The sequence below is a fragment of the Rhyacophila brunnea genome, unplaced genomic scaffold (genome assembly GCF_057557595.1).
Source record: "Rhyacophila brunnea isolate RB1 unplaced genomic scaffold, BYU_Rbru_1.0 scaffold_20, whole genome shotgun sequence".
Taxonomy (NCBI): Eukaryota; Metazoa; Arthropoda; class Insecta; order Trichoptera; family Rhyacophilidae; genus Rhyacophila; species Rhyacophila brunnea.
The window spans coordinates 31,606,093-31,678,181 of record NW_028232860.1 but is presented as its reverse complement, the minus strand read 5'-3'; the positions used below and the strand labels follow the sequence as shown (position 1 = coordinate 31,678,181).

The 72,089-nt window shown below is 34.6% G+C and overlaps 1 protein-coding gene across 1 annotated transcript; it reads right to left on the bottom strand.

Moving 5' to 3' along the window:
* Positions 1-32,256: 32,256 nt before the first annotated feature.
* LOC147071521 (uncharacterized) lies at positions 32,257-56,319 on the bottom strand. Its single transcript, XM_085947964.1, has 2 exons — positions 55,263-56,319; positions 32,257-32,639 (listed from the first exon to the last, which is right to left on the bottom strand). Exons 1-2 carry the CDS (start codon positions 56,317-56,319, stop codon positions 32,257-32,259), a joined length of 1,440 nt encoding a protein of 479 aa, XP_085804090.1.
* Between the last annotated feature and the right edge of the window lie 15,770 nt (positions 56,320-72,089).

Below are 72,089 nucleotides of genomic sequence, written 5' to 3'. Positions count from 1 at the left end.
AAACCAATCCACTATTATTGGTTGCTAAGTGGGTGGTCCTAGCAACTAAATTATTAATATATACGTGCGTTACTGTGGAAATCAAAATGACATTTCAGTATTCTATATTTGTTTGTTTGTTTTTTATTTACTTCATATCAAGTACAAGTTTGAGCATATTGAGCATAATAATTCAACAGAAAGTTTAAAAACGTTGTATTATAAAAAGTTCTTTTTATCTTGTAATTATTGATACTATTTATGTATGCTATTTCTTTCCTTTATGAAATAACAGTAAATAAAATATTTTTTTTTTATATCAGAAACCTAATAATCACTATTAATTAATTGTGGACGAATTGTCTGCTTTTATTCCTATAAAGTGGGAGGGGGTATGGAAGTAAAGAAATAAATTGAAAAAAAACCATGGACTGTTGTGAAAATTTTCTGGATAATTAAATTATAAAAATAGGTTTAACAGGGGCGGAGTTAGTACGGCACAGGGAAGTGTGTAAAAAGGGGGTGGTGCGGTGCGGGCGGTGAATCGAACCTAGGGTGGCCGTTATTAAAAATTGCTTCAGAAACACGTCGGGTAGGTGTGATAAAGTGGCAACATTAGGGGAAGGGATGCGGCCGCGTTCGTTTTTTAAATGCGGCCCGCGTGAAAATTAATTTTCGCGCTAAATTACGCCGCGATTTTTTTAATCGCTTACTTATATGTGTAACTGTTGATATTTTATTTTAAAAAAATAGTAAAATTATAAGCAGTACATAAACTTATAAATATTTATATTTAACACTGAAATATTGAAAAAAATATTTCTGTAATATTAACATTATATCCAAATTACACAAACAAACTAGCCTAGCCGAATCGACGACTCACACTGATCGTTTGGTCCGGTGTAGAAACGTAATTTAGATTTTTTTGCCTTGTCATTAGCGAAATAGAAATATATATATATTTAAACTCAGCCCAACTCATTCATTAGTATGGCAATGTGTTAGGTCCTGCTTTTGATTCTGTAAATGTTGTCAGGTTAACGATTGCTTTTACAATGACAGTCGTCTGGCTTTATTAAATTTATTATGATACAAAAAGTTGTATGATAGCGAATATAATATAATTGAAGGAAGATTTCCTAATGTAGCCATCAATTTTTTGTTTTGTCACTAAGTTTTGGTGCAATTATAATTTTAAATATTACACGTCATCTAATACTACAATCACAAACCCATCAAAACAAGATATTTAATGGTGGTACCCAAATCTTTGCGTGTAATCGTGCTTTTATGTGAACGATTTCTCACGATGATCAGTATGAGTTGTTTTGGATAGTAACGTCCCATGGGGGTAGGCAGATTAAGCGTCGCTTAGGGGCGGCAGTTACTCAATAGGCGGCAAATCGAGAAGAATTGTTAGGTATATATAGAAATAGCTACATAAACTTAGTAATGACTGAAATATCTTTCCATTAAAAAAATCAGCTCACTGGTTGGAAAAAAAATGTATTAATTTTATTAACATACAAGGTTTAACAGGACTGTATTTTTTATCGGGTTCGCGATGTCTGGTTTACTTCCGTTGTCCTTGGAAATCACGTCCTTGATGACCAGCAATGACACGTGGAGATTTTCGAATTATATGAAGGCGAACTAATTTACATTTATTTTATTTTGTTAACTGTTAATTCATGGTGGAACTGCATTGTATTGTTGTTTAATTAATTAAAACGCATTTTTTTGTAGTAATTATTCCACTTTTAATCAAAGGAAAATCAGTTTCAGTTGAAAATGTCCCTCTGAGGCGGACGAAACTGGTCCTAATTTATTGATTAAAAGTGGAATAAGTACTTACTATAAAAAATGCGTTTTATTAAATTAAGCAACAATTAATTTAAAAACAACAAATGTGTTAATCGTGCTCATTTTTTGAATAATAAAATGCCTTATTCTTGTCAGAATCACAGAGATTATAAAATATATTTTTTTATCGTAAATATTTCACTATATGATGTTAACATTAATTTTACTAATGGTTTTATAAATGCATTTAAAAATTAATAAACCCAAAAAATCGTAACACCACTGCACATGGATGTACTGAAATATGACTATATTCTAAAACATTAGATCGAGAGGTTTAAAATAATACTATTTTATGTTATAAAAATACTTTATGCAGTCATCGATTGTTTAAAATAAATATAAATGGTAAGAAAGCTTCAAAATTATGTAAGTGAGTAGATTATCTACAACGTTTAAGGAATGTTTAGGCTAATGCTTTGAAAATACCATAAAATCTCCATTTTGACCTACGTTGCGCATGTGGGCCGTTAAGCACCGGAGAAAACTTCACTCGTATTTTTAAATAAAAAACGCCACTATTATTTATTGAATAAAACATTTAAAATAATAAACAATTGAAAGTAAATCATGGCGGCTGAAAACAAACGAAAACGGTATAATTTCCTGCGGCACGTCGACGAAAAGCGATGCCCTCTCATTAGGAGCGAAAGAAAGCTTCCCTCATTAAGGAGGTGAGGCACCTCTCTGGAAAATAATCATAAATAATAAAAAAAAAGCGGCAATCGCGACATCTAGCGACGCAAACGGCAAGCCAAGAAACCGCGGAGCTGATTATCGTTGCGGAGAAAATGGGAAACATTCTACCTGTGTCATTATTACTGTCTTGAATTATTTGTTTGCGCAGTAAAGGAATCTTATTATTAAAAAGGAAATAACAAGATCTGCCGTAAATCTTGACGTTCTTCTAAATGCGATGTGTAAAGCTGTTGTAGCTATACTGGGGACATCTACCGACAGAATATTGATAATTAAAATTAAAAAAAAAAATTAATGACCAATATTAATATACTTACATTAAAAAAAAAACATTATATTTGCGTCTTAGTACTACATATTATTTTATAAGTACCTAATTTCATCATTATTTCATTTTTTTTCGACTTATACGAGGTATAAATGAGAACTCTGACATTCTGAACAGTGTTGACCTGTGTGTCCCTGATAACTATCTTATAAATAGAGAGCATCAGCTGTTTATTCTCCCAATTGGGAGGGCGATAACTATGTTCAACCAAATTGCTTCGTGTGTTGATATATTCCACTTGCGTGAGGGTGAGTTTAGGTGGACATTATTTTCAAAATTATTAAAATAGGGGTTCTTTAGCAAACTCGGTGTATGTTTTGAACTTAAATAATAAAATATGTATAATTGTTTTTTCACTGCTTTTGTATGTTTACCTATATTATGTTGTCTTTTTATATTTTCATTTTTATTCCTTTTATTACTTTTGTTTTTCTTTCTTCTTTATAATAATGTTTTATGTCATGTTGTGAACGTCTTAAACTTATAATTTGTAATATACACAATATGTAAAAATAAATAAATTGAATTGAATTATTAAAATAATCTTCTTTCGAATAAGGCAAAGTAATTTTGAAATAATTCATAGTTTTGATGTTTTTTTATATTTAATTTTTAAAACAATTTAGCAAACAAAAACGTGTTCTAGCTATAAACTAGGCATCTTTTTATTATAGGTACCTACATATTTTTGGAAGTTTTTGGAGTTAATAATAATAAGAGGTGACCTGAAGATCGAACAGAATGGATTCTGTTTGAGACGGCTAAAGAACTTTCCGGACCGTGGTGATATAAAAGAAGAAGAAATTACTGATTTATTGAACATACAAATTTGAAAACATCGCAGGTATATATCCACTACAAAAAATATTTTTGAAAAAAATACGACATCCGACGGGACATGAACCTATAACCACTAGATTCGCGCCAATGTGCTTTTCCAATTAAACTACGAGCATCCTACTTAATTACGATGAAATTAACTATAAGTTATTACATGAAATGCTTATCTAGTATATATAATATTAGATGTTTTCAAATTACATATTCTAAATATAAAGAAATAGTTTATTATAGTAAGTATACTAATTTATTGGTACAGACCCTGGTGTTTTTAAAATTTCCATATGGTGTGTAAGCCTAACATTACCAGTCAGAGAAAAAAAATGCTGAGCGTATTTGGGCATATTATGGCCAGAAGACCATTTCCCCAACTGTACAGGAACTGAGCACCAATAAAAAAACTATTTTCCACGTGGATACGTCGTATTTTGCGATTTATCGAAAATCCTAACAGGTTTAGATCACAGTAGAATTTACGAATTAGTATGCAAAGACTGTAACCACGTTTACATAGGGAAAACCTAACGGGCTTTCAATATAAACATGTTATTGAAAATAATTATGAACTTACATAAACTCAAACGTAAATTTCAATAGCTTCCACAGACTTGTTAAGGTTTACCACGTGCGCAAAAATACGGTGTAAATTAATTGTTTAAACTTTTAGAATGATTTTATGATTATTGTAGATATCTCAGAAGTCATAAGCGGCGGCGAGTTTCTTTGACGCAGATGACGCAATCGAGTTATCATATTTTTTTTAAAAAGGGCCTTGAAATAGTCAAAACCAGTCATATATACAATTATTATTTTTTGCCAATATATTAAAAGGTGCATTTTTTCACAAATTGAGTAGGTATAAAATATTACCCAAAGCTTAATAAAACTGCAACTAACATATTATGAAAGGCCTATAACATAACTACTCAAACATATACGTATTTGCATATAACAGAATACACCACTAATGTGTCATCATCACTATCATATTAAAAAATGATTGTATAGGGAAAAGATACATTGTTATTTTAACTAAGTAGGTAGAGTATACGCTTCATAACTTTGCACTCCGGTTCTAGGATGAACATAGTGTAATATATTTAAAAAATACCCTTTTTACATATATTATCTATTTATTTAATTATTACTACAATGTCATTTTATGCGAGGTTATTATGGAGAAGTTGAGAGGCGTATCAGTGTAGTAAAAAGTGCAAAGTTATAAAACGTGTACTCTACGTTGGTAGTTGGATTTTTTTTATTTTATTGTTTGTCATAAGGTGCACCTATATATCAGTCAGTGCCGTGGGTGTTCAAGTCCCTAAACCCACAACTGGTGTAAGTACTTGTCATACGTATACTTATTTATTGTTTGTAGCTAGTACGACGTTACAAGGATATAAAAACATACAGTCGGGCTCGGTTACTACGATCACGGATATAGCGAGATCTCGGATGTAATGAGGAAACATTCGTTGACATTTTAGTTTTTGATTTTCTCCATACATTTATTCACTGTTATAACGAGCAACTTATCGGATATACCGAGCTAAAATATCGAAAATATAAAACCATTTCGACCCTAAGCAATAAAATCAGACCGGACAGGACGCCGCCGGGATCGCATTACGTTTATGACATTAGTTAAGTGTCTAAGTACCTACCTAATTGGTGTTTTCGCCGATAATATTGAAAAAGTATCCACGTATATGGTTGAAATAAGTAAAAAATCCGTCAATATGTAGGTACTTTCCAGCATTCATTACAATAAACAACTTATTTAAGCATTGCTTGTTTCGGGGATTTTTACGATGGTTTTCAGATTTATTATTTTCGACTTTTTGTGTTATGTGACCGCTCATTTAAAAATATATATTCTCTGATATAACGAGTAAAGAGCAAATTCAGTCGGTCCCATCTTCCTCGTAATAGCCAAGTTCGACTGTATTTCATGGTCCTTTAAATATATTATCAAAAAATCAATACTTGGAGAGTGTTTGGTCCACCAACACGTCATATTCCTCCAAAAATATCGAAAGCCTTCCCGAAAACCTTTTGAAATCCTCAATATTATTACCTGCTTGTGCTAATGGCGGGCTATGAAAACATCAGCTGCAGGTAAAAATAAACATTGTTTTAGAATCTTCAACGATAAACCGGGTTTGTAAAAACATGCCGACTCGCCAATCGCCGTGCTACCTTTGTGGACTTTGGCAGTGATGATAAATCATTGACAAGACCATTTCTGGCTATAATTAAAAATAATACTCACTGGACTCGATCCTGCTTAGCCATTTATAGAGAAAGCGCTACTATATACATTATTAATTTGACTAGCGCCCGCATGGTCTCAGAGCGGTGCGAACCACACTAATTCAGCGTTAAAAAACGCACAATAAGTAAAAATATCGTAGAAACGGGTGTTATTAATTAAACCACTTTTAAAAAAAAAAATATTGTAATCAAGACACTGCAAATAGTATTAACTGTTTTATCAGCAATATTCCGTGAGGGTAGGCAGAACATGCATTTCTTGGGGTCGGTTAATAAACATATACGATTACTACATTATTGAAGTAGGTTTTCGTGGAAATATTTGTTTCGGGACAATTATTGAGAATGAACAATAAATCTCAAAAAGATTGCAAAAAGTTAAGGACTTCATTGAGCATTATTTTAGTCGAAATAGTTATTTGAATCAAACATAACATGCTTCATTTTAGGGTGCCATTGCGACACAATAACGGGTTACATGTAAAATATTTTACGTACAACATTTCACCGTGGCACAGTTCACCGTGAGCTTTCTTATCTGAAAAAGATGACCGTTTACTATATGGTTTCCAATTTTATTAGATTCAATATGAACATTAATAATTCAATTTTCATAACTGATTAAGGCAAAATTCATGAATTCAAGAATGAAAACCTAACCTCTCCTAGCCTAACAAATAATCCAGTATATAGGGCATTTTCAAAATTTGTTTGCTGCTGGCTTCATGTAAAGTGTAAACCGAGAAGAATCGTGTTTTATTTAGACATGGATTTTATGTCAGTATTATATGACCCAAAGAGGTTGGACGGTCTTTAATATACAGTCATATATTTATGTATAAGTAGGTAGATATTTAAACTTCAGATTTCAGACAAACGATCATAATATGAGTGCGAGGTATCGATAATATGTGTTATTTGCACTTTTAAACCAGCCTAGTGTCCCCTTATCTTACAAAGCAAGATTTACAAAGTGGCAATATACACCCCTACCTCTCATATGCCTTCCAGCACACCCCATCGGGGTAATTTCTCTACTTTACGAATCACCGAATTACAATAATTATTGTGCGTATTAGGGGTGCATAGCATACCTTAACGTACAAGCAAATTATTGTGGTTTTCGATGGCATTCAATTGACCATACGGATTGGCTGCTTTCAATGATTAAATCTGAAATAAATTTGGAATAATATAGAGACACACGTTATCGTTTTATCTATGGTCTATGCTATGCAATATGCTTTGATTACACGAGCACATAATTGCTCATACCTATGGTGAAACTTAATTAACAAATTGTTATACGCAACGATTTATTCACCGATTTGATCATCTCAACGTTAATTACTATATATTGTTACTCTACGTTGTGGTGATTATGTTAAAAATTATATTTACACTAAATAATCGATTGCTTATCTTAGACCTTAGAGCAGCTATTTCCAAACTGGGAGGCGCGAAAAGTTTAACACAAATGTAACCACATGTTTGCAGTTTGCAAATGCATAGTTTATAAAGAGCCTGAGCCACGGGCATAACAGACATCAGAAATTTAATCTAATAGTTAAAAAAAAAGTCGTCTGCGGCGCTACTTTGTTTCAAGACTATTAAATATGTAGCTGTGCATTGCAATTTGATGTAATACCTATATGATGATTGTTATAGGTACTTAAATGATAACTCCCGTGTATAATTTAGGAAACAGCCCTTAATCTCAGCGATAGGTAGTTGGGCCCGCCAAAATTTTGGCATGGGGGCCCCGCTTCAGGATGTGGGGCCCATGATAGAATCTATCTGTCAATGAACGATGATGAATTTGGATTGACTACTATTGAAAAAGAAAAAAATGATAGAATTATCATGCGATAATTATTATTCATCGAAATAAAAACCCTAGTTCAATTTTGATTAAATCGAAGTGAAGAAATAATATAATACTTTATCAAGAAAAGTAATACAAGTTGTACTGGGGTACTGCTATACCATTCGTAGCATAATATTTTTATGCGAAACGGGATTTTCTGCATTAGTTGCAATGATATCCAAATATCGACCCCGTTTAGTAGAAAAAGAGCACGTTCTACTAAGAAACAAGCACATTCATCGCATGAAAAACAAATTAATTTAAAAATGAATATAATAAAAGTACTTTTTTATTTGCTGTATTAAGTAGTATCTACATTTTTGGCTATTTAAAAAGGTGTCTGTATTATGTAATGAAATAAAGGGGGAAAGGCGCCAAGATTAGATTTTTTTTAAAAGGGAGGCGTAGTAACATAAAGTTTGGAAATCACTGCCTTAGAGCTTAGATGGTACACTAAAGTTTTTCCACATATTTTCTTTTTTCAAAAAGTTGTCAATAATTATTGTGTTAACTAGCAAATTATTTTTGTTTTATACTCTTATTCTATCTTAAACTTAATGAGGCAGCATGATTTTATCAAGCCTGGGAGTTTCTGTGATTATTTCACTGTTACTACTACTCTTCTACAAAATACCTGGGGGTACACATCACGGGAGATGGCATTTTGCAGAGAGAGTTTGCTATCCAAATGGGAATGGCTGTGGCAACATTCAATTCAATGCGGAGTGTCTGGGAATCACGATTATACTCGATTGATAACGCCTATTCGACGCTTGCAGTGCCGATTTATGTTAGTGAATTATGGCACCTTACGAAGGCTCAGGAAACCGCATACCGAGCATTGAGAAAAGATGTTTTCGACATATACTGGGTGTGCGGTAGGAGAAGGATTTTAGGAATAACGCGGAGATAAGAGAGCAAACCAAGCAACCTCCTAGTATCTCATCGCTAAGAGTGAAGAGGCGACGTTGGCCCTAGCTCGGCCATGTTAGCAACTTCAACCTGGTTGTCTTGGATGCTGGCATGACTAGAATTACAACTGGCGAGTGACACGGATTCTTGGAGGCAATCTGTGGTTTCCGTATGCTCCATCTAAGTGGTAGATACGTTCGAAGTGAACCAAAAATAATGAATGAAGTCAGGTGACTGTTATTATAAGCGCAAACATTAACTTGACAGCATTGTTAGTTTGCGCGCGAAGAGGCACGGCTTCAAATAAAAGATATTGATTCGGAATTAATCTGCTTTCGCACTTTGATAAGTATTCACATCAAAATAGATTCAAAATGAAAATAATAAAGTCAAGTTTGATACAGATCCCATTTAATTTTAGTTGGACATCATCAAACCGCTACTCTATCACTGTTCGACATACTTCATTTATCTTGTTTCCACAGTAACGGGAGAGGTTTGTGCGAAGTATTTTCTTTGCTTTTGAAGCGTTTGTTCAACTCGATTGGACGAATTTTGTATCAGAGGGGTAAACTTTATAAACGGTACTGCTGTGTGGATAATTTATTGGACATTTTAAAATCATTGCCGTATATTTCCCTGACATGTGCGCATACGGTACGTGCTTTCAAATTAACGTAGATACACAATCATTTTATTAATGGAGTAACCGTCAATCTTTAGCGAAAATAAGTTATATTAATTAAACGAAAACAAAATATCGATGTCCCAATGTTAATATCCTGTAAGTGACTTTTTACAAATTGTGCATGAAGCTAAAAAAACTAAATATTTAATATCCCGTATCTGACTGTCAATAGCACGACATGTTACCTATATCAGGGTATCCCAAACTATGTTCCGCCTAACCTGAATAGGTGTTCCGCGACAATTTGGAAAAGTTTTATACACATTTGCAATATTTTATGAAAACTAGTAAGGACGATTCCTGGGTTCGGAATCCATTTTCCGTGACATTGCCAGTAGGATTAAGTGCAAGTGACTATGAAAATTAGTGACTCTGATTTGAAGATCAGCCTTTAAATGATTTATGGGCGAGTTTGTCAGAAAAGTACCCCAATTTTTCAAAACAAGCTATTATTGTTTGGCCCGGCGTGGCGGGTTGATCATATAAGTAAGATAAACACACATCACAAATTTGCTTTAATAGTTAAAAAAGTCGCCTGCGGCGCTATCGTACTTCATGACTTTTAACATTTGTTAATTTTAAATTATATAATTGAACGATGTAATTTTGATTATTACGTATTGATACTCGACAACTCTATGATGAAAGTAGATGTATTAAAAATAGAAAAAATAGTTAATAATACACTGAAAAAGGGCCCTTAATTTGAGCTGTAACAAAATTTGAAAAATGTTGTGGGGACCATTGTTTGTTTTACTTCTGTGTTCTACTACCTATTTATCTGAAGCGGAATTTTCTATTTATGTTGCAGAGAAGAAAAGGTGCAGGAACAGGCTGGACGCCACACCAGATATTAGAATGCAACTTACCAATATTGTGCCTGATATCAAGAATATATGCAATTCAAAGACTCAACATTATCAAAGCCATTACCTAAGTGCTTTATTTATTCAGATTTTTATGTTTATATTATATTATAGTTGTATATTTACAAATATGTAATTACTAAATAAATAATGTGTTTTAATAACATTTTCTTTAAATTTTAACTAGTAGGAATCAATCTAAACAATAAGCTAAGTTCCGTTAAATTTTCCGGGTTTGCGAAGTATTCCATTGCAGAAAAAGTTTGGGAAACCCTGAACTATATCATAGCACGCCAATAACCCGTAACGTAAAAAGTGGCTAAGCACATAACGCCTAATATAATGATAGCGTCCAATACAAAGTGATATTTATACGTAGGTATAATATATAAAGATAAACATCCAAATTTGTTATATTACTTACTGTTGTACCTTTTAAATAATTCGAAAGTAACATTTTGAAGTTGAATTCAACACACGTCATGCAACACGCTTGACAGCCTAGAGGCAAGATACGGGCTATTAGAGGTTTATTACTGCAATTTTCAGATATGGAAAATTACTAAAATGGCATTTTTGTTAAAAATAACTACAGATTCGGAAATTTGTCAAGAAGAATTGTCAAGTTTATATGATTCAACAGAAAATTTAAAAACGTGGTAGGTATATAAAAAGTTATTTTTATCTTGTAATTATTTTTAGTACATACGTCAAAGTATCATTTTCATCATATAGGTAAGATACGGGGTATTAGCATTAGACCATCGAGATAATATGTACATATTAATATACGGTAAGTACTCATGTAGTAGGTAATTCATGAGAATTAGATTTGCTCGCTCAACTGCCAAAAATCATTTGTTCCTCATATTTGGCATAGGTACCTGTGTTAAAAGTTTTCTGACCCCTGGGTTGAGTACATAGTTAATAATTATACCTAGTGGAAGCGTCAGTTAATATAGTACACAACAAAAACCCTTAGAATAGATGCGCTGATGTATTTTATAAATATCGTTAATTTTTGGCAGTCGGTCTCCTCCAGCATCTGCCTCCACCCATGTCTGTCCAAAGTCGCTTCCCTTAAGTTTAGAATGTCCAAGGTTCCTTTAAATCCAACTCGACACTATTTCTCTATCTTGTACGAAGTCAACCAGTTCTTTGTTTGCCAATTTGATGGGTTGTACGACGTACGAGTCCCCGTACAAAGGGTACAGCTCGTAAGTGTATCTTCATTTCCACCCAATCGTATGTTATTACACATGTCAGCAATTGCCGAGCACTCGATGGATCCAGGACACAAATTTGACTTTGAAACCAAGATATTGGGTCGGTATAAAGGATATTTCGCACGATTGGTAAAGGAGGCCATTTAAATGCATAGAAACCCTGAAAATATTAATAGAGATGATGGAGTACGGTTAAAAACATCATGGCTTCCGGCACTATCAGCAAAATCCAATATTCGAGCTGGTAACTCTGGTCATAACGATTGACACACTATACTCTGAGCAACGTTTGCTCTTAGCTAATCGGATTCCTTTTGAGATTCATAGAGCAACGTTTACATTCATATACCTACACTACATTTCATCATAAAAACATATCATCTCTTGATAATGGCCTCTGCAACGAGCCCCAAACGTCGAGGAAAGAAGGACATACGGTGGAAACCCAAAAATCTAGTCATGCACTAAGTTACAGAGCCATACATGACAACTGGTTGTACGTTGTACAAGTATTTTGAATAAGATACATTTAAAGTGTTGGTTCAATGTCTTGGGGGCGATAAAATCCTTATACATTGCAACGCTGGTGAAAATTTAATACCGATTGCAAATTTGTATTTACTATATTTAAATAAAAATAAGTAGCTGGCTAACGTGTTTATTTTAATATTGTGTTTTCGTATGTGAGAGAGTGTCTTGGTACAAGTCAATGGTGACCCGTTAGTATTGCGTAAACCGAACACAGATGGCGCCCGTCAGCAGTGACACAAGCGAAACCGCAGGCGTTTGCGGTATCCCGCAATATCAATAAAGCCTGCTTCGTTATGCTTTGCGTTTAATTTTAGACCAAATCTGCATTGACACTGAGAATAATTATATTAGTCGAAAATGATTTCGATTTTCATTTCACTTAAATTGAAATATTACAATAAACTTAATCAAGTAAATTAAATTACGTTTAATGAGAATTTTTTACTGAGTATTTCGCTATATTATCTAAAGTTTAAACTATAATATACTAGGCCGGCATCCTTCAAGGGGTGGCAAACTTTCTTATTTTTCCAGATGTATTCTGCAGGGGTCTAGGATGATTTGGCGCCGGGACAACTGGACGCCACGCAATTCGAAAATAAATAGACGTTAGGTACTTATACGTACTTTAAAAAAAACACTTAATTTTATTATTTATATTTAAATGATTATATAATGATGTAATAGTTGGTGAGAATTTAAATATGCTGACGTAAATAATGGTTTAATCATGCATATGTTAAAGTTCCAACGAAAAAAGAGTTTTTTATTTTATATAAAGCCTTAGGCATGGTAATTATTTGTTTTGTAATTCTGGTAAAATGAATTAAAAATACTAATTGGTAGATGGAAACTGATTGAAATTCCTCGTCTACGTTCTGTATACGTGTCTACGACAGTGCGGCGTCCAATTGTCCAGGCGTCCAGTTGACCCATTCCCATTCTGCAGGCATCAAACGAAAAGACTTTGACCAACACGCTGGTCTAGCTAGTTCCTTACCGGCCATGAAAATTATACCGCGAAACTCCACGTTTCTCGCTTAATAGAGAATGACCCGGACTTCACCTGCGGACATGATCACCAAGACGTTTGAGTATAAAGATTGCAAAACCGGTATTCCAGGATTTGTCGATAGCAAAATAACCGTTTTAAATATCAAAAAATACTGGTATATTTGTAATTACGAATACATACACATTTTACTTTCTGGAAAACGAATTTAATGTTTGGTATGTATTTGTAAAAATCAACAGTTCTATAATTATTATTTATCACCTGTATATATTTCAAACGTCAACAGAATATTATGAAGGTATTATCTAATACGATGTTTTAAAAAAAGTGTATAGCTGTATTTAATGATAGATACTACTATCGTTTCTGTTGATCAACAAAAGACAAAAAATAAGACACACAAAAATAAGAAATATTTCAAAAGCCACAGACGCTCTAATCCATGCTCAAAGACTTAAATGGAAATGGGCGAGTCATGTAGCGCGACTACAAGAGGAGAGATGGACAAAAATAATACTTCATGGAACGGCCCAAAAGGGAAACTCTTTAGAGGAAGACCCCATGCGAGATGGCAAGACTACATCATAAAGACAGCGGGTCCAGTGGGACTCTTTGGACGAGGCCTTCACCCGAAGAGGGGTTCTTACAAACAAAACAAACTAATTACATATCATTGTTCAATTTATAAACATTATCTAAAAGTATTATATACAAAATAATATAAATGTATTATATAAAAATATAAGTTTATATAATAATAATTAATATTATATAAACTAGAAAATAAGTCGATAATACAATCATAGATAGATATATATATTCATTAGATATAGTCAATTAACTGTCATTTACTTTTGTTTGTAAGAAATAAAAAGGCTTTCTTATTTTTATTTATTTTTTTACTTCCATTGTTTCTATATGTTTTAAAGAAAACCGGTATACAATAAGAGATATTGAAATACCGGTATCGATTATTTACATTCGGTATTGCAATCCCTACGTTGAACAAGTTATCTGGGATTTTTAGCCCAATTGGTCACGCAGACATGATATCAAGCGAGGCCCACTTTGAGGCTTTTGAAAAATTTGCAGCATCGTAAGGAACACAGGTTAATTGGTTAATTTATCCGTATACTTATCGTCAAATTCAAATCTTCATATTCAGTATGCGGATACAGAGGATACTTATTGTCACTGAGATTAGCTGTGCCAGATTAATTCTTTTCTTTGCTTTCTATTTTTTTATTTAAGCACCACGGTGCATGGTTGTTCCATCAGTCCCGTGCGGCTCCCTATCAAGTGACATAACAAGCAAATATAGGGAACCTCAAATCAATCCATCAATATCCATCTTATGCTGAGTGACGTAATGATGTATATTGCGCGGTTAACCGTTCGTGAATAATAAGTTTATAATAAATAATTACAAGATAAAAAGAACTTTTTATATACAACGTTTTTAAATTTTCTGTTGAATTATTATGCTCAATATACTCAAACTTGTACTCGTATGAAGTAAATAAAAAACAAACAAACAAACATAGAATACTGAAATTTCATTCTGATTTCCATATATATATATTAATAATATAGTTGCTAGGACCACCCCCATAGCAACCAATAATAGCCTTTTACTTTTCACGGATTTTCCTGAAATAACTTTCCATACAAAAACAGAATTAACTGAAAATGAATTCAATTCTGCTTAAAGATGGCTAAAAGTATTAAAAGAATGCACTGGCATCGTGTTCTGAAATATTCTAAAAGTTTCAAATGTCTAGCTAGTCGGGAAATAAGTTAATCGATTGCAAGATTTGTACTGGACAAACAACCACCGGACAATCAAGAATTCGAGCTAATAAAAACGTTGTAAAAATGATATATATTTAAGAATCACCCCAAATCCTTTAGGTTATAAATATGAATGTTCTTCAATACCATATTATTATAATTGATACATAACATAGTTCAACAAACGACGTTGATATTTTAACTGTCAGTGATTTCCAAAATTTTATTAGATCCAGAGCAGCATTTTTTAAAGGTAGAAATTCAAGCTTAATAAAAACTAACGTCCTAAGATTTTGTGTAGAAATTCCGTATTTTTTAAATGCAAAATTGTAAGTGCTTGCTGTTAAAAAATGCACATCTACTTTCGCTACAGCACCTGTAAAAGTTGGCACGTCGAAGAGATAACCGGCCCCTGTAGAGTATTCACCTGGGGCCCGAAAGGGGTCCCGCCATCCGTCAACACCGCTATACCTGTGTACCCCGGTTAAAGATTGAGAAGCAGCGACGTGCGAGGAATTTTATTAGCGTTCAGTGGGTGTTATATTTTGCTAATGCTAAAAAAATGTAAAATTAAAAGAAGGCCTGTGGCGTAAATAACAAGAGGTTTAATTTTATTGCTATATATGATGGATTATCATCATAATTTCACGTCTCACTCTCGTGCGTAAAATCTGGGTAAAATAAGTAAGACCTCAGAGTAATGATACGTAGAGAGGGCCTATTTTTCGGCAAAAAGAAGCCGTGTTTCTAGCGTATAACGCACAGTAGAACAACGATTTTATTATTATCAACTTAACTATGAAACTTTATACCATCGTGTTGCTTCTCAGTACGACTACCAAATTTAAACACAACGTAGTTGACCATAATATTATGTTCTTTTAAAATAACTAAAAATAATTACCACAAACTTTATATTTAACACAAAAACAATAAATTTCAGCAACAGGTGCTCGCAGTTTTTAAATGCATGTAATCAGCCAAATCAATTTTTTAAAATTCAGCCGTAGAAATTCTATCTTACTCTAACGCATAGAGCGGAGATATAAGTGTGCCGAATGCTTACTCACTCGCACTTATGGTTCGTTTTTGTTCAGGCCTTGAGTACGACCAATTGCCTATGTCCATTAATTGTTTTTTTTTGTATACGCCGAGAAGTAGCGACTAACGTTGAGAAGAATAAACAGGCGGATGAGACCAGACATTCACTCCATAGTCATAAAGAGAGAACGACAGGATTAAACTGTCTGCGTTATAATGTTGGCTATCGGTTTTAGTATATTAAATTAAGCTTAATTCGACAAGCATTTAATATAACAACTACTAGTTAAAATCGTTGTAATTAACTACGATGCCCGTAGTTTAATTGGAAAAGCATACTGGCGCGAATCCAGCAGATACATTGCGTCAGCTGAATGCAGAACTATATTGTAACTCACATTAAATTTGAAATATTTTACAGTATAGTGTTTTTTGAATCAGCCTACATAACTTATTTATTGCTTATATAAATAATTTTATGCATAATTTTATTCATTAACAGTTCTACTAAATTATGATGTATAGATTAATTTATATAAATAACACATAATTAAAGTAGGTTGTTTTAAAGAACTTCCTTCTAAAAAAAATTAAATATGAGTTAGAAGCCAGTCTGGTTCAAGACCTATCAGGTGTCGGATTGTTTTCTACAAAATGATTTTTTCTAGTGCGTTTATGCATGAGAAGTTTTCAAATATTTTTTTTTCGACCATGTCCAATCCTAATAAGATCATACGGGCCTCCATAGAATGGAGGTTTATATTAACATATTTATTTTTGTTTTTACGAAAATGGATGTCAGCCACTTGCTCAACCTATTAGGTCCATACTCTGACTTGTACACAAATTGAAAAACAATATGTGTACTTGTCAGACCCAGGATTCAAACCTGGGAGCCACAACGCTATAGGCAGACGCTTAAGCCGCGCGGCCATCGTAGGACTGTATATTAAATAATAAAATCTATAAAACTCTGACGACTACGATAAAATTGTAACTGAATCAGGTTAAAGATTAATAGACTTCCTTTTTGTAAACCTTCCTCAATACGACCGCTGTAACTAGTAACCCTTCGGCCGGTCACGCCACTGTAGGAAAGTAAGGACGGGCGCAGACTGTGCGAATGTGAGATTTACGACGTCGCGTGCGCATCGTATTTCAAACGGAACGATGACAATTGTGTGAGGAATTTCCGCCGTACTTTTGTTTTCCCGGAAAACAACATCTAGCTACCCACCTACCTATTTTGGGTAAATTCGCAGAAATTCTTAAGTCCGCCTACCTAAAAAGGTATTTAAATAATATAAAGGTAGATGAAGATTTTTTATAAGATACTCGTAAATACATAAAAAAGGGAGTACATATATTGTGGTGTGAGACTTATTATTTGTTAGTGAAAATAGATACTCATACAATAACATTTTGTACCTATCTTAAAATACCACTTATGCAGGCATATTCTTAACGGTTATCACTTTAGTACGTTACTGTTATCATTGTTCCAAATTAATACAGAAGATTTTCTATACACTAAGGCCCGTTTCAGACGGAACACCGGTGTCGCGCTCGTATTAATAAAGGGGGCCTTTGTATTATGTTTATGAACGCCCCAGAGCTAATGAGTCAACGCGTGCCCGGTTCACTTTTCCGTCAGCCGCTACATTTTCAAGCCGTCGATACTCTTGTTTTTATTACCGCAGCCAGTTTTATGTTCTAATTTATAACGCGAAATTATGCTTTGACTCATTAGCTCTAGGGCGTTCATAAACATAATACAAAGGCGTCCTATATGGTATACGAGTGCGACACCGGTGTCCCGTCTGAAACAGGCCTAAACGGTTATCGGCGGCTATCTCTAATTCGTAATACGGCAAAAATTTAGATTGGTAAACATGTCAGTCAAATTAGGATATTATGTTCGTGCTGCCGAACCCAAGTGGATAAGACCGAATACAAGCGGATACAGCCAAACCAGTGCCATCTAGTCGATAATGAATCGAACACAAGAATTTTGTACTGACACGTCATACATATCAACCTAACGTACAATTTGATTAGCATGTTATTGCGATTGCAGCAAAGCAGTCGGTCTTGTATCTCAGTTCTCAAAGTTAGCACGGCCAAGAGAGGGGCTGTTAAAAGATATCACTTTTTGACAGTTCCGACTTGTTTACATAGTTAGCCGCCAGAATACGTAAAATGATAAGTGTGATATATTTCTTATAGTTAGCTCTTTTTTGATGTTAAGTAATATGTTAGAATAGGCGTGCTGATTGTTTTAATATAATAATTGTAATAAAAGTAATTGCGAAAAAAGCAAGAGTATTTTTATATAATATATTCAATATTTGTCTATATATTCAGTATCGATGCGAAATGGTTCTTTCGATAAAACCGACTCAGTAGAATTGTATAGCCCGAGTTCGAATTACGGTTTGGCGTTATTTTGTTATATCTATTTTAGTGTCTGTTCAAGAATTGTCTTACAGTAGGTAAACAACTTCACTTACTTTTATGTACCCTGGTTATTACTCTCAAAAGGATCTGAAAATACATGATATGAAACTCACAATGTGTATTTTCAGATATCTTTTACAGGCAATAAGTACAGTCAGTTTCTAAAATATTCATTCGTCCAAATTCGCAATTCCACAATATTCCTTCGCCCAAAATTCACCTTGAGCGCATACTGTGAACAGGGGCGTACTCGTGTATTTCTTGAATTGTTTTGTGCAGCCACTAATCCGGCCCTGGAGAGCTCTCAGCGAGAATAATTCCAGCGTCTAATCTGACTAGAGTACTCTAAATACAAGTTGCTTCTAAACCAGAGATGTGTAACCGTTCGCTCCTGGAACAGTAGATTTAAAATGTAAGTGGTACAAAACGGGCTGTTGTTTTTTTTATTCAGATTCAAACATCATAAAGCTTCCCGAGTCATGGATTACTTAATACATGCAATTATGTGTATTGAGAGGGTTTCTCTCGTTGTCCACTATACCGTATGTCTTCAGGCATAATGCAATTACAACACATTTATAATATTTGCCACTTAATTTTATTATAGCCCGCAACTTCTTCTGCATGCAATAAGGAGCTATAAAGTGAACGAAAAAACATAGAACTTATTTCAGTTATTTCTATCAATATTCAGTGAGTGCTATTGCACAATAGCAAATAGACAACGGTCGTAAGTAAGTGTGGGCCTCTCTACTTGCATCTCACCGCACCAATCCACCATTGCTATCTGAATAGTTTTAATTTACTTTAATTAATATAAAGTGCAAGAACATTATTTCAAAATTATACTTAAATTTAATGTATAGTAGGTATGTTTATATATACCTACTTATATATTATATTATAGATAAAACTTATAAATACTTTTTATGTTTATTTTTACATTTTGAAATAATTTATAGCTCATTTATTGTAAATTAAACTTTTTCCAAAACTCAGTTATGGTTGTAATTCGTTTTGGGCAAAAAATAGTACTTAGTACTTTTAGGGATGTGTGTATTATAAAATACAGAGCGTTGAAGCGGAGCTCGGAGCAGGAGCACGAAGCAATGGAGCAATGGGTTTTACGCGGAGCACCAAAAAAATTATTACTCCACTGCTCCGGATTTTTTTTTGTATTATTAAATTTTCGTCCTAAAATCCAATGAAAATATTATATTTGACACTACTATAATTATTTGAAATACGGTAATACTGCCAAGTGATAATAACCTCACTTTTTTGACAGAAGTGGAAGATAATGAAAGACGATTTGCTGCCGGTAGTTTTGTCAATAGAATTAATAAGGAAAATGACGAAAAATAAACATTATTTCAAAACTATATTGTGACCTGTTAAAACTTTTTACCCGGAGCTAGAGCGGAGTAACTCAAGAAAGAGTCAGCTCTAACCCTCTAATAAAATAGCTATTCTATCTAACAAATGAAGATTAAATTTGTAATCTCTACCCATTACAACGTTTTCCCCGTTTGACCCTACCAGTGTAGCCGGCGGGAACGCTTGCGCGGAGCACAGCTAAGTAAACGCAACGTTTAGTGGTTATGTCGGTGTGCAGATTTTGTCGACACTGATATATCGAGAAAAGAAGTCGTCCATGTATTTACTATGTGTATGCGTTGGAAATAAAACTGTGTTAAATTTGTATTAACAATTTTATATAATATTATGTACTACGCAAGTATTGTCAATAAACAAACAGACACAAAAATCGTATTAGTAGTGAAGACAGATATATAGTGATTGGCTCAGAAATGATATAGAATAGAGTGAATGAAAAAAAAAACAAATTTTAAATTACACATATTCCAAATACCAGTACATTACTAAAACTTTTGACACAGAATTTGGTCGATTTATAAGCGATCGAAGAACGAGTTTAATTGGTTTATTTTGGAATATAAATAATTAAAAGTTTATTTTGAAATAATTATTAATGTGCATTATCTCGAAAAATAAATCAACGATACCCACATTTCTTAGTATAACTATCTGGAAACCGATTATAAGAAATCTATCAGTGAAGTTTCGTATTGGTAAGCATACTTATTGACAAAAAACATCATTAAAAGTATATATTGGTTCAAGATATTGGAAGAATGTTATCTATAATATTTATGCAACCCAATTTGGGAGCAGAAGTAAATGGAACTATTCTACGCTGAGTATATTATGTTTTATAACTTTGCACTTTTTACTAGACTGATACGCCTCTTTGCCTGATTACCTCGCATACAAATAAATCAAATGATATTCACTTGTATTAATATATCTAGTAATAAATAACTAAATGTATAATATATGTATAAAATATATTTTTAGAATATATTACATTATTTTTTTTTATCCTAGCGCCGGAGTGAAAAGTTATGAAGCATACCTATACCACTACCAAAAATGTAGTTTATAAGCAAGTGAGTTTTGGCAGATTAAACGGAGATAGACATTCCAATTTTATTAAGTATGGAAGTATCTAGTACAGATAAAACCGTGTGTAATGTTAGTTTGTCGTAAATACGAGACATTAGGTACAACAAGAGTCCACTTTTGATTTTTCTTAATATTGTTATATATGTTACGCCGAATGTGCGAAATTGACTATTACCTGAAATGGGAAAATTTTTGCCTAAATCATGAAAAATGCAATCCTGTTGCCGTATTCGTAAATTAGGCAAAATATCTGCCGAGTGCATGAATTTGGCAGTAATTTTTCTGCCTAGTTCATGCATTGGGCAAATTTGATAGTAGCGCTACAGTTGTGTTTTTTGCAACTAAACCAAATGTGTCAAATGCTCATACATTGGTCAAAATAGATGGTCGCGCTCCGGTGGTGTTTTTTGCAACTAACCAAATGTGTCAAACAGGGAACTCAGAAATAATGGGAACGGAAATACACAACGGGTAAGGCGATAGCAGGTAACCGACTCGAGTAAGGAAGAATCCGGGTTAAACTTACACTCGTGTCTAGAATACGTTTTACGTCGAATACTGAAAACTGCTCTCGGTTTATGCATTTACGCTCATTTAATGTTGGTGTATTACACACACTATTGCACGTGCATAATGCGTGCTTCATTTTCGTAGGACACTCACACATTCAAAAGCCTGCTTCACCATGTGGCGTATTGAATAAAGTCTATTGGTATTCTGTTTATTATCTGTTCTGTGGTGTCAAATATCATTGATTATATAAAAATATACCAATAACTAAAATGACGTTCATATCCATTTACTATGCCCAAAAAAACTAGAACTATAATATGATAACGGAAGAATGTTATTAAAAGGTATTTTCGCGATTTGATTCGTGCTTGGGTATCAATCGTGCAATGGTCGATTATTTGTTTGTTATAGTATGATTTGATAGTTTGTTGATAGTTGTTAGCTAACCTCAAAATGGATATTAAGTTGAATTCAGAATTACAAAACCTAACCTAACCTAACCTTATATTATGTCCAATTATAACTAATAAAACCATCCGTATTAAATTTACTTTTTCTACTGTCGTGTTGACAGTTTAAGAATTCCATACCCTGGCGAATTCACACACTCGGCAGATAATTTACCTAATTCATGAATAAGGCAACGGGCTTGACTATTACATGAATTAGGCAAAATTTTGCTCATTTCATGTAATAGTCAATTTCGCACATTCGGCGTAACATAAGCACTGGTATCGTGCCAAAATGCAAAGCATATTCAAGTATTTAGTACATGTAAGAACTACTAGTTAAAATTATCGTATTTAAGTGGGATGTCCATATTTTGATTGGATAAATTACTTCTATAGATTAGATAAATTATTTCTAGTGGGTATAATATATCTAATAATATATTTACAAGTATGTATGTTCAATTTATTATGGAATGTTACATTCTCAAAATCATGTGAAAACAATAATATAAACATATATAAAATTGAAAACAATGGGAACACTTTAAAATGTAATTGAAAGAATCGAGATAATTAAATTCCGAGAACCCAATATTCTCTGCCCCTGTTATTAACGAATAGGATCCGTCCATACCCCACCCAAAGATATATAGACGTCCCATCACTGTTGAAGGATGTATGTAAAAGCGTTTCGGAAAATAATAAAGACAGTGTAGTGCTGTAATGATCGCTGGGGGGATGATTTGATCAGAAATAATTAAATAGACGGGGAGGGGTGTATAAACTACGACTTGCTTTTGATTATTATGAGAAGCACTAATATACAGTGGGACCGACGGAATCATGATTGGATTCTATAACAGCCTGTTTGTGGATTATTTCATCTGAGTTGTTTTGGAAACGTGTATGCAAGTAGATTAGTAAGAAATTGGAATAGCTAACTAGCTCAAAATGAAAGAAAATATACTATTTCTTTTGAACATACATAATTTTGAAACACAAAATATATTATAACCAATAGAATAAATCTTTTTGAAAAAAGAAAGACACCCCGCAGGAATCGAACCTGCATCTCTCGGGTATCACGCCCATCTACATAGTCCGCTGTGCTAAAGGAGTCATACTTAATTATGACATATTTTAACTATTGGCTTTTTAAGTGTTGTTCAAATTGAGCTACTATTGGCGATCGGCTTTTGTATTTTAAATCAAAGTAGGTAGCCATTACTTCAAATTACTAATCGACATCACGGATCACTCCAAGATTTTTTGTTTGTAACTTACCTACCTTGCTAATATTTTTTTCGATGAATAATTCACAAGATTTAAGAATGTAACATTCCAATAATTTTATATTCTAAATTTGTTCAATAATTAGAATGTTACATTCTTAAATCTTGTGAATTATTTGTTGAATAAAAAAAAATAGTTAATTAACCATCTCTTTTATTGAACGAATAATTAACAAGAATTGGGAATATAAGATTCTAGATTTTGAATATACCTACATAATTTAAAAATACCTCAGGTGTATTGGCGATAATTAAAAATGAGCTGTATTTTAATATGGTACCTAGAGTTTTGTGAAGTAGAGTGGATAGAAGACTGAATTCGATGCGCAAACCTTTTGATGATGGGACTCCTGGGCTCCTGCGGGTCTATTCTATGTAGGTACAAGGATGCTTTCGGTCCACTACGGCAGCTAAATAGGGTAGAAAAGTATCTAATTATTAACACTTATTGTAACAATTACAATAATTTAGTTATAATTGTTACAATGAAAACTATGTTTTAACAGCACCTGTCTTGGCTGTGATAAATTTTAGACCGAGATAGGCTGTTTTGACAGTTCAGACGGCTAACTTATTGTAATTGTTACATTAAGTGTTAATAATTCGATACTTTCCTACCCTATTTAGCTGCCGTAGCGGACCGAAAGCAGGCTTGTGTATAAGAAGCGTTCCTGAACTCCGAGTCACCCACCCGCACACTTGGTTTGTTTATGGTGGGATTGGGGAAAATTTCTTGATGGATTTTGAAACACCTCAGATGTAACGGTACTTTATTATTAGCAAGTTATTAGCAATTAATTGGACGAATACCATTTCGAGCATATTTGATATTAACTCATTTAGTGCTAACACAGCGACTGGCGCGTTTGGAGTATTTGGCCATTAGATATAATTAGCGCGTTATTTAAATGTGGCAATTAAAGGGTCAGCAGTGATTGTGTTTTAAGTAATCTCTCCATAAATACCCTGTAAATTAAAATTTGTTGTGTGAGATGGACATAGTTATTGACCCGCTTACTTTAAGTGATTTTTTTTATTTAATTCATTATTTTTGCCAGTAAGACATTTGCCTGTAAAGCTAGGTTTCTATGGTGATGGGTAAGATATAAGAGATTGGCAAAATTGTTAAGTTCTTTAACAGAATTTAAATGAGGACCTGATCGGCGGATCCCTTTCTAGAAGAGAAGAGGCGATATGACAGCGAGACGCAGTAAAAACCATAAAAAACCTAGTTTTCGGGTTTCATTATTGCAAGGTACTACATCCTGTTATGGAGGTATTTTATGGTATGGTCAAGCAGCACTAGGGCGAGCACAGGAACAATATAATATTGGCGGATGTATATGGCAAAGAAGAGTTAAGGGGTGACAAGGGTAAGAAATGAAAGGGAAGGCTTTCATCCAGCAGTGGATAAACCTCAGTCGCTGACGATGATATTAAAAAAGTACTGTATATATAGAAAATAAAACAGTTATTTCAGGAATAATCTACTTAAAAAATGTTCGCCTATAAAGAAGAACAAGGAAATGACGTTCACAATAATAACATAATATTTTTCTTTTACCTCATAAATGATTGCATAATTATAATTAATAAGAAAGCTTTTTTTGTATGTAAATTATTCTAAAGTTGCTTCGTCTTTTTACCTGCGGCTGTCAGGGAATACAGGAAATTAAGTTCCTTTCTTATTTACGGTTTTTTAGAAAGAATGTAAAATAAGGTGCTATGCTATTCCTCTGAGTATACCGCCAATACAAAAGATAAGTGATGTGTAACATTTTTCATATTCTGTGTAAAGACACAAAATCGTGGCTATTATTATAGATACTCGAACGTAAATATAGAGTTATTATTTAGGTATGTATGAATGAGGTTTGGTTATTAACTTATTAGTCATAACTCAACATAAATAATTCGCTTACTTACGTACATACAGCTTTTAAATATGTGTTACTATGTATTTATCAGTACCTATTTTTATATTCTATTTTAAATAGGTCTTTACATCTTCTCGACGCTGACAATATAATATAGACATATTATTATATACATCAATCTGAAGTCTTTACTATAGTGGCAAAAGCAACCAAAGGAATGGGGCTCCATAATAATATAATCAAGGGCAAAACACATTATTATATATATAATTATAGTCGTTGAACTGTTAAAACCTCCGATGTGACAATATTAAGGCTCTACTTCAGCTGAAGCATGGTCTAAAAAGATCGTGACTACGCGATGCGCAGATTGTGCAAACAACGCGTGCTGAAAAAACATAATTTGTCATAAAAATTCAACATGCGTCCATTTAATGTTATGTTTATTATTATATTAGTAATAATAACAATATATTCATTGACATGTTTTCTTTTTAGAGTAAATGCGTAACGTTTTTAGTCATCTTTACACGATTTAAGAATATATTCCTCCGACGCCATCACAAAACAAATTGACATTCTCACAGCTGCTCGACTATGGCTCTCCGATTGGCAACGCGGGCGAAATTTTGTCCCACCTATTGTTGAAAATTCTTTTGCCGTTTCACTGATGTATGCTCTTAACATTTTGAAAAGACAACAACTTTATGTATAAATATGGTAATATGTACAATTACATTTATTATTAGTCTGTGTACCTTATTTATTTAAATAACAGGTAGGTATCGTAATTCGAAGACACATCAGAATCACATCCATTAGAAAAAAGCTTGACAGGACTTGATCGGATTTTGTGGTTTGAAAGAAGGTACAAATAATAATATGTAGGTTCTAACCTACCTCGATTCCTATCGGGCGTCAGGATCTGTCAAAAATTTTAGTCTTAACCCTTTTGCAGTTGCTAATATTTTTTTTTAAATAAAGCTTTTTTATTTAGCATTACTACATAAATAAAATTGGAGGTATTAGGGTGTTATTCAATTAAATCGGAGGATTTGTTTTAAATTTTTGTGGTATATAGAATATTATTTAAGATATTATTAAATTATGCGATGTAATATAAACGAACAAAAAATATTATGTTAAGTATAATAAAAAAAAATTATTTGACAAATTTGTGACATCGGCCGTTTTAACATCTCGACGACGATATGTCCGTATATTCGGATCCTACAAAATGGGTCGATAACTACCTATGCCTTTAAAGCAATAGAAAGGTGTATGTACGTTATGTCACTTGTTATGCATGAGAAAATAATACTAACCAGGAAACAGTGGCGAAGGGTGGAGGTAGGCTATCCGCCTTATCCGCCATAAATAGTGCACACTAAAGTTTGTCAATCATACATTTGATTTGATTTTTTTACATTGAAATAAGACTACAATTATTTACAGATGGTATTGGTTAGTCTTTACTTATATCAGATTTAAGATTTTATTTGTTAAAAGTTTCAAAATTATACGTCATGTCGTTTGCAATGGAGTGTATGTGAATGTGCTATATTTTTACAGTAAAATTTTGAAGCAAAAAAAGAAACTAGGTAATTTGAACATATTCATTTTGTTTTCTTACAAGACTAAAACAATTAACGCGAGCAACCTCCAAGGGACTTGTACCGCTGAAGCACTGACGCCGTAGCATGTAAATGTTGCCCGCAACTGCCTTATACGGTTTTATCAGCCATTAGGGTTAATTAAAACGGTCCGTGAAAATTATTTATTCGGCCATAAAAGTGAAAAAAAAAATTAAAACACTTTAGATAATGAATTTAGCAAGACGTTCTTTCCATTCGCGAATCTTTGGCTATGTACCTAGGTGCTGGAAAAACGGTTTTTACAGGTAAAATGCAAATAACACTGTGTTCTTCCCTGTTTTGCTCTCATTCTTAAACATACGCAGGTGATTGAATAAATAATTAATGAAGCGGTGATAAAGAATACTGTACTTTAAGCTCATATTTATGCAAATGCATCATGCAGCCAATTTTAGTGCGCACAATGTGTGACAGCTGTCAAATGAGTACAAGCCTAATATAATAGTATTGCAATTGAAAGCTAACGTCAAAGCATCCTGCGTAACTGCTCTTGCATGATTATTATAAATTAATAGTTAACACGGTAATAGAGTCCATTGTTTTTATTCCTCCAAAATAACACGTATATCACTCGTAGAAATTCCATAAACAAGGCGGTAATCTAAAACAATTGTGAACAAATCCGATTGTAATCAAGTTAGACGTGTTAATTGTGTTACTCAACGACTTTTGACAACTTGCGGTTAACGCTGTCGTATTGAAAAATATCTCGCTTAACCGTAATTAGCTTCCTGGGATACTTAATTGCCTGAATACTTATGACTTTTTCATCGATTTTGGAGTTAAATAATTATTATGTTGAGATTGTATATAAACAATCGAAGACGTCTCACATAAAAACTTCAAGCATTGTGGTAGTTATGCCTGATTAAGACTGGATGGAGTGCGATGTGGTTGTGTTGTTGGGAAGATTAGGTCGCGGTAAAATTCGTATAGATACTTATCTCCGAAACACAAAAATTACCGATTATCTACGCAAAAACGAAAGATTAAGGTATTAAATATGTCTTATTCTATTTGAACTATTGAAATCAGATATTTATTGTATGCATGTATCAACTTACTGACGTTGAGTTGCGTTACATGCAAATAGTAACGACGCAATTAGTAGTTTTGTTAAAATGGTAGGCATAAAGTCCACTAAAGCAGGCTTACGGGGCGCTCGCGCATTTTCTATGTGAATCATCGAAAATACAACGTAATCAAATACGCCAGCGCACACTGGATTTGACGACGCATTATGCCCGCCTGCCCCATGAGTCACCTCTTTTGGCTTCTCAGCGATACGAATTAACGAAAATACAACGTAGTTCATTCATTGAACATGGCAAGCAAAATCACGCTCCTCGAAGCGTCGTCGATAGACGGGCGAGAAGCCATTATTTAAGAACAGTGAACTCTTTGTTTAGTTATTGCGTGTCCGAAATTAATTACAACTCCCGAGAAATTTAATAATATTTTTATTGCTTTGTTATGAGAGACGCTGATAATAATAATTATTTTGTGCTCCTTGAGCCCCTTATTACATATGTGAAGGGTAATGCGCGAGTGGGAGGGGGCCTACTCAGTAGTGAGCGCACCGAACGCTTTTTTGGTAGGCTTTATGCCGTAGGGATACGGTATCATCAGTGCATTGTTGGTTCGACCCGGAAGTTGTCAAAAATAAATTAGTGTTTTTTCAATGGATAATAGTCATGTGTTCCACGTATGCTCAAACAACTGCTCAAGTAAGTTTGACAATATTTAAATTGTAAACGAAAGCACCGCTATTAAGTATTATCATACATTGTGTTTTTTATAGAAATGGGAGCACTCCATTGATACATCTCTTTTAAAACCTATCGACCAACGAGACTTTATACTGTTATTTTATTTATTATTATCCTAATAAGATCATAATATGATCCTATATTATGAGCCTCCACAGAGTGGAGGAGGTTTGTATAAACAGATTTTTGTTTTTACGAGAAATTGATATTAGCTACTTGCTCAAGGTATTAGGTCCATACTCTGACACAAACACAAATTGAAAAACAATATGTAAAGACGTTATAGGCCAACGCTTAATCCGCTCGGCCATCGTGGGCACTGTTAATGCTTTCAAAATATTCATTATTTTTTTCCTGGTGTTTGCTTAGATAATCAGTAATTAAATACATATTTACAAAACGTAATTATTTGACAGAAGACTCCAACCTTCGCACTATATTGGCCAGTTCCTCACCGGCCATGGCAACTTCGCCGCCAGACTCCACGAGTTTGGCTTGATAGTAGATGGGCCGGGTTGTACCTGCGGGCATGACCACCAAGATGTTGAACACATACTTTGCAATTGCCCGCTTATGGTACTCGAACGAGCGGAGCTGTTTGCCAGGGTCCGTCCTCACACGGGCCCAATTGGACATGGAGATCTGATAGCAACCGAGGCCAACTTTGCGGCATTCGAGAAATTTTCAGCGTCGTATGGAGAGCGGGATAGTCCCGACTCCTCTGTATACTCATCCATTTTAATTCGTGACACTCAGTATGCGGGTACACAGGGCGCATAACGTCAGCGGACAGCAGAGCCAGTCTAAAAACAAAAAATATGCTTTCTTAACTTTCTTTTTAAGCACTACGGTGCATGGTTGCAGCATCAGTCCCGTGCGGCTCCGTCTCGGGACGGAATGAGCACTTAAAATCACTAGTTTCAGAAACGTTTAAAGCGTCATGGAAAGCGGCCGTGCATATCCACGGCTGTGCATATATGACGGGTGGTGGTGGGAACTTAAACGTAGCTGTCAGTTGTGTTTTATTGCGTTTTTTCCAGCCAGTGTCGTCAACTGGATGCACTGACCTGCCCGCTCAACATGTTATTTATCAGTTACTGATTGCTTATTAAGTGTTATTATGTACTATGCTTACGCACCCTAGTAGATATATATATAGAATAGTAACACAATTTTGGCATTTCTTGTGATTACGTAACAAGTCAGGAGTATTTTGAGGTACCGCGTGGTGTGTACCTACATGCTTTACCTAAGGATAAATGGACAATGAAAAGGGCTTCATAATAGGATATGTAGCCCAATGGCCTACATATACCATTAGAGATAATAATATACCAGACATAAGGATTTGTGCAATATACGCACCTTTTATATTATATATTATACCTACATATATTATAACGAAGCTCCGTTTCTCCGACAATTTCCTCATTGATTCTTTCCCATTATAAACGTTCCCTTCACAAAATCATCACAATGGAAGGTTTTAGCAACCCTTCCCCGTCGCCATGACAACCCTATGTTACAACTATTATAACGTATAATACGTTTAAGGGATTTCCCCGCCATCTTTACAGTAATCCCCCCCAGCACGCTGGTTCACAGACAATAAGGGATGCGATGATGCTTTAAGCACCCTGGAATTTGGATAGCGACGTATGTTGCTAATTTCTAACTTGTACGTAATGAAATAATACCAACATCGTAGAATAATAAATTCAACTTATATAATGTTATAATTTAATTTTAGACTGAGAAAACGTATTGAGGGTAAATATTACAAAGAATTACATAAATTATAAATATAGTTAAATAATTATATGTATTTTATACTTGCGGTCACTGCCACCCATTTGGTCACCGGAACTGGAGGATTGGAAGATGTATTCATGCGACTTGACTGGGAAAACAGGGAAATACCTCAGTCACATGCCCTTTATTAACAACATTTTGTCTTACCCAAAATACATCCAGGATAGGATCCAGGAGCTTTCAAATGAAAGCCGCCTAGTAGTTTTAAAGATTAAATGTCTCAAAATGAAGACAATAGTAATGATAAACTGATTTCTTCATCAATGGCACTCAGCTCGAACAGGTGAAAAATGGATGTATATTTGATAAAATTGTTCGCAGAGTAGCTGGACTGGAGTGTTTTTGGTCACCTGGATAATGTCTTCAAAAATGACCTCCCACTGTGACTAAGCGTGGCCGAGAGAAGTGGAACCATCTTAGAGAGGCCTTCATCCAGCAGTGGATAGACTCAGGCTGATGATGATGGTAGTAGGTAGGTATATTCGAGGGTATATATTATCGAGTTTGCTATTCGACGGGGTGTTCTATAAGTATGTTAATGGAGTAGGTAAGCCGTTGGGAAATTTAAGCTAGTCGATGTAGGCACTGTGCTTCTTGAAAAACCAGCGAAGCAAATTAATGATTCTGCCGACCTTGATCTGACGATATTGACTAATATGGATTGGTTGAGAACTAGCTCGGCACCCTTTTCCTACGTAGATAAATACGACCTGAATACGGTGTTAATTGTATAGTTGCACACGAGTTATATTAGTTATAGGTAGGTATATGAAAGAGTTTCCTATATATTATTGTACCTATATTTGTATATTATTTATTATTATTATTAAACTGACGCTAGGGGCCGTTCAGGTCCATGGCCGACTGCACAACGTTTCTCCAGGCATCTCTGTCCATCGCTCTCTCTTCCCAGTTGACTATCCCCAGCCTTTCCGCATCCCTTTGAATGTTGTCCGCCCATCTCCGTCGAGGGCGGCCAAGAGGTCGAGTGCCAGCTGGTGTGCCTTTGTAAATCTTATAGAGAGTTCTAGATCTTTCAGATCGTACAACGTGGCCCGCCCATCTGAGCCTTCTTGACCTCAGAATATTAGTAATTCTAGGTTGGTATCGGTCGAAGAGCTCAGCGTTTGTGCGGATGCGCCACCGGTGGTTCTCATTGACGGGTCCAAGTATTCTCCGGAGGATTCTGTTTTCAAACACTTGGAGCGCCTTTTCTTGTTTTTCTGTTAAACCCCACGTTTCACATCCATACATGACGATTGGTTTGATGACCACGTTATACACCCGGAATTTCGTTTTGATGGACAGCATTTTGGACCTGAACAGACGACTCAGCGCGAAGTACGCTGCATTTCCACTTCACAGTCGGTCAGCGAGCTCTAGGGACATTTCATTTTTAGAGGTAATGTTGGAGCCCAATTACTTGAAGAGAGAGGTTCTCTCAAACGAGGAGTTTCTTATTCCAATGTTTCCAGAGGGTTCAATGCCTCTTGTCATTTTCAAATACTTGGTCTTTCCCACATTTACTCGTAGGTTCAACCTTTTCGCTGTGTCCTCCAGAGGAGTGAAAATATCTCTGACTTCTTCTTCATATTCTCTGAGCACCACCAAATCATCTGCGTAGCCCAATATTTTATGGGACCCATTCAGGGTAACTCCACCTTCTGCTTTCAGAGCTTCTCTAACGGCTTTCTCTAAAGCTAAGTTGAACAACATTGGTGATAGGGAGTCACCTTGTTTTAGTCCTGTTGTCACCTCAAAAGATTCTGATATACAACCCTGCATATGAATTCTACTTCTGGATCCGTCCATGCATACTTTTATTATATTTATAAGTTTTGACGGTATTTCAAATTCTTTCAATATATTCCAGAGAGCTTCTCTATCAATAGAGTCATAAGCGGTCTTAAAATCTACAAAGAGACAGTGTACATCTTGGGCGTATTCCCATTTCTTTTCAAATATCTGGCGCAGTGTAAAGATTTGATCGGTAGTACTGCGGTTTCGTCTAAAGCCGCATTAGTAGTCACCAAGAATGTTTTCGGCATATGGCAGAATTCTTTCGAGAATAATGTTCGACAGAACTTTGTATGCAGTAGGAAGAAGAGAGATGCCACGGTAGTTTGCACAGTTGAGTTTGTCCCCCTTCTTGAAGATAGGACAGACCAGTGATTCTTTCCATTCTTCAGGAATCTTTTCTTCCTCCCATATTTGTTGCAGTAGCTCAAGCATGGCACTAAGAAAGGTTTCTCCTCCATGCTTGAGAAGCTCCGATGGAATATTATCGTTTCCTGCCGATTTGTTATTCTTTAAATAACTCAGTGCTCCCATCAAATCTGCCTTATTTGGTGGCGGTATAAGAGGTTCTGCTGTCGCGATTTCTGGCAATTCCAAAGGTTCATCTGGTACAGAGCGTTGAAGCAAGTTTTCAAAATGGGACTTCCATATGTTTAGCACTTGCTCTTTGTTTGCCACTATCTGACCCTGTTGATCTTTGATTTGTAGCGTGCTAGGTTGAAAGCCTCTTTTTTCAAAGCTCACTTTCGAGAAGAATGATCGAGTTTTATTTCGTTTTGCTTCTTCTTCCATCTGCTCAAAATTACTTTTGATTAAGCTTCGTTTGCACTTTCTCAGATGCTTTCGGATGTAGATGTAGACCATAGAAGCCTCACGAAGAGGTTTGTTAAGACCTTGTCCAGATGGCGCGTGTCTCACCGCGCTTTACGCTCGAGTGCCAAAAATGTGCTGCGCCCATATAGCGCGTTTAATTTGGCAGTAAACAAGTTAGGTCACATAATTCATTTTTTAATCGGCATAAAAAACAAACGCGAGTGCGAGAATTAAGACCAACAACTAAATCATGACACGCGGTTCGTTTGAGATCGTATATGCTGCGATAACTGATAAGATGTATTCTTGCCATTCTACAACACAGGTGACGTAATTTATTTTGAAATAGTTATAAAACTGCCGTTTCAAGCTTGAAGCTATCGTAATTCAAATGGCTATAAAACACCACGTTGTCGAGAGTCCAGCGGTCGCTTGCCTTCAGAAAACCTAAGGGTTGACGTGCCACGTAATGTTCTAAAATTAATTTGGGGTTCCTATCTGATTATGATTCTGAATCAAATTGTTAATAAAAGGATTTTCAACAACAATTTTAAATTTGAATAATCCCTCAATTCCATAAATTATTAAATGTGAAAATATTGCCAAGATATAATTCATAATATTTGCATTTGTTATGAATGGATGTTACTAAATTATTATTACATAGATGAGAATTTTGACACTTTCTGTACCTGGTCTGTTTAAATGCTATTATTATGTAGTAAGTAGGTACCGCAGAAAATAATTCATATATTTTTTTTAAATCAATAAATGGACGTTGTTGCTTTTCTGAAAAAACTTTTTTATTCCTTATATTTTTTTTGCTAATGAAATTTTATTTCAAAAACTTGCAGTTCTCTGTGGTAGATAAAGTGTGTTTAAAACAGTTATAGTTTTTATACATAGATGCCACTGTTAATTAATAATAATAATGATTTAATATTGCGTTCGAATATTAAATGATCACTATAATGTTTTTTGTTATTATAAATGAAGAGCGGTACGAATGATTAATAAAATTTAAATTTAACTATTTTCTAAGCGCACTTTGTCTACTGAGGAGAACTGTAAATTAATTAAATAAAATTTCAGTCACACAAAAATATTGTATAATGAATAGTATTGTATAGTTTGATACAAACATGAAATGTGGTGCATTTTAAGGTTTAACAAACTGTCATAGATTCAATCTATTTTTAAAAATACAATTAGACCGGAAGGTAGAACAAAACTGTGTATTAGTTACCGGATGATGTCGCTGGAGAACCCGATGTATGGCCGCAAAAATACGTCTGCCGGGCAATTACTGTGACAGAAGCAATGACAGCAAGCCAATTTTACAAAATGGTCGTGACAGCAGACCGCAGAATAATATAATAATGGCACAGCGAAATTCAGAAATGAAGGATATATCGTCATTATGATACCTACATGATTAACGTGACCATTTATTTTTTTTCCCTCAAAACGGGAAATTACAATTTTTTAGGTAATAGTATATTATGTATTCAAGAAAATGCATATTTCTTCATAGTTTTTATTTAATAATGAAAAGCACATGAATGAACACGTGAAAATAAACAATTTATGTGGTCTCACATTTTTCTGAAGAACAAAGTAAAGCGTCAATTACATTGAGATTCTTTACGAGCTGTTTGTTGGCGAATTTACAATCTGCCTGTAAAGTCGCCCAGTGTAATCATCGAAAAAGCTAATAAGCAGGTTGTAAACACTCTACCGAGAAAAGTTGAAAGCCGGTCAACTTAACACGCTACACGCCGGCGTGTGGTACTACTGCGTCTGCGCAGTAGAGCGCAGTAGCTACCTCCCGGTAAAAAAACGAACTACGCTCTGTCAAAATAGTCGCTGGCTTGTGGCTTCTCAGCGAATGGAAAGTTTTGTGTGTAATCATCAAATCGCAGTAGCTGAATCGCCTGCTATTAAATTCGCCAACAAACAGCTCGTAAAAAAGCTCAATGTAATTGACGCTTTAGTAGTTTAGTATATTGTTTGGTTTTGATTTAAAATAAGAATGAAATTCTTGGCAGGACTTTTTTATATTTATTAATTTATAAAACCATTAGTAAAATGTATGTCGACACTATTATAGTGAAATATTTACGATAAAAAATTATATTGATAATCTCTGTAATCCCAAATTTAACAAGAATTAGGTATTTTATTATTCAAAAAATGGGCAAGATTTACACATTTAAAAATAATTCTGAAGATACTGATTATAAGCTATGCCTTTGGCCATTTAAATGTGATAAACATCCTACGAATAATGATTGTTTTATAATAATTATTGACCTAAGAATAAGGTTTGATACGGTCGACAGTTTCATATACCTTGGATCTCTTGTAACTCGACATAATGATATTACAGAAGAAATCAACAAGAGAATCATGTCTGCGAATAAATGCTACTTTGGTCTGTTAAGACATTTTAAGTCCCGCTTACTATCTCGTCGAACTAAAAGCACTCTTTACAAGACACTTGTAAAGCCAGTGCTCAATATATGGACCGATCAGGGATGGCACCAATTGGAGGAGAAGATATAATGCTGAGCTCTACGGACTGTACGAAGATTGCAGCGCAGTTCAATCAATTAAGATTGGGAGACTGCGATGGCTAGGTCATGTGCACCGTATGAATGACAATGAACCGGCAAAGATAGTGATGTCCAGCAATCCAATAGGACGTAGAAGAAGAGGGAGGCCAAAGATTCGCTGGTTAGATGGAGCTGCCAGTGACTGCCGTATTCTGGGGGTACCAAATTGGAAAGCGGCCACACTGGATAGGGACAGGTGGAGGGAGCTGTTGGAGGAGGCCAGGACCCACACCGGGTTGTCGCGCCCCTGATGATGATCTAAGAATAAGGTAGTATTTTTTTGAAATACGCCATTTTTATTGGCATTTACCAGTGGTTAGGCTACATCATACGGCCGTAGCCATAAATTGACAAACGATAAATAAAGTCGGGAGTAAGATCATGGTAATGCGCGTGTTTGAACATGTACCGTTTTTTTTTTTAAATATTTGTCTTCGGTTAGGTACATGTTCAAACACGCGCGTTAACATGATCTTACTCTCTAATTCATTTATCGTTTGTCAATTTATGGCTACGGCCGTATGTTGTAGCTTAGCCACTGGGAAATGCCAATAGGAATGGCGTATTTCAAAAAAATACTACCTTATTCTTAGGTCAATAATTATTATAATGCAAACATTATTCGTAGTATGTTTATCAAATTTAAATGGTTAAAAACATGGCTTATAATCAATATCTTTAGAATTATCTTCAAATGTGTTAATCGTGCCCATTTTTGAATAATAAAATGCCTAATTTTTGTCAACTTTGGGATCACTAAGATTATAAAAAAATATATTTTTTTATCGTAAATATGTCGCTATATAATGTTAACATTAATTTTACTAATGGTTTTGTAAATGCGTTTAAAAATTAGTAAATCTAAAAAATCGTAATACTACTACACATGGACGTACTGAAATATGACTATATTCTAAAACATTAGAGCGAGAGGTTTATGCAGTCATCAAATGTTTAAAATAAATATAAAAGATAATAAGGCTTCAATATTATATAAATAGATTATCTACAACGTTTAAGGAATGTCCAGGGTTATGCTCTGAAAATACAATAAAAGCTCCATTTTGACCTACGCTGAGCATGTGCGCCGTTAAGAACTGCTACTTGCAACTGTGTTTTTTCTTAAATAGGAGAAAAGACCCTCTCTACCGGTGTTTTTCTATCGATTATTTGATTTTTCGCGCCTTTTTTTGAAATTGTTACCGTGGTTTTCTCTCTTTCTGAAAACGGGACATTCCAGCGTCCCGAAGCTGTGCTTGGGGACAGCGGGATAGGCTACCTTAAAAACGGGACGGTTCCGTTCAAAATGGGACGTATGGTCACGTTATACGTGATTGTATTTGAATGCTTTTTTCGCGTTCCTAATTACAACAGGCTTGTGTTTGTGAATATAATATTATATTGCCGTCACAAGGTATTTTGACATTTTCAAAAAAAAAAGTGTAAAAGTTACAAGAAGAAAGTAATTTTTAACTTGATCGGTATGGGAAAATTGGGTTCAAATCACAGGTTAATAATAATGTATCCCGATACAATCTACTGATGGATGAAGGGCTCCTCAAATTGACTTAGGGTGACAAGCGGTCGATTATCTAGCCTAAATGGATTAATTGCCCAGAATTACAAAAACCCGCAATCAGCGACGTCCCGTGGCGGCAGAAAGGGCATGCGTTGCATAAGGGCGGCAAATTTCATATCGAATACAATAATATTACAACTGTTGATAGCAGTGTGCGATTTTTCATGAATTATGGGATGCTGTCACATCATTATAAAGTATATCAGTTTAAAAATAATTGAAGCATAAGAAATTCTGACAACATAACTATTATTGTACTGTTATACACATTGTAATTTATATTGTATATAATATCGGTTTATCACCCAGGAAATATTTTCATAAGGGTGCCTCCAAATCTGTCAGCGCCACAAATCTCCACATTTAAAACCACCACTGTTTGAGAGTAGGTAAATGCTGTCGATCCAAGGTTAGAATCCTATATAATCTATATACTATAATCTATCTATATACTAATACAGTCTATAAAATACACATATTGTTTTTCAGTGTGTGTTTGGAGTCAGAGTATTGGCCCCATAGGTTATATCCATTTCTCGTAAAATCAAAAATCTTTTTATACAAACGTCCACTTATTGGAGGGTAAGGATCGGACGTGGTCAAAAAAAACTTTATATTATGTATTTTCATCTATTCCATGTTTACCAAGAGGCTTGAAATTCATTGTAGGTACATATTGTGCTAATCCCGAGAAGATGTATATATTACAATTTAGAACTGAGCAGTTTCTCTAAAAATGGAATCGAAAACAACTAAAACCTTAAAGAATGGTCGAAGTACGAAAACTTGTTTTTTATTGTGGAAATGCTAAAATTCTTTGTAGTGTATATACCAATTTGAAGATTTTTGGTGTATTTGTCTAGTTTAATTAATTGTAAGAAAATAAATAATATAATTATTGATATGTAGGTACTTAACAAATTTGCAGATTATTCTTAACTAAAAATGATGAAATGAGTGTTCGCATTCTTAGCCAGCTTAAGGGCAACACTTTGAATAGACACGTCACCGCCTGCAAGTCACCCCTAATCGCAAAATTAATCTCTTGCGATCTCCCCTTTGATTATTTATAATACTATTATAGTGTAGGTAGTATAATATACTATACAGCCTTTGTTTTTATCTAATATACAATATCATATAACGAACTATTTGTGGTTATTGCAGGGAACGTATTTTCTCAGACTCGCTACTTATTCGCCACTTTAATATGCAAAGAAAATGTAAAAATAACTAAAGTAGGAGAATAAGATGCTTCTTCTTGCATACAAACTAAACGGCGATTTCGTAAGCAATTTTGCCGTCGGGATATTCTCACCGCGGGTAAACTACCGCTCATTTTGGACGTTTATACAAAATGGTATGATAGTTTGAATAATAATTTTAGCTTATTAATTTTGATAACACATTTCATTGATAATAAAAAGAATAGATAAGATCATAATTAAAAAAAACATCGTGACTCCACTCCTTTATTTTCTAACTTTCAACTCTGTATTACATTTTGATTTATAAAGACATAATTCAATTTGTAATTAGACGTATAATTAACTACGTTTAACTTAGTTTAACGTCGACTGGGTAGTTGCCGCTCGGGTACCAACCAGAATGGTTGCCCCCCAAATCGTGGCCCGCACATCCTAAAGCGGATTCCCCGGCCAGGATCTTTGGCGGGCCCCCCTATCTATCGCTAAGTTTAATGGCATGTGTGACGCACAATTCAATATAATTTAAAAGAGTTGAAAGTTTCGGTTTATTTTTAGCGATTTTAGTTATAGAGTTGTCGAATATCAACACAAAACACTCAAATTTCATCTTACAACCTCATTTTTAAAAAGTCCTTTCCGTGAAATAGCGCCGCCGACTTTTTCACTATTAGAACACATTTTGTTATGTGTGTTTATCTCACATATCTGATCGACACGCCACGTCGGGCCCCTAGGCTAGAGCCCAGTCAGCCTCCCTCTTGTGGGGGCCATGCCCCGAATAAAAAAAAAGAAATGAAAATAGTTGAAACCATTATTTTATTATCATCAAAATATTTATATTATGACAAATTATGTTGTCGATTGTCAATATTATGAACAAAATTGTGCCGCAGGCGATTTTTTAAATATCAATCAAACAAATTCAGTATAATAATGCCCCTCATTATTATAGCTTAATGACTCGGTTTAATATCCTTGATATGTAGGTACAATAAATCAATTACATTTTGTCGAAATATTGTATGTATATTATGATACGACAGTGAACCATTTTATGGAAACTTTGAGAGAATATTTTTCAGTAAGTATATTTTTATACATTTGTGATGCGTGTCCTTAGTTGAAGGTCGGTAATTATATAAGTATATGACACCAATGTTAATATAATATGCATCAATGCTTCGATTTATTCTTTCATAGTAGGCATGTATACAATACATGTAGGTATTTCATATATTTCAACATTAGGTTATGTTTACTTAATTTTTGAAGATATTTTTTTGACCATCCCCGATAGCGAAAAAATATGGTCATCCACAGAGGGGTAGTTTTGTATTAACAGATTATTTTTACGAGAATTGGATGTTAGCCACTTGCTCAACCTATTAGGTCTACCTAGGTCCCCACCACTACCCGTCATGTATGTGCAGCCGTGGATATGCATAGCCGCCTTCCACGACGCTAGAAACGTGTCTGAAAGAAGTGATTTAAAGTTCTCATTCCATCCCGAGGCGGAGCCGCATGGGACTAAAGCTACAAATGTACGCCCTAGTGCTTATAGAAGGAAGTTAAGAATTGAAAAAAGAACCTATTAGGTCTATTGAACTGATTGACTGAAAAAATACACATTGAAAAACAATACGTTTATTTTCCAGACCCAGTATTCTAATCTAGGTCTCACAAAATTATAAGACGATGCGTAAGGCGTTCGGCCATCGTGGGCGTTATGCATGTTAGGTATTACAAAATGTAATTTCTGTGCATTTTGCCACCCCCTGCGCACACCAATACCCCTCCCTGCTTGGCCAGGGTTGTTTATCTTTGCTCTGATTACCTGAGACTTACTCTGAGACCTCGATTGTACAGATTATCGATTATTCGGCTTGTAACTATGATCATCCATTTTACAATATTATGATTATAAAAACAGTGGATGAAACAAAACAAAAAAATGAATTTACAATGAAAAAAGATATTCTGGAATTCAAATAGGATCGACCCTCAGACTAATAATATAAAGAGAGTGGCTATTGTTCAGCAAAATTAAGCCGCTTTTCTCACGTATAATTTACAGTAGAACATCAATTTTATTATTATTAATTTAACTATGAAATGTTATACCATCATGTCGCTTCTCAGTACGGATGCCAAATTTAAACACAGCATAGATAAATATATTTTCTACTAAATTAACTAAAAATAATTACTACTGACTTTATATTTAACACAAAAATAATAAATTTCAACAACGCTCGCAGTTGTTAAATGAATGTAATCATTGAAATCAATATTTACCAGCGACGTTTGCAAAAAAATATTTGGTACAGTTCGGTTATGAGGAATACAGCGGCAAACACATTTTGAAAATAGCCGATATACTGGATTATTTGTTAGTTTAACCTTACCAAACCTAACCTAATGTCACCGACAGGTTTTTCCGCCCCTGTGGGGGGCGCTCCCATAAGGAGTAGTGCCACCCAGCCGCTCGGTCTGACCCTGGTAGTCAATGCGCCACCGATGAAATGATGATGACCCTTGGCAAAGCTGAACAAAACATTTCATATGTTAAGTCCCGCAGTTTGCTCTGACAGGCCCCACGGCTTCTCAGAGTGAACTGTGGATGGTTAAGTCGGTCGCCACTGACCATGTAAATATAGGTAATAGGTAATATAGTATAAGATTGAATTTTTTTTATTGTCGAATATAATATGGTAAAGGGTAATTAAATTAAATATGTTTTTTTTTTAATGATAATGTATAGTGTAAATTGTAATATAATATTCATATGTAAGGCAAAGGATTAAAACAGTAATAAAGGGGGACTTATGGATGGGCGTTGATGGTATGTAATATAAGATAGTTAAGATGTACGTAATGATAAGGGCATATAGATCGATGTCGCTACGCGTCGCACGTACACGGCACAGTAATTGTTAACATATGCTCATAGGCCTGTTGCGAAGGCTCCCATTTGCACGTATGTGCAATCACAAAGCATAGCAACACCTAGGCAATCATCGATCCGATTATAATCACGATCCCGCGTAATTAATTTGCATATCAATTCCGATCATTAATATCCGCGGTCATTCCGCGCGCGGCGTTTCCGAATCGGTATTCTGGCAGCTTTCCTGCTCTCACATACGACGGCGTCTCTGTCGTATGTGTAGAAATCGATTTCGCGATACAAATTTGCTCGCTTTGCAGTGACAGAGCCCCTCTCGCTCGCGTGTATGACGGCATCACGCTCACGCGCGACGGGAGAATCGGATCAATGATTTTGGTCGATCAAGGAGACCACGTACTGGAATAAAGTGCGGGAAATCTTTGATCGGCTAGGTATGAGTATGTACTAAGCAATTATTACTGCCTATATGTTTGGTTGACGGAATGACATCCGTCAACTAGTCGTAAGTATGTGCCCGTGGCGACACCGAGCTATATTAGTTGTTAATGTGGGAAAGATTGCGCGACCAATACATTTATATATTAGAATCAAGTAACTTCCCCGCTTGATATTGTTTTATATTAAGCTTTTATTTTGTAGTTAAATTACCAATCTACCGAGTTCATATTCTTAGACCAACGTCAAGTAGGTATTCAGGCCGTCGGGGCGCCTCAAAGTTGAGCCCCCCAACGGTAGTTGGCCGAAGGATTGGTATGCGCTGTCGAAGGCCTGGTGCCACAAATATGCCAAGTTAACCGCTGGCATATGACGCCTTATCATCCAGGCTAACTTTGTAGTACTCTTGTTTCTGGGTGAGAGGTACCTTCGCGCCGCTAGGGCCCGTAAAGCCGGCCGCCGCGGGAACGCCCCTCCCTCAGCCATGAAGAGCGCCACCACGGGTGTGCTGTATCGATAGGTAATTCAACCACGAATCCGTCGATGCCTCGCACGCCTTCGTAGGTGCGTTTTTCGTGGGGCTGGCCCAGAAACACTGCGGTACTGCTACATCAATTACACGCTCTCAGTACTCCTAGGTACTCGAAGGACGTATGTGACGAGTGAGCGACGCCGCCCACCGGCGAGCGTCGACTCGCGCCCATAATTTTACTTAGTCGGCCCTTACGTAGATGTCGCGGGTAATTAGTCATTGTACAATTTCCGCCACTCTCGTAAGGAAACCGTTAATTAATTTTGTCACCCGAAAAACGTTGAGCTAAGGGATGAAATCGGCCAGATTTGCATATAAACCCACTATTTTTAATTTCATCGATCAGTCTTCGCTCTCGTTTACGACCCTGAACCTGCGAAGGTCAGCGGCGTAATTTTATCCGAATTTTTATACACAAGTCGCTGAGACTTGGGAAGAGGTATTCGCCAGGGTACAAATACCTATTGGTCGATACTCGTACGTCGGTACCTACGCGAAGTGTCAGTCAGCGACTTAGCCGTTTGCGCATAATTTTCATTTCTCATTACCGGACCCGGTCCTCAACCTTTTCCGGACAGTGACCCGCGCTCGCGCAATCTCGCTCGCAACTTATAATAAATAATTCTTAAATAAATAAATAATTAATTTCTATAATTAGTACTACATAATAACTTAGTTTCTCTTATAATAATTTGTGGTTCTGAACTTTCGTAATTTGAACTTTTGTTTATTTTTATGTGATTGTGGGACTTAATAAATTGTTTTAATATCGTGAAATTTCTTTTACTGGACTATAACAAGTGCCTACCTGTTCTTCCTACATCTGAATGTACCTCCACTCCAGGCCCGGAGCTAGCCGAGGATTCGGAGGCCTACACTAACCCAAACTAACAAATAATCCAGTATATCGGGTATTTTCAAAATTATTAAATTAAAATTATTCCTCATAACCGAACTGTACCAAATATTTAATTTAGCCGTAGAAATTCTATCGTACTCTAACGCATATTGCAGAGATATAAGCGTGTCGAATGCTTTCTCATTCGCATTCATGGTTTTTGATCAGGCCTTGGTTCGACCCTTCATTAAAATTCGTCCATATTCAAGTTCTATTGTGCGGTATATTTATTTTGTAGTACCTACTTCATTTATTTGTACGCACCAAAACGATCGAAAATATCCTCTCTCTATTATTATTCTTGTTTTAAGGTTACAATATAATTTCTTTTTAGTCATTTCTCAACATACAATTATTTTGGATAATAAATAAATTGGAATTAAAATTGTGTTTTTCGTGAAACTTGACTAGCAGACTTTATAAATCATTCTTCTATAAGTATTGTATAATGATCGTCATTATGTAATTCATTTAGGCTCATCAGGGCTTATTTCTTTTAATTATTTATTATGAAGAGAAATTTCTTCACTTACTCAGCCACGTACGAATAACATTTTGACGAATTCGCAGTGTATTGGATTTAGACATTCTAGGAAAGCTGTAACATAGCAACGTTTTGAGCTATGCAATTAACCACATAATGCATTCAAATCAGATTAACGTCGTAGTGTTGCGTAGCGAACCGGTAGTTGGCTGTTACCGAATGACCTGCAGGGCTGCTCTATTTAGCAACTATTACGCAAGATATGAATTAAATATATACGCAGTTTTGTGATTAAGTGTCAGTATATGTATTTTTAAAATTTGCTTTCAATAAAATACATTATTAAATAATGAGTTACCGTAATTTAATTTATAGAGCGCTCATGTTATGAGCAGGTGTTAACAAGGCAAATAGTTACAATGTGTCGCAATTAAGCATGGCAGTCGTAGCATAGTGGTAATGCACAGGGCATGATACCCAAGAGACACAGGTGCGATTACTGCCGGGTGTCTTACTTTTTTCAAAAAAGATTTTTATATTTTATAAAGGCTATATTTTTTCATGAGTGTTTTCAGAATTATGTATGTTCAATGACACAGTTATTTGTATACAATTAAATAAATATGTCAATATTTTTGAAACAATATCGAGCGCTCCGGTTCGTAAAAATTTCTATTTCGAACGCCGATAAAAGTGCTGCGTAGGATATATGAATCCATGCTAGAAGAAGAATAATTACACGATAAAAATAACTTGTTATATACCACGTTTTTAAATTTTCTGTTGAATCATATAAACTTGACAATTCTATGTATTAATAAATACTTTTTTTTTGTACTTGATAGAAATACTAAATAAATATTATAGAATAATGAAGTGTCATTTTGACATTTCATATTGATTTCCATAGTAACGCACGTATAATATATTAATAATTTAGTTGCTAGGACCCTCTTAGCAACCAATAATAGTGAGTAGTAAATATTAATTTTAACGAATTTTTTCCGAAACATACAAAACAGAATTAACTGAAAATGAATTCAATTCTGCTTAAAGATGGCCAAAAGTATTAAAATAATGCATTGTTGTCGTATTCTGATAAACTCTAAAAGTTTCAAAGTTCTAGCTGGTTGGGAAGTCAGTTAAAAATCATTAATCGTCCAATACAAATCTTGGAGAAACAAGAAAAAACTTGTACTGGACACACAAGAAAAAATCTGTACCGGACAAACAAGAATAGGAGCTATTAAAAACGTGGTAAAAATGGCACATTCGATGAACTTGGTAGACTCCGATGGGCAGGCTATGTAGTAAGAATGGAAATTGGTCAACCGCCGAAGGGAATTTTGGATGCTTGACCGGACGGTCGTAGATCTGGTAGGCCCAAACTTGGTGGTTGGATGGTATGAACAAAGATGCTATAAAACCCTGCGCAGACACCTGGATAAGAAAGGGGAGATGGAGGAAGTTCTTTGAGGAAGCTAGGAAGCTCGCCCTAGGCTGTTTGACCACTTATGACGATGATAATGATTAATAGTGAGAGAAATAAATAAATTATAATCTTAAAATGTTTAGAAATTACTGGAGTTACACACTGCATCCATAAAAACCTATTCTCTAGTCTCGACGTTTACACGTGAGTAAGTGTTTTACAAGGACAAGATTGAATAAATACATTTATTAGCAGAGCAAGAAATCACTAAGCGACATAATACGTACACAGGTAGACGCGCAAAGGTGCTCTTGGGACTAAATAAGGCGAACATTCACTTAAATGGCAGGTAACTTTTATTTCGATTGGATAAGACTATTTTCAAATGGCAGATACGTGTTTGGGAAAGTATTAGAGTTACTTAAAATATCTTTTTGATTTCGTGAAATATAGTAAACGCATATCAGAAAAAACAAGATTTACGAGATATTTCTATTCACTTTTATCTCATTTTATTCTTATCAAACTCTCTCTTTTCGTAGAAATAAAAGTTTTATTAAAGAATATATTTATTTTGTTTTTACTTCGTTTTTTCTTCATTTTCTTCTTTTGACTTCATTGAAATATAAAATTTCAAAATATTTATTGACAAAGACGAATAAATTAGTAATAATTACGTCATTATCAATATTTTTTCACTACATCTTAAAACACCATATTTTTGTCTTTAATTGTTTCTTAATAAAGCCATTGATTAAAATTAGCATTTATATGGTAAAATTTAATTTCAAGGCCAGTGCTCGACATAATATCGTCTCTATTGTGGCAGAACACGCTATCTGGTGAATACTAGTTTTGAGTAATTTGACTTTGAAGTTGTTAAAATGTTTGAACTGGTCTATCATTTGAGTTTTTTCAGTAATCGTAAAAAGGATGACCTTAAAATAAAGACTGTTTATTTATTAAGAAGGTTTCCAGACGGTAAAGTTTGAAATAAGGAACATTTTGGTATAACTAACTCAATATGTCATTTTTTCGAATTAGTGTCTTCTGCCAGAACAGTGACGATATAAAGTTTTTCATACCTGGTTTTCGTATTAGCGTTTACACATACAGGATAATAATTATTATTATCATCTTTATGACAGTCATATTTTTTTATTACCTTGTAATTGAAATGCATATACATACACGTATCGCCATGTTTGATTCTAATAGGATCATAATATGACCTTGACGGAGTAGAGATTGTATCAACAGATTTTTTAACGAGGAATGGATGATATCCACATGCTTAACCCATTAGGAATACACATTGAAAAACAACGCATGAATTTACAAGACCTAAGATTCGAACCAGGATTCCATGGTATTATAATTCGACACCTTACCGTTTGGCCATGTATAAGCTCTATAATATTAATAAATTAAAAGTACAAAAAAAGTCTAAAGACATAGCTTTTATTTGCAAGGTTTAACAAAGACGATAATATTTTATTTTACTTAACAAAAACAATAATAATCACAAATTTTATTGGATTTTAGTTTTGTACTAACCATTTGAATAGTTTTATTGCGACCCAGGTTTCGGCTTTCGACATCTTCAGGCACTATGCGCACATCAATGGTGAGTAATACATCAACGTCAGAACGCAGCGAGTGCGCACAGTGTCTGAAAATGCCAAAAGGCAAAACCCGGGTCACAAAAACGACTCAAATGGAATAATACAAAACGCAATTCTATTAGAATCTAAATTCAAATTTCCCTCGGTTGATAGTATTAATATAATAATAATTACATTCTTCAAAACTAAAATATTTATATTTAGGCATACAACATGTCAAAATGAAAATAATTCTTCTTACCAAGTCAAAAAAACATTCTTTAAATTGAATCCAAATTATATGCAAACTTCTGTCGTCAAAATTTTAAATGATAATGGGCAAGGAAGGTAATTTCAACAATCTAACTTTGTATTTTTATATGTGGGGACCAATCAGGAAAAGGAAATCCGAAAAACATAGTATTTTGATTTTTATATATTATTATACAGACAATGTCAATACATCAAGAATTATGTTAATTACTATATAATGTTTGTGGACGTATTAAATAGGCTAAATTTATAATTGTATAAATTATCATATTTCATTAATATTTACACATGCTGTCTTTTTATTGTTATTTATAATTAAGATATTTTTATACATTTATATTTATTAAGTATTATGGCGCATTGGCCAATAGCTGTAATGCCGTAATACTCTTTTTATAAATAAATAAATACTCGTAGTTTGAGACTAAATACCGAAGAGGGTAGTATTTTAAGTTTGCTTAAGGGCAGAACGTTTCATAAGGACGTCACTGTACTAGACAGCATAAACAAGTTTTACCCGATTACTAAAAATAAAAAAAGAGCCAAGAAAATTAAAAAAAATATATTATTTAGAAAACTGCCAATAATAAAAATAATATAGTTGATCTTTTGTAAGGTAGTCAGTTGATATAATAATCAATATACAGTAAACGATAAAATTGCTTATCTTTTGTTGCAGACGGGCCTTTTGTTTTGTATTGTCCCTCGATGACTCTACAATCGATATCGCCCATTGTGAATTTCAACACAATAAAATAGACCTGAACCAACCTATTCAATCACTGTGTACGCTGTATACATACACGAACGGATTTCATATATATTTTATTAGTATATTCTATTGGTCCCCTCAAAAAAAAACACAGTGCGACCGTAGTCCATGGGGTGGTATGATGTAGTTCGTAAATGAGACGGCGTAGCTTGTGGAGAATTGAGTGTTTGTAGATAACAGAACAATAACAAAACAGTGACAAAACAGAACAACGATAAATATAACTATGATCTTTCATGAAAAATATAAATTTAATATTGAAATTGTCCTATCTCTATTATGTTGATAGATTTTTAATAGCACAGATTATTAATACGCCATAATAAATCATATTATATACCTAATTTCCGCATTACTAATCTCTAGAAAGCCTCAAATAAACTTAACTCGGTGTTGCTGGCAAGCTTGGGATATCTCATCTTAATCAATATAATATGTTCAAAATGATTGGGTGACTAGGTACAACATAAATTGACATAAATTGAGGTATTATGTAAAACATAAATTGAGGTATTTATGCCGAATGGCCAACATGCAGCGATTACATTGTACAATTTTATATACTCTATATATAAAAAAAGCATTATTTTTAAAATAACGGTATTGTAAAAAAAAAAATGAAAGTATATAGGTATTATACCTTGATGATTTCACTTAAAAATTGTTTTTTTTTTAAATATTAAATATTTATATATAAGTATATGTATTTCGTTTAAAATTTAATTAATAAATAGATTCCACAAAAATTAATATTTCATTTGTCACTGTTCTGTTTTGTCATGTTCTGCTTTGTCGTGTTCTGTTTTGTCGTGTTCTGTTTTGTCACTGTTCTGTTTTTTCCGGTCACCATAAAACAGTTATTAGAATTAATTTGCATGACTTATATATTATTGATCAGTAGCTGAAAGTAGATAATAGTACTTACATGGACTGTGAAACATGTGAGTTAAAATCCTACTAGGTCCAGTTTTCTTTTACGTGTTTTCAATAATAATATTCTAACATTATTTAACTTTTCACTGCCAGCCAATTTTTACTACTAGGTGGACACTTTGTAGGCGAGCTATTTTTAGAATAAAATAAATCCCATAAAAAATATGAAATAGGAACAGAATGAAAAATATTTGTGAAAACTTACCAAATCATCACGTTTCTCGGGTTTGTCGTGAATATTTTTACACCAAAATGATAAATATTATTTGGAAAATGTACACAAACGGTTTATTAAGAAGTTATGACGTTTACAAGAACGCATGAGTTAACTCGTCTATGGCCTGATGCGACATACGTGCTTTGTCGAGTTAACTTGGCTCTAGAAAAAATACCAGGTGGTAGTGCCACCTGTCAACATGTGTTCAATGTGCATGTGTGTGTGCTGAGTTGTGTACACTTCTGGCAAATAAAGAAAGCGAGAGTGTGCGTTACAGACAGATAAATATTCGTCAGAATCACCATCGCCTTGTGCTACCAAGAATTTTCCAGGGTTTTTGCAAGGTGCTTTCGTAGGTCCTGGAAGAATTGAAATTGGCAATACCGATGCGGATAGACGAATTGTTTTCAATAAGTCAAATTTCCTTCAACTTAGTATCAACTAGAATAGTTTGCGTGCCAAAGACGTTAAAAAAACCTCGATGGTAAATGCAAAGTATCTATAAAGGCATTTGGAAAATAAAACAAAATGTTTTTGTCTAAATTAAGTAATAAATAAATAAAAAAAAATCAGTACTTATAATATTAATTCTGTAGATGAAGTTAGTTAGTTAACATTATAAGGGTTGAAAGTCTATAGGATCAAAGCGCCAAAAAAATATATAACAAGTTTATTACTTCAATACAATCTATGCCAAGCCTAATGATATTCTGACGGGTCTAAGTTCCTAACTACCATTTTTATCACACAAATACATTGAAATATGGGCGGGGTCTATGTGCCCCCTACATACCCCTCTACATAGAACGTTTCAATATTGTCCATGTTTAAATATTTTATTATTCCTTTGTTTATTTTATCTTTAGAATATTATGAACTTATCATATTATTATAGTGTGTAACTTTGTAAATATAAAAATGTAAGTTTTCATATGTATATAATATAAGGTTTTACCCTTTTTTTGTTATATCTCAGTTCCACATTCTTGGCACTTAGACCCTATAGACTTTCAACCCTTCAATTGATAAACTTTTAAGTAGCTTTGAAATAATAAGCACTGCACAGTATTATTTTGTTAACTGCTTGTATATGTTTGAAATAGATAAAAACTAATAAATTGTTAATATAAAAATTTACATGTAAAAATGGAGTCTTTAAAATCTGTCAATGTATGCTAAACTATGTAATTAATATGAAATATTGAAAAAGCAGTCTGTTATTGACAAACGATTTATTGAGTGATGTATATTATTTATGAACCTTTCTTTGTAATTTTATTTATTTGTTATATTAATAATAATTAATAAATAAATACACAAAAAATTGGGAACCAATGAAGCGTCTTTGGTGGATAGAATGAATTTTATTATAATAGTAATGTGTAAAAACAGTAATTTGAGTTACCCCATCTCCAACCCGCCATTTATATGCAGCCACGATTTGTATATACGAATACGGCCGCCTTCTATGGCGCTGTAAACGTGTCAAAATGAAATGATTTTAATGCTACACTTCTTTGTCCCGAAACGAAGCTGCACGGGACTGATATAGCAACCATGCTCCCAAGTGCTTAAAAAAGAGTTTATAAAATGAAAAAAGAACCTTGAATTAAAAGTGTCCTCTGAACCAGTGTATTGAAACTCGAAACAGAAGAGTTGAAAGTCAAAGGATTATAACATAATATTATCTAGATATTAATCGGTACCATCCAATGACATTATTAATGGACGACGCACTCAATACAATAGTTAGCAAGTAAATTCGCGCATTCGCATGTATAGGTAGACGTCACGCAATTCCATTATGCGATATCACGCATCGGGAATTTATAGAAATATGACCTTTATTGTAATGGCGTTAGAGCAGTGTTTCGAATGTCAATGTTCATTTGAGCGAACCCATTCGAACCGAACCATCCGGCAGACCCAGCAAAAAGCATCAGGAATTTATAGCAATATCACCTTTATTGTAATGGCGTTAGAACAGATTATGCCATTCGGCAGACCCGACAATAAAGTTAGTGTCATTTTCTTTTCCAGATGATTCGTCCATATTAAAGTCATTGGTACCATCCCATAAGACTTGGACCCTAGCCAGTATATCGTTTCAGATAAGCAGGCATAAGGCTTAAAGATATTTTTGAAGTTATAGTTCTTTAGGCGCGTTTGGAAAATCAGATCAGAGTGTATTTTTGGCGTGTGACATGTAACACATAATTTATTTTTTCACACAAAAATAAACGTACTCAATTGGATTCGAACCACCGATTGTTCGGTTATCAGCCAAACGCACTACTATTACCATTACGCCACAGTATAATATTAATAGTTTAGAATTGTTCCGTTGCTTAGGCATCGAATTTATTATTGTCGGCCATTTGCAATTCCTTACGTAAACAAACTATTTAACGTCACAGTGGCAGTTGTTACTTTAAAAATAAAAACAACGATACATAATTATATAATTTAGTAATTAAAGTAAATTAAATTAAGTAATTAAAGTTAAAGTGTGTAAAAATAAACCAACGGCGTTCCAATAAGCGGTCCTTTTTCTTAAGTGTGTAATTTAACAAGATAATTAAGAGCTAGTCGAAGAATCCAGGTTATCACAAGTTTTGTTTTTGTTTTGTTACGCCAATGAAGTATAACTTCTAACGCGCGTACATAAGTACACACACCGATTTTTTTTATATACAAAACATAGAAACTTAATATTAGATTTTATTACTCAGTATAATTTGACCGACAAACGATGGTTATGGCTAAATGTAGAAGGCTTTTTGAAAAATTTTATAAGTAGAATAAATTTTATATTGAAAAGTATTTTCGGTGTTAACACCTAGGTGTATAACATGCATGTGGAAAGTTGCCGAGACATCTCACATAATGGAGAAAAAATCGTAGACTACGAGTATTTCGCAAATTTTACATTCTTTCCTGGTATCATAATGCAAAGAAATAATGTAAAATTTGTTACATCGAAAAATGCTTGTTAACTTGTTTATTAATATAAAAGTTTCCTTTATGGACAAGTTAAACTTCAGAAAAAATAAATAATAAAAACTCGATAAGTATTATATTACCAACACCTTTAATTACATCCAGCGGGGTACAACCCACCGCCCGCGGGCCTTATATAACCTAGCATGCTATTTGTTGCGTCACGAAATATTGAAAAAAAAATGTTTTTTACATAAATTAGATGACAAATATTATTATCAGAGAAGTATGTTTTTTAACAGTATAATATTATTGTTTTACACGGGTATTATTTAAGTTGAAATTTTAACACGTCCAAACTTTGAGAGAATATAAAATTATTATATGATATACTTCTACTCTGTGCAACATAGTATCATTTAAAAATACTTAAGTATATTTTATATTATATTATTCTATAATAATTATAGTGTATATTTAATATACTCGTATCTAATCAACGTTTAACTATATATAATTTTTAAAACCTAAGTCGTCTCGCAGATCTAAACTCGTCCGTCTGCAACATGTTGAATACGTCGATGTGACGTCATCGTTATTCACAAAACACACGTTGCTAAATGAAGCTCTGCATATTGGTGGAATGCGTCTTTTCAGTTTGAAAAAAAAAACAGATGGAGTCACATGCAACTATTTTCACCCAAGATACTCTCAGGGGGTCTAGGACGATTTGGCACCGGGACAACTGGACGCCACGGAATTCGAAAATAAATAGACGTTAGGTACTTATAGGTACTTTGAAAAAAAATATTTAATATTATTATTTATGTTTAAATGATTATATTATGATTTAATAGTTTGTGAGAATGTAAATATGCAGACGTAAATAATGATTTAAACGTGCATATGTTTAAGTTCCAACGAAAAAAGAGTTTTTTTATTTTATATAAAGCCTTAGGCATGGTAATTCTCAATCCACAATAAAGAATACATTATGTTAAAAATAAATGAATTAAAACTACTAAGTAGTAGATAGAAACTGATTAAAATACCTCGTCTACGTTCTGTATACGTGTCTACGACAGTGCGGCGTCCAATTGTCCGGAGTCCAGTCGTCCCATTCCCGTTCAGGGCAGGTGTAATCCCGAAATGTCACACTTCGTCATTCATTTTGGCTTGTCGTGTGACGTCACTGTCCTCGCACAGCCGTGCCAATACGCACGTATAAAAATTGCATGTTTCGCTCAGTTTTGATTGATGACTATTATCCCAGTCGATACGATTTTCAATGTGCGATTGGCCTAATGATTTACCAGTGATTTTCAATACCTCTTTTCTTATGCGTCGGAACCCTTGAAGCAAGTTTAGAGGAATTCCTACCTAAATATGCCCATTAGCGTAACTGAATCTACTCCTAGACGTTATATTTTTCTCATTCCCAAGCAACGCATAGTAGTCGATGAGGTCCATTCCTCAATTTATGTAATATCTTAATTCCTTGCTATTACATAAATTTGCATATACTACAACTATACCAAGTAAAACTTTACTTCACTTCACTACTTCACTTAAAACTATGATGATTCTATAGGTAACCAAATTGAAGTTTTAAAATGCTTCATTATTAGTAATGATAGGCTTACGTTAAGCCTAGTTTTTATTCTATTACCGGCAAGTTATTAAGTTGCTCTATTTCACAACGTTTTTATTAGCTCGTATTCTTGTTTGTCCGGTGGTTGTTTGTCCAGTACAAATCTTGCAATCGATTTTTAACTAACTTCCCGACTAGATAGACATTTGAAACTTTTAGAATATCTCAGAACACGATGCCAATGCATTGTTTTAATACTTTTAGTCATCTTTAAACAGAATTGAATTCATTTTCAGTTAATTCTGTTTTGTATGGAAAGTTATTTTAGAAAAATCCGTAAAAAGTAAAAGACTATTATTTGTTGCTAAGGGGGTGGTTATAGCAACTAAATTATTAATATATACGTGCGTTACTATGGAAATCAAAATGAAATATCAAAATGACATTTCAGTATTCTATATTTGTTTGTTTGCTTGTTTGTTTTTATTTACTTCATATCAACTATATATTCAACAGAAAATTTAAAAACGTTGTATTTAAAAAGTTTTTTTTATCTTGTAATTATTTATAACTCTTGTCTCTCTGACTTTCGGAACTATAGTTGGAAATTCTTCTTCTTCTTCTTCTTTCACCCTGTCACGTCCCAACATTGGGGCATAGGGCAAGCACAAGTTGGCGCCACTTCCCTCGGTCCATCGCCAACTCCTGTGCCTCCCGCCATGTCAGACCTGCAGCACGTAGGTCGCTTTTGTAGCATCGCTGCAGGGTGAGGGAGGGCCGGCCACGGCGACGGAACCCTTGAGGCTGTGCCACAAGGGTACGAAGTGCCGCACTCTTTGGCGGCATCCGGAATACATGTCCCAGCCACGTGAATCGTCTCTTCGTGATAACTTCAATCACCGAAGGCTGTTGTGTCTGCTCACGAACTCGGATATTTGTAACGCGGTCGTACCAATGTACCCCTAAGATTCTGCGGAGACATCGATTCTCAAAGCTCAAAAGCCATGACTCTTGAAGCTTAGTAAGATGCTATGTCTCACAGCCATACAGGAGCACAAGTAGCACGCACGCGTTAAACAAACGACATTTGGTCCTCACAGAATACAGCCTTGACCTCCATGCGACTCCAAGTTGGTTGAACGCAGAGCCCGCCACACCCATGCGGATTCCAAGCTCACTAGAAATACCACCATCATCGGCAACCGTGGCACCCAAGTACTTGAATCTGGACACCAGCTCGACGGGCAGACCAGAAACCCGCAGAGGAGTGTCGGCGTCGATGCAAGCAGCACTGCACATGGATTTGGTCTTAGCGGCATTCAGATGAAGACCCACACGCATCGAGTTCGCGGCTAGCCTGTTCACGGTCACCTCCAACCTCTCGATCGTCGAGTCAAACACGTCTGCGTCGTCTGCATACTCCAAGTCGCACAGTCTTTCTTCGCATAGATCGCTTGTGTCATCATGATGTAGGCGTATCCCACTGTCGGGGCAAACCGTCTTACGCATTATGAAATCCATCATGATGATAAAAAGAAAGGGCGCAAGTACACATCCTTGCTTGAATCCTGACGTGATTTCAAAGAGGTCAGAGGATGTTCCGGCTGCTCTCACGCGACACTCTGTATTGGTGTAGAGAGCACTTATCACGGCGACCAGTTTCCGTGGGACACCATATCCTAGCAGAATTTGCCACAGAGATTCACGATGAGGACTGTCAAATGCCTTTTCATAGTCCACGAAGCAGCAGGCGACAGGTATATTCATCTCTTGGTACTGTTGCAGAAGGCTTTGGAGAGTTGAAATATGCTCTGAGCAGGACTTCCCCGGGACAAATCCACTCTGCTGCGCACGCAAAACGTCCAGCATGGGACTTCTAATCCTGTACAGGAGAATCTGCGCCAACACCTTCCCGGGAACGCTGAGGAGAGTGATTCCTCTGTAATTATTACAGTCTTGTGGGTTACCCTTTTTGTGCAGAGTAACAACGGTACCATCCCTCCAGGCTTTGGGGCACTGCTCCCTTTCCCACACCTCGTGCAGAAGGTCACACAAGGACGGCAATACAGCGCTCAGTCCGCAGAGCAGAAATTCTGCATGGATGCCATCATCTTCAGGAGCTTTCCTGCGCTTCAGTCTTTTGACAGCCTCTTTAACTTCAGCAGTTGTCGGAGGATCTTCGCAGAATCCCGATGCAGTAGTGATTCCGAGGGCGGTGATCTCCGACGGAATATCGAAGGGATGCAATGGAGGTGGGCGATTCAGAACATCACTGAAATGTTGGCGCCATAGCTCCTGGACCTTTGCAGGTTCGGTGACTGTCACTCCGTCAGAGTTGCGTAATGCAGTGACCACTGGACGTTTCTTACCGCAAATTGCTTTGGTGATGCGGAAGAGAGCACTTGGATTATTCTTGCAGGCAGCAGATTCCGCATCCCGAATGAGGTCATCCAGGCGTCGGCGCTTATCGCGGCGGGCAGAACGCTTTACCACGCGGTCCATTGTCTGGTATTTCGCGCTGCGCTGTGGGTCGTATGTACCATTGTCTCGCAATTCTTTCAGGAACTTCCTCTTCTCAATCATCTCCCATGTATGAGGTGACATCCAGTCCGGTCTGTGCGTATGCCGCTCTCCTAATGCAGTAGTTGCGGAGCTCATTATAGCATCCCGGAATAATATCCATTTTTTTTCCAAGGGATCCGAGTCGATGGAAGACGTGAGAGTTCTAGCATCATATAAGCGCTTCTGCAGCTCCAGCTCATAGGTTGCACGCACACGGGTACTTTTCAGTTTTTCCACATCGAGTCTGACCGTCCTTTTGGGTTTTGGGACTCGTTTGAGGTCTATACGGGATTTCCCGACCAAGAATTCGTAGTCACTGTGGATGTCTGCACCTCTATATGTCCACACGTCTAGCAGTTCATGCCGGTATTTCGCTTTGACCAAAATGTGGTCGATCTGGTTTCTTGTATTACCGTCTGGCGATGTCCATGTATATTTGTGGATGGTCTTATGAGGGAAAAGACTACCACCAATCACAAGACCATTCATTGAGGCAAAATCTACCAGACGGGAACCATTATCGTTCATTTGGCCAAGGCCATGTTTTCCCAGCACAAAGGGTCCACGCGAGGGGTCAGATCCTACTTTGTATTTTACTTGTATTTTTATTGTAATAATTGAGGGTTTATAAGATGGTAAAAATGGGCATGTTGTTTTAACTTTAAAATACAAATCGACGTGGAAAAGAATCTAGCGTAAAAAACAACCGTTTGTGAATCTAAAATTAAAAAAAACAACTATACATATTCAATTGTGGACATATCGGTTATTGGAAATAATATGTGCTTCGATTAGAAATTGATAAATTTGCCCTTTTGTTAACAGGCTGTGCATCACTGACAGTATAAAAAGAATTTTTCATTTGTAAGTAACTATGCTGTTGCAAGGAAAAGATTTTTCCAGGACCCAACTTTGATGTTCGTATAAAGTTCTCTGAATGCTTTCCAGAAAGTTTTCAAGAAAAACATAAAATACGATGAAAAGTGCAGTAAAATTAATATCCTCTGTAGCTCTTTATAATTATTGCGTTACAACATTATCTAGAAACCATCATTGTAAAGTCTTTTTTATTACAGGAAGAATAATATATTTTACTTTGGAGATACATTTTGTCACTTACTACTAACTGATGTTATCAACACTATCTACGTCGGCGATATCTTCGGATGTAGCCTTGGAGTATGACATACAACATATGATATATTCATTAATTATAACAGGCCACGAGGCCCAATGACAGTAGTGTAGTGAAACAGTAGTAAATTTAAAATCTCATAAATATATTGTAACTTCACCAAGATCGAACTCGCGACACCCGGATGAAAGGCCAGCGCCTTACACACTGAACTACAAGGGCCGTTATTAATAGTACTTAAACTAAAAAAGGCATTCATCCAACAGTGCATCACCCCTGAGTAATAATGATACAATCTAGCGATTTCTATTGCAGAGTACAGATTGTAGAGAATTCGAGGTTAGGCAGAATAGATGAACGTAGCAGCTTTATAAATTCTTATCCATCTCCGAGGCTACAGCTCCATGTGGTTCTTGACATACTCCAGCATCTGTATTCATCGATATGTATTTGGACCATTACTTTTCAGTTTTGGACGCATAATGTTTTTAAATTCATCATCCAGATAAAAGTCATCCAGATTCTTGAACATAGTAAAAACTCCACGTAGGGTTTTTATCGGCAGTCGATTCATGGAAAATATGTATGCAAGGAATTTTATTACATGGTAGCGAAAAACAAGGGTACGAGAAAGGCGAAAAGAGCTACGGGATGAATTCATCTAGCAGTGAATTGACTTTGATGATGATGCTTATTATCAAATGAAATTTTATCAAGTATACGTATATTATCTCAACGAAAGTTCGTCTGGTTATTATATTTTACAACGTTTTTCTTAGCTCGTATTCTTATTTGTCCGGTAGTTCTTTGTCCGGTACAAATCTTGCAATATATTTTTAACTAACTTCCCGACCAACTAGACATTCGAAACTTTTAGAATATATCAGAACACGATGCCAATGCATTTTTTAATACTTTTAGCCATCTTTAAGTAGAATTGAATTCATTTTCAGATAATTCTGTTTTGTATGAAAAGTTATTTCAACACCATTATTGGTTGCTAGAGGGGTCTGGGGTCCTAGCAACTAAATTATTAATATATGCGTGCATTACTATGTAAATCAGTATGACATTTCAGCATTATTCCTTGATAAAGTACATTTTTTTTGATCGTTTAAGCTAGTCAAGTCAAGTTTATATGATTCAACAGAAAATTTAACAACGTTGTATATAAAAAGTTCTTTTTATCCTGTAATTATTTCACTATTAATAATTGTTGGCGAAACCAAAAAATGTTTAGTTATAATTTTATTGATAAGTATCTTATTCCACTCTCAATACTGGTTTTAACTTCTCATCGCGCCCTATCGGCGCAAATTTGGCGCCGATGTTACAGGATGCAGGACATGATGAAAATCAAACAATTTTAATCATATTTTGATTTTTTTTAAAGTTGAAATTACATGTCGCTATCATTTTATGATATTAATTATATACAGTCCAGTATATTTTTTAGGAAATATTTGATTTATAAAATCTATTTTTATTTAAATTTGTCAAAATAATGATCAGTTCGCTAAGTATGAGGTGTTTGTGACAGTAAAAAACATAAAATGGCCCTCCATCTTCTAAATATCTTGAAGAGTATTATATTTAGCTCCAGTTTTAGTATATCATCCTTTTATTATTTACTTATATCATGGACTTTTTATCTATGTCATTTTGTATAAAAAAAGGCTAAAAAAACCCAAAAAAACTATATATGACATGTTTTTTCATTCCACATAATATACACAAAGTTTAGTTAAAATGTAAATAATTAATAGAAAAATTTAAAACCATTAAATATTTAAAAGATTTATTTGAATTGAATGAATAATACATGAGTTATATCAATTTTAGTAATCAGTGTGGACTAACGATACAAGAACTAACGATGCAATGACTAACGAAGGAAGAAGAAGAAATATGAAGAAAATTAAGTGGTCGGTATGTTCAGTGGGTGACTACGAGACTAATTTTTAAAACACAATTAAAACTTTGCTGGATTCGTATTTCGATCTAAGTGCTAAAAGGTTTCTCTGGTCACTGGCGCTGAAAAATGCATAGTAAAGCGATTGCACAATTTTTATGTTTTTATGAGACATTTTTACTATGTATAATTTAATCTGTAGCAATGACTTAGTAAAGACAACATTGATTACAATCAATAAAGAGTTGTAGTCGTTGTCGCGTTACAGAGCTAAGTCAAATATTTGCGAAATCGGATTAGCAGTAGGTCCATGGATAGTTTTGAGTATATGGTAATAATAAATAATATATAATAATGTATATGTGTACCTACATACAAAACTTAGTAGGCACGTAGGTACCTAGGTAAGTGTGTCTTATATTAAATATCTTCTTAAAACCTGACATTTTGGGTATATGTACATTGAACGTAAAACATTTCACCATGGCACAGTTCGCCGTGAGCTTTATAATATGCGAAAGAGGTGACCGTATACTATACGGTCTCCAATTTTATTAGATTCACTATGAACATTAATTCAATGTTCATAGCCGATTTTGGCAAAATTCATGAATTCAACAATGAAAACCTATCCTAACCTAACAGTATATACGCTATTTTCAAAATTTGTTTGCCGTTGGTTTTCTGTAAACCGACAGGAACCGTGTTTTATTTAGACACGAATTTTATGTCAGTACTATACGACCCAAAGAGGTTGGACGTTCTTTAATATGCGACCATATATTTCCGATAAAACATTTCACGGTGAAGTGTGATACGGCGAATTGCATACGTACAAATTTCCGGACACGGATATTTTGATGCCATGATTGATGCATTCAATTAATGCGATTATGAGTTATACATTAATATTGTTTATTTGTTTTTTTGTACCTATTAAATTAGGTTGGCATATTTTGTGAAATTTCTCATTAGATAATTTAATAAATTCCCAACACATTGCCTAGTTCTTCTGTTTGACAAAATGACAATGTAATGCTATCACTTTATGTATTAATACTTTAATAGTGAGTATATATTAATTGTATCTATAGCGTCGGTGAAATTGAGCAAACGAGTCAGCTAGTGCGATTGTGATGATGCACACAAAACTTTCCACTCGCTCAGAAGCCAACAAGCTAGCGAGTTGAAACCGTCATTTTTGGTAATATTTGACAGGACGTATTGAGTAGTTCGTTTTTTACCGGCAGATCGGCCCACACGCCAGCGAATAGCAAGTAAAGTAGCCCGGGTTTCAACTTCTCGGTAGATTGTTTACAATCTGATTGTTAGCTAGTTCGATGATGACACTGGGCGAGTTTACAAGCAGTTTGTAAATTTGCCAGCTTGTAGTTTGTAAAGTAGATCAATGTCATCGAGCCCTATGACAGGTTTTGACAAACACTAATAGATATTCAAAATTTATTTTTATACTTGATCCTTTAGGTAATAAGTAATAATTAGTAACCCTAGTAGGTAATAAGGTTTTTCCTATAACCATTGATAAGTGAAGATTCCTAAAGGCTATCCGGGTCCCAGAAAACGATTGAAATTATTAGTACTGAACTTAAATCAATTAGAATTTAAATGATATTTACTTTTCTGATAATATTATAGTTAACATTGGTACCTAAATATTCTATCTAATTATTATTTAAAAGATCTAAAGTACCTAATATAAATAAATATTTTTATTATAAATTGTATTTAGTTATTATTGCTAGATATTGGGTTCAGTGTCTTGATTTAAAATTAAAAAAAATATTTTTTTATATTCAATTTGTAATGTAGTAATAATTTCACGATATTACTGTCGGTGAGAGATTTTTAACGAGCACTAAATAAACTCATTCATTAGAACTTATAAAACGCTTTTTTTCAATGCTTTCAAAAAGTTAATGAGAAACTCCGCCGTTGATTTTACTTCGAGTTTTCGAACGGGAGCTTTTTCGCTGGCAAGCTTTTTTTCATATTTTTCAAAGCTTACTTTTAAATGCTACATTTCGCGGGTCATTAGACGCTTTGAAAGGGGACATAAAGTTAAGTTTATGGGAGGAGATGTTTAAATGTTTAAGTACCATGTGAGACTTAAACGGGAAAGAGTATGAAAAGTTATGCCTGTAGGTCGTGCTTTAGTTTTTTAAATATTTTTTTTAATTCAGCGACACTTAGCTTCGCACAGAAGAAACTTCCTTATGGAATTGTAAGAATTTTGAAGAGTTATATTTAGTGGATTAAATTAAGAAATAAAACATTGCTTTCTTAAGATCTATAACAAAAGGTTGGCAGCGCTCGAAATGTAAAGTTTTACGACCCGGAGCGCAAAACTTTTCAACAATATTAAAGTGTGCTTGATTTTTTGTTATATACCTACCCAACTGCAATACCAGTCTTTTCATTTCCGTCATGCCCATCTAGTAAAGCGTAGAGAAAGTAAATTTTGTTCATGATGCACGCGAAAGAATATCATATTATCTACACAATATACCTACTGTTAGAATTAGTATTATTCTCTTTAGTTCCTTTATCTGCCATTCATAAGTAGTGCATGGTCTGCTTACATCCGAGGGACGTTATTTATATATTATACATGACTATATTTTATATTTATATCGATCATTCATTAATATTTCTAGTTTTGGGGAAACGTTTTGGTTAGCACGTCATGTTAGTGGAACAATAATGGATTTTGTTTTATGTGCAAAACTCAATGAAAGAGTCTGTTCCAGGGAACACAGAATTAGTGAATGTAGTAATGAGTAGCACAGGTGTGGGAGTAACAGGCAACCGATCTCGAGTGTGAAAGAATATGGAATAAACTTAAACACGTATCAAGAATACGTTATTTTAAGCTAGTCCTTCGTTTTGACAACTTTTCTCGGCTTATGCATTGATACTATTTTAATAATGGTGTATTTGAAGGTTAAAACACACACTATTGCACGTCTATAATGTGTGTATTATTCAATTGTGTATTAGACACTCATACAATCAAAACTTTGCTTCAGAATGTAGTGTTTTGAGGTATTACCTATCGGAATTCTATGTATTAATCTCATTTGTAGTCTGTTCATTGAAGGTAGATTTTGAAGTCTTCTTTGATTTTTTTTTTTGAAGATATATTATCTTAAGAAAATCATTTGGGCATGCACAGAAAAAAAAGTTTCTAGTTTTTACGAGGAATATATGTTAGCCACTTGCTCAACCTATTAGATCCATATTATTACTCGAAACACATATTGAAAAATTATTTGTCAGAAACTGGATTCAAACCCAACATTATAAAGGGATGCGTTAGCCCATAGAGGTATTAAATAAAAAGAAGGGCAAGGAATCGACTTTCTCATACAACTAAATGAAGCAGACCAACAATAGCCGACAACTTACGAGAATTAGCGACGCGATAAATAAAATTCAGGGCATCAAGGAGGATTTACTTTGGTCATTATAATGTACCCATATTTAAAATAATGTTAACGTGGAAAATTTTCCGCAACTTGATTACCAGCCCGCCTCACCATACTTTTTCACCATACCAGCCTGGTTCACCATACTTTCATATAACCTGCCGCCCCTAGCGTTAGCCGTTAGAATATAACTGGAGTTGCGTTTCAATCCATTTTGAACTCTGGATAAGCGTTGCAGCTTTTTAAATGTATATGCATTGGATTGGCTTTTTTTATTCGAATCAATAGCCATGTAATCTGGTTTACAAAATACGCCAGTAAAATATATCTTCAGAAGTATTTTAATACTTACTAATAATTATTTTAAAAATTAATATGTACTATAAAATAATACAACAACGAAGTATAAATAGGTACGATAATAATAATTCTCGTTCTTTCGAAATAGAGCTTGTTTCAATTGGTACATTGATTACTAAGGTTTCTACTGCATAATACAGTCTATACGTGCATGATGCAGCTACAATAACAATAGTAGATGAGATGAAAACTATATGGCTTCCGTGATCAGTCAGCATCCAATTCATATATCAAGAAGCCTCATGACACTTCGATTAATAAACAAGACATAGGGTTGAAATAACTATTTACACTGTTGATTATGTGACTTTGTTTTACTAGGCAAGCAATAATGTGACTATGGAATACAAAATTAATGGAAACTGGCTTACCCTAATTATTAATAGGTGTGATATCATCATAATCATCAGCCGGGGTCAATCCACTGCTGGATGAAAGCCTCTCCAAGCTTCTTCCAACTCTCTCGCTCCTGTGTCAATCGCTGCCACGTATTTCCGCCGAACTTTACCAGTTCGTCAACCCAGCGGCTTTTAGGTCGACCCTGTGGCCGTTTCGTGCCCTCGGGTACCACTGGATGACGGCATTTGTCCAGCGGCCGTCTTTTCGGCGAGCAATTTGCCCCGCCCATCTCCATTTCAGCTGTTTGGTAACGTCTATTACATCGCGTACTCCTGTCTGCTTCCTAACCCATTCGTTTCTCTTACGGTCCTGTCGCGTGATGCCCAACATACACCTCTCCATGCCTCTCTGTGCGACTCTTAGCTTTTGGAGAATGCAAGAACTCGCGGATGTCAGTCAAACGGTCGGCCTAAAGAGGTGTGGTATAACATGCTAAATATCTCGAGAGTGGAAAAATATGGGATAAATAACTTAAACACGTAATAAAAAATAATATGCTATTTTTAATAGTTAATAATATGTATTTTAGTTTGTCACGTTAATATAACGTGCTTTCAATCTTTAAGAACAGTCCGCACGGTTTTTTTATGTGTGTTTTATGGCGGTCAGGCCATAAACTACCCTGTTTAAAAACCACAGAACAGATTAATAAATATAATTCCGATAGGCTACATCCTAATCCCACGATGGCCGCGCGGTTTAAGCGTTCGCCTATAGCGTCGTGGGTCCCAGGTTCGAATCATGGGTCTGGCAAGTACACATATTATTTTTCAATTTCAATTTCAATTCTGTATGAATCAGAGTATGGGTCTAATAAGTTGAGCCAGTGGCTGATATCTATGTCTCGTAAAAACAAAATCTGTTAATACACACCTCCACTCTGTGGAGATCCATATGATCTTATTAGGATCGGACATGGTCCAAAAAAATCCTAATACAGTACATTTTGATGCAGGATTTTGAATGTGTGAGTTTCCAACGAAAATAAACCACGTATTATAGACGTACAATAGTGTTTGTTGCAACCTTCAATACACTAATATTAACGCTTTCGCTGCTGAATAGATAATGAGATTTTAATTGCCCCCTTTAAAATGCACGTTAATTACATCGATCGGCCGCCTGGTCATTACGCACCGTGTGCGTCTTCCGCGTCCAAAGTATTAAATGAGCGTCATTGCTTAAATCGAGAGCAGTTGTCGGTATTCGACGTATGACGCAATTAAGTTTATCCCGTTTCTTCCACGCTTAAGATCGGTTGCTTACTTTTACACACCCGTTAGGTAGTTACCATTATCTCTCTGTTCAGAACTCTGGTCTATGGCGATGGCTTTTACATTTCTATGTATTAATCTGTTCTGTAAATGTGGCATTGTGGTTAAAACTTAGAGAAGTTGTGTGTCATTGCTTGCGAGCAAGCTTCTAGGATTCGTCATGAGACAAGCCAAGTCATTCAAGAATGCAACTGTTTTACGTACACCCAATGTGTCGTTAGTACGGAGTATTCTTGAGTATGGCTTCATTATCTGGAGTCCTTATGAGGTTTCCTGTAAGCTTGTTTTAGAGTGTATTCAGAAAAAAATTCTTCGTCATTTTTATTTTAAATTTTATAATTATTTTCCTTTTGACACCTTCTCAAACGAGTCTTTTCCGACTAACTTTCTTCAAGGCATGCTCGCCTTTTGAAGCTCGTACGTCACTTCTGCTCTTAAAGCATTTTCCCCTGCTCTCACTTGGTATCGTTTTCAATCCCAATATTCTAGAAAATTTGATTTTTTACGCACCCGTTAATTACATACGTGGTCGCAGTCATGACCTATTTTGGGTGAAAGCTGTTTCCTCATGTCAGGCTCACCGGGCACCAATAGCGAGGGCCGTGCGGCTTGTCAATGCACTCCCTAGAGATGTAGATATTTTTGGCGATCCATTATATATTCTGTTTTTTGAATTCTATTTTATTATTTAATTTATATTTTTGGAATTATTGCTGTTTATAATATTTCTTTTGTATAAAACTATTTTTGCTTTCTTTTTTTTTCTCCACCTTGTTTTTTCTTTAACTGATTGCTTGTAATTTTTATTTTAAATGTCATGTTGTGAACGTCCTGAATTAATAATTTGTTATGTACTCAACGTGTCTTTTTCAAATGAATAAATAAATAAATAAGTATAAGAAGTCAACAAAGTAGGTATTGATACATTTTGTACCAGTAGGTATATTTTTTATATGGCACAATGTTTCTGGGCTCCACTATTAGTGATTCGGGCACATGCAAGAAAGAAATAAAGCGTAGAGCGATAATAGTTGTATCCACTATGATCCAACTGACATCTGTATGGAGAGTTGTAATATCTGAGGGTGGAAGTAGTCCGCAGACAGTGCAATGTGTAGATAGCAGTTCAAACCTAAAAATTACAACATTTTTAATAATTCAATATTTTAATAATCAGCAAAACACTGCCGTGAGAACGGACATATGATCGCCTCCCGCCGGCTGAAGAAATGCTTACGTGCCGGGTGTCAGTTGTCGCATCACAGGAATGAACGAGTAAACAGTGCATTCCTGTCATTGTGTCGTGTGAAATCCATTGTTGGATTGATAACGTTTGTACCTTAATCAAATTTCGCAGACAAAATCCCAGGAATCAATCCGTAGTGTGAGAACAAAACAATAAATTTACCCACGCTGTGGATAGCAATTTCTTTGTCTACTTTCAATATAAAAACAGACGTGGCAATCCAACAAGAGATCAGTACCTTAATTTCGTTCGTCTTAATCACACGCTTCTTGCTTCAACGTTAAAAATAATTTGTATTACAAACACTATCGTCGTAAATCTAGTTTATAAACTTTATATTGTACAAGCTGTAAATTGAATTTGTAATTTGTGTTAAGGGATAATAAATTTGGGGAATTACTTTTATACGCATCAAAACCTTCTGATTCTATTCATCACCTACCCTTCATCACACCATCCATGGCAACATATCTTTTGGAATAATAAAATATGGCTAATATAGTCTTGTTAGCGAATGAAAAAAAAATCGACTTTAAAACCTTACGTAATCTATCTCCAAAAACATTTGCACTATAAAATTTAATGCCGCCTCTTAGCAACGCACGACCTGGTATCCACACGTAACATTACTGCAACAGTTCTCATTTATCTATAATATTGAATACCCGTAAATTTATTTATATTATTATCTTCCTGAAAGTACTGTTGAAGACAAGGGAGATAAGTGCTGTTTACAAACAATTTTGCATCTATAATAATAATTGTGATGGGTCGTGGCGCATAGTTTGAATACCACTGGACAAGACGATGTTAAAAATAAGAGTAATTGGTAATTGAATCAATATGTACAATAACGATCAGAGATTAAATTACCAACATAAAGACATAACTTAAACGAAAGTAAATTATTAACCCATAGAAATTACATAATATTGTCGTAAACAAGAGGTTATTTTATTGTAAAATTGGTTTCATTGCTAGAAATAAGGTTACAGTATTTTTGATAAAACTAGAATTGAATTGTTTTTTTAGAATATTATGTCTACTGTTGGAAAAATTGATCAGTACGTTTACAAATATAATAATATTCTATATCCATACTTCGAAATGCTGTGGCTTTTTTGGACTATACGTGAAACAGAATTTTGGTAGGGTTACTGTGTAGAAATAATAAATAAGATCCAATTAGAAAACATATAAAAATAACAACTTAATTATGTAAACAAAATACAATGTAATATTAATTATTCTACATTCATTTTCAATCAAGACTTCATTATATTCTTCATTTTTGATCTTCACACGGCACCTGGGCTCTTATTCTATATCAATATTATAGAAGGTTTTATTCGAAAATGTTGAATATTACCTATAATAAACACTTAAAGGGTTAAAGGACTTCTTCTTTATTAGGTCAATTAGGCCGCAGATCGAAACACAAACGTAATATTACTTAACTTAACCCTTTAATCAAAACCAAATCATAGCCTCAGAATTGATTCTGACCTCTGCAGCCCCCACAGCGCCATTCGACCATTACAGCGCCCCCCTGCAACCCCCGACATATGGAAACGTTAAATCAGACGCTATCGTAACAGCAGCGTCGGGACGTCATCATCCGAGATGTTAATTGGCGATGACGTCACGCCGGATGTGAGGGGCTGGTGGGATTTTGAACCTTAAGGGCAGGGGTTAAGGGTGAGTTTCCCGGCATTGTTCGGTGATTGATTTGATTGATCTGATCTGTAGGGATATGGATGTGACATTTGCATATGCATTATTGTGTATGTATATGTAATTTTGTTTGGTGATATTGAGTACTAACACCGATTTATATGACATAGTCATAGGCTATTGAAAACGGAATAATTTATTAAAATATGTTGTTATAATATTCCACTTGAAGTGCAGTAATATAGTAATTTTACAAGTGGTATTTAAATACAGTGATGCAGTGAATCATGCGATATGATATAATTCACTGACAATTATTGAAATTTTAACCTAATTTAATAAATCAATAGATACCTAATAATAAAATAAAAATATAACGAAGAAAAATATTATCTTTAAAATCAAAGATAAACTTACAATAAAAAAATCATCATAAAATATGTTTTCTCAATAATAAATATTTATCATGCTTAATTTAAATGACAAAGGGGTTTAAGAATAAATCTTGGTTTTAATAAATTTAATTTAAAAGATCGTATCGGTTTTTATAGAAAATAAAAATGTGTAGGTATGACTTGAAATCCTTTTTATTTTTATCGATTTTTTTATATATCTTCAGCATTGTGACAACATAGTCTTATGTTATTGATTAAAACATAATTTAATTATAAATAATTATTGGTGTAGAAAGTTCGATTCGAAAATTCGAACAAGTCTAAACTAAAAAATTACAAGATAAAAAGAACTTTTTATATAAAAAGTTTTTAAATTTTCTGTTGCATTTTTATGCTCAATATGCTCAAACATGTACTTGATATGAAGTAAATAAAAAACGAACAAATACAGAGTACTGAAATGCCATTTTGATTTCGATAGTAACGCACGTATATATTAATAATTAAGTTGCTAGGACCACCCACTTAGCAACCAATAATAGGGGATTGGATTACGGATTTCTTCCAAAATAACTTTTCATACAAAACAGAATTAACTGAAAATGAATTCAATTCTACTTAAAGATGGCTAAAAGTATTGAAAGAATGCATTGGCATCGTGTTCTGATATATTCTAAAAGTTTCAAATGTCTAGCTAGTTGGGAAGTTAGTTAAAAATCGATTGCAAGATTTGTACCGGACAAACAACCACCGGACAAATAAGAATACGAGCTAATAAAAAAAGTTGTAATTAGGATTACTCCTGACCCCGTCTATAAATCATGTTCAAAATGTCACCAGTCATCATACTCGTTACCTTGTTTACAATTAAAAATTATTAACCAATGCAAAACTATATTCAGAATAATTTATTATCGCATTATTTAACCTTGAGTACATCCACGGTACCTAGTTTAGTTGACTATAAAGCCAGTTGTCACGGGTTCTATCACGTGGCTGGAAAAAGAGATGCACATGTTTTTTTTTTAAATTTGTGGTTAATACAGTGGCGATATCAACTCTATTAATATAACCTTCACTTTGAGGAACTTACGAGCGAAGGTGAAAAATTACTTATTATTTAATTTACTTTTGAACTTCGGTTTACCTTTAATTCTCAACTCTTCAATGAATGGGTAACGCGGTACTTCAGTGAAACGGCAAATAATTTTCCCCTATAGGTGCAACGAAATTTTGGACTCGCTGGCAATCGGAGAGCAAACGTCGAGTTGTGAACACGTCAATTTGTTTCGTGATGGCGACGGGGGTATTAATTCTTAAATCATGTAAAGATGACTAAAAAACGTTACCCATTTACTTGAAAAAGAAAACATGTCAATGAATATATTATTATTGTTACTAATAGAACAATAAACAGGACATTAAATGGACGCATGTTTGATTTATATGACAAATTATATTTCGTTCGGCACGCGTCATTTGCACAATACGCGCATCGCCTAGCCACGATCTTTTTAGACCATGCTTCAACTGAGGTATAGCCTTAATGAAAACTATGAATGTACAGGGTGCGGCGTGGGAACTTCCCTTTTTTTTTTAAAGTCATGGTGAAGTTAGTGGTGGTGACAGAGGGGAGACGAAGGGCGCAATGAGAGGGGCTGGATTTAAGGTTTGTGTTTGTGTGATCATGTAACCCGACAAATATCATGTGAGCCACGATCTTTTTAGACCATGCCTCAACTGAGGAGAACTTAACGATATCTAGCTGTATTTCGAGGAATGTCAAAAACTACTGCGCTGAAACCACACCTCAAAAGTAAAATTTATGCATTCCCAAACGCGATCATTAATTCGTGTCAGTCCACGTCGTAACGAGTGCACGTCGTATCTTGCAGTTATCGCGAATTCGTTGCCGCTTTGATCTCGCATACCCTCGTATACACAGCTCTGCTAAGTTATTGCTAGACTCTATCGCCTACATAAAGGAAGATATTCCTTTATTAATACGTGCGCACTTGTGGATTTACAAGGTGCTCTTGGTTTAGCGAACATTCTCGTAAGTAGTATGTTTTTTTATTTTATAGCTAGGTAAAAGTGAACGCGGGGGATGAACAAAATAAGGCTATTTTATAAGACTAGGTATACAAAATGTACGTGTTATTTTTATAACCTCTGTGCGTGAAAATGAAAGCAGATGTTATTAAATGGGATTTTTCCCATAATTCAATTCAATTCAATTTTTTTAATATATTGTGGACATAACAAATTATAAGTTTAAGACGTTCACAACATGACATGAAACATTATTATAAAGAAGAAAAAAAAAGTAATGAAAGCGATAAAAATGAAAATATAAAAAGAGAACATAATATTATAAACATACAAAAGCAGTGAAAATACAATTATACATATGGTGTAAAGTAAATAACTCAATCCGTGTCAACATATTGATCAGCAATATTAAATATATTACCGAAATTACAATTTATCTAATAATATCCATTTTATGGAGTGTCCAATTATTGTAAATTCAGTAAATAGCTTACTGCAGGTTGTTTCCGCGACATGCATTTTTCCACATAGTCAGCTATTATATGCAATGACTACCAAAGTGGTGACCCCGACGTAAGAAAATTACGCAACCCTCTGATCAGCAAGTTCAACAAGATGCTGAGGGAATACGACACAACTGTCCCTGCCGCAACCTTCTACCGGCAAGTTCAGCAATGTGCAATTGGGATACGAGACCCATAGAAGTTCAAAGAAGTAGATCGAGTTTGCTAAGGAAACCCTATTTTAAGAATTTATGAAATAGAGTCCACCTAAAGTCTAAGCTCACCCTCACGCAAGTCAACACCCGAAGAAATTTGGTTGAACATAGTTATCGTACTCCCAATTGGCATTATCAGTGGCAGGTTGGTTCTGCACCTTGGGAGAATAAACAACTGATGCTCAATGACATTGCTTCCATAAAACGATAAAACCATAAGACAATAAAAAGCTACAGTTATGTACCACTTTTATTTTATGTATTTTTCATATTGAAAGATTACATTAAGGCTTTAGGTACCTCAGTTGAAGCATGGTCTAAAAATATCGTGGCTAGGCGATGCGCGGATTGTGCAAATGACGCGTGCCAAACGAAATCTAATTTGTCATATAAATCAAACATGCGTCCATTTACTGTTATGTTTATCGTTCTATTAGTAACAATAATAATATATTCATTGACATGTTTTCTTTTTCAAGTAAATGGGTAACGTTTTATTGTAATCTTTACACGATTTAAGAATTAATACCCCCGTCGCAATCACGAAAAAAATTTACGTGTTCGCAGCTCGACGTTCGCTCTCCGATTGCCAGCGAATCCAAAATTTCGTCGCACCTGCAGTTGAAAATTATTTGCCGTTTCACTGAAGTACCGTCTTAAGCTAGCTGCAGCCTATTAAGATCACATTCAAGAAACTTCATTCATTCAAGGACTTCAAAATATATATTATTTTGTAAAAGTCTAGGCAGAAATTTTCTAGCTAGATCTAGTATTTTTGAATACGCATAATTATGATATCTATTGTGTTGTCAATCGTTTTTCGACAACGTAAACAGCTTAAATTTTCTCATAAAAAGCTAGAATATTAAAATTTATTACAAAAACGACCTTGAAAATCAACATATTGAAGTGATAACCAAATGGCGTACCTATCTGATTAATTCTTGGTTGTATATATGCCTTAGAATGCCTTAGTAGATGATTATTAGTTATGAAATAATTAATTATTTTTCGATAACCTTTGTTTCAAAATACGACTTCCTTTTTTGTGCTAGTCTCTATACATATATATATATTTTTTTTTAATTATAAGAAGATCCAACATATTTTCCTGCCATCTAGCATATTATTTTCTTACCCTATCTGATATATTTATGTCGATGACAGTTGGCAGCACTGAGTGTACGCACTATCTTGCGAAAATAGTTGGATTCGTTCAAAACATCGCACAAAATAAGAACCTAGATATTAATCTACCATTTTTTTGTATGACGTTTGACAGACCTGTTGACCTGCGCCAATAATAAAAAATCGGTGTGTGTACTTATGTACGCGCGTTAGTTATACTTCTTTGGAGTAACAAAACAAAAACAAAACTTATGATAACCTAGATTCTTCGACTAGCTCTTAATTATCTTGTTAAATTACACACTCAAAAAAAGGGCCGCTTATTGGAGCGCCGTTGGTTTATTTATATACAGTTTAACTTATATTACTAAATTATATAATTATTTCTCATTGTTTTTATTTTTAAAGTAACAACTGTCACTCGGACGTTTAATCGTTTGTTTACGTAAGGAAATGCAAATGGCCGACAATAATAAATTCGTTGCCTGGGTAAGGGAAAAATTCTACTTTCGAAAAACTT

What these genes read in the sequence shown, in the direction of transcription:
- LOC147071521 (XM_085947964.1), bottom strand. Translation starts at nt 56,319, where the DNA reads ATGAATGGTCTTGTGATTGGTGGTAGTCTTTTCCCTCATAAGACCATC. An exon ending in CCCCAAAGCCTGGAGGGATG is followed by an intron (nt 32,640 to 55,262) that starts GTACCGTTGTTA and finishes GCTCTGTACCAG; the next exon opens with ATGAACCTTTGGAATTGCCA.